Genomic DNA, 72,089 nt, shown 5'->3' with positions numbered 1-72,089 from the left:
ACCTTGTATCGTATAACGCTATGTAGCATTACGTTATAACGTATAACGCTATATACTATTATCTTATCACGTATAACGTTATGTAGCATTACCTTATAACGTATAACGTTATATACTATTACCTTATAACGTATAACGTTATGTAGCATTACGTTATAACGTATAACGTTATGTAGCATTACGTTATAACGTATAACGTTATATACAATTATCTTATAACGTATAACGTTATATACTATTACCTTATAACGTATAACGTTATGTAGCATTACGTTACAACGTATAACGTTATATACTATTAGCTTATAACGTATAACGTTACATACTATTACCTTATAACGTATAACGTTATATACTATTACCTTATAACGTATAACGTTATATACTATTTTCTTATAACGTATAACGTTATGTAGCATAACCTTATATCGTATAACGCTATGTAGCATTACGTTATAACGTATAACGCTATATACTAATATCTTATAACGTATAACGTTATGTAGCATTACCTTATAACGTATAACGTTATGTAGCATTACGTTATAACGTATAACGTTATATACTATTACCTTATAACGTATAACGCTATATACTATTATCTTATTACGTATAACGTTATGTAGCATTACGTTATGACGTACAACGTTACATACTATTACCTTATAACGTATAACGTTATGTAGCATTACGTTATAACGTATAATGTTATATACTATTACCTTATAACGTATAACGTTATGTAGCATTACGTTATAACGTATAACGTTATATACTATTAGCTGATAACGTATAACGTTATATACTATTACCTTATAACGTATAACGTTATATACTATTTCCTTATAACGTATAACGTTATGTAGCATTACCTTGTATCGTATAACGCTATGTAGCATTACGTTATAACGTATAACGCTATATACTATTACCTTACATCGTTATACGTTAAATACTGTTTCCTTATAACGTTATACGTTATATACTAATACCGTATAACGTATAACGTTATGTAGCATTACGTTATAACGTATAATGTTATATACTATTACCTTATAACGTATAACGTTATGTAGCATTACGTTATAACGTATAACGTTATATACTATTAGCTGATAACGTATAACGTTATGTAGCATTACCTTATAACGTATAACGTTATATACTATGTCCTTATAACGTATAATGTTATATACTATTACCTTGTAACGTATAACGTTATGTAGCACTACGTTATAACGTATAACGCTATATACTATTATCTTATTACGTATAACGTTATGTAGCATTACGTTATAACGTACAACGTTACATACTATTACCTTATAACGTATAACGTTATGTAGCATTACGTTATAACGTATAATGTTATATACTATTACCTTATAACGTATAACGTTATGTAGCATTACGTTATAACGTATAACGTTATATACTATTAGCTGATAACGTATAACGTTATATACTATTACCTTATAACGTATAACGTTATATACTATTCCCTTATAACGTATAACGTTATGTAGCATTACCTTGTATCGTATAACGCTATGTAGCATTACGTTATAACGTATAACGCTATATACTATTATCTTATCACGTATAACGTTATGTAGCATTACCTTATAACGTATAACGTTATATATTATTCCCTTATAACGTATAACGTTATGTAGCATTACCTTGTATCGTATAGCGCTATGTAGCATTACGTTATAACGTATAACGCTATATACTATTACCTTATAACGTATAACGATATGTAGCATTACGTTATAACGTATAACGTTACATACTATTACCTTATAACGTATAACATTTTGTAGCATTACGTTATAACGTATAACGTTATATACAATTACCTTATAACGTATACCGTTCTATACTATTACCTTATAACGTATAACGTTATGTAGCATTACGCTATAGCGTATAACGTTGTATACTGCTACCATATACCGTATAACGTTATGTAGCATTACGTTATAACGTATAACGTTATATACTATTACCTTATATCGTTATACGTTAAATACTGTTACCTTATAACGTTATACGTTATATACTACTACCTTATAACGTATAACGTTATGGAGCGTTACGTTATAACGTATAACGTTATATACTATTACCTCCTAACGTATAACGTTATGTAGCATTACCTTATAACGTATAACGTTATATACTATTACTTGATAACGTATAACGTTATATACTATTACCTTATAACGTATAACGTTATATACTATTTCCTTATAACGTATAACGTTATGTAGCATTACCTTGTATCATATAACGCTATGTAGCATTACGTTATAACGTATAACGCTATATACTATTATCTTATTACGTATAACGTTATGTAGCATTACCTTATAACGTATAACGTTATGTAGCATTACGTTATAACGTATAACGTTATATACTATTACCTTATAACGTATAACGTTGTATACTATTACCTTAAAACGTATAACGTTATGTACTATTACCTTATAACGTTATACGTTATATACTGTTACCCTATAACGTTATACGTTATATACTACTACCTTATAACGTATAACGTTATGTAGTGTTACGTTATAACGTATAACGTTATATACTATTACCTTATAACGTATAACGTTATATACTACTGCCACATAACGTATAACGTTATATACTATTTCCTTCTAACGTATAACGTTATGTAGCATTACGTTATAACGTATAACGTTATATACTATTTCCTTCTAACGTATAACGTTATGTAGCATTACCTCATAACGTATAACGTTATATGATATTACCTGATAACGTATAACGCTATATACTATTTCCTTCTAACGTATAACGTTATGTAGCATTATCTTATAACGTATAACGTTATATACAATTACCTTACAACGTATAACGTTATATACTAATACCTTATAACGTATAACGTTATGTAGCATTACGTTACAACGTATAACGTTATATACAATTACCTTATAACGTATAACGTTATATACTATTACCTTATAACGTATAACGTTATGTAGCATTACGTTATACCGTATAATGTTGTATACCACTACCATATAACGTATAACGTTATGTAGCATAACGTTATAACGTATAACGTTATATACTATTACCTTATATCGTTATAAGTTAAATACTGTTACCTTATAACGTTATACGTTAAATACTGTTACCCTATAACGTTATACGTTATATACTACTACCTTATAACGTATAACGTTATGTAGCGTTACGTTATAACGTATAACGTTATATGCTATTACCTTGTAACGTATAACGTTATGTTGCATTACGCTATAGCGTATAACGTTGTATACTACGACCATATAACGTATAACGTTATGTAGCATTACGGTATAACGTATAACGTTACATACTATTACCTTATAACGTATAACGTTATGTAGCATTACGTTATAACGTATAACGTTATATACTATTACCTTATAACGTATAACGTTATGTACCATTACGTTATAACGTATAACGTTATATCCTATTACCTTATAACGTATAACGTTATGTAGCATTACCTTATAACGTATAACGTTATATACTATTTCCTTAAAACGTATAACGTTATATACTATTACCTTATAACGTAAAAAGTTATGTAGCACTACGTTATAACGTATAACGTTATATACTATTACCTTATAACGTATAACGTTATGTAGCATTACGTTATAACGTATAACGTTACATACTATTACCATATAACGTATAACGTTATGTAGCATTACGTTGTAACGTATAACGTTACATACTATTACCTTATAACGTATAACGTTATGTAGCATTACGTTACAACGTATAACGTTATATACTATTACCTTATAACGTATAACGTTACGTAGCATTACGTTATAACGTATAACGTTACATACTATTACCTTATAACGTATAACATTATGTAGCATTACGTTATAACGTATAACGTTATATACAATTACATTATAACGTATAACGTTATATACTATTACATTATAACGTATAACGTTATGTAGCATTACGCTATAGCGTATAACGTTGTGTACTACTACCTTATAACGTATAACGTTATGTAGCATTACGTTATAACGTATAACGTTATATACAATTACCTTATAACGTATAACGTTATATACTATTACCTTATAACGTATAACGTTATGTAGCATTACGTTATACCGTATAACGTTGTATACCACTACCATATAACGTATAACGTTATGTAGCATAACGTTATAACGTATGTCGTTATATACTATTACCTTATATCGTTATAAGTTCAATACTGTTACCTTATAACGTTATACGTTAAATACTGTTACCCTATAACGTTATACGTTATATACTACTACCTTATAACGTATAACGTTATGTAGCGTTACGTTATAACGTATAACGTTATATACTATTACCTTATAACGTATAACGTTATGTAGCATTACGTTATACCGTATAACGTTGTATACCACTACCATATAACGTATAACGTTATGTAGCATTAAGTTATAACGTACAACGTTATATACTATTACCTAATACCGTTATACGTTAAATACTGTTACCTTCTAACGTTATACGTAAAATACGGTTACCTTATAACGTTATACGTTATATACTACTACTTTATAACGTATAACGTTATGTAGCATTACGTTATAGCGTATAACTTTGTATACAATTCCTTCTAACGTAAAACGTTATGTAGCATTGCGTTATAACGTATAGCGTTATGTAGCACTGCGTTGCAACTTCTAACGTTATATACTATTACCTTATAACGTATAACGTTATATACTATTACCTTATAAAGTATAACGTTATGTAGCATTACGTTATAGCGTATTACGTTCTATACTATTACGTTATAACGTATAACGTTATGAAGCACTACGTTATAACGTATAACGTTATATACTATTACGTTATAACGTATAACGTTATGTAGCATTACGGTATAACGTATAACGTTACATACTATTACCTTATAACGTATAACGTTATGTAGCATTACGTTATAACGTATAACGTTATATACTATTGCCTTATAACGTATAATGTTATATACTACTACCTTATAACGTATAACGTTATGTAGCACTACGTTATTACGTATAACGTTATCTACTATTACGTTATAACGTACATCGTTATGTAGCATTACGTTATAACGTATAACGTTATATATTATTACCTTATATCGCTATACGTTAAATACTGTTACCTTATAACGTTATACGTTATATACTATTACCTTATAACGTATAACGTTATGTTGCATTACGTTATAACGTATAATGTTATATACTATTACCCTATAACGTATAACGTTATGTAGCATTACGTTATAACGTATAACGTTATATACTATTACCTTATAACGTATAACGTTATGTAGCATTACCTTATAACGTATAACGTTATATACTACTTCCTTATAACGTATAACGTTATATACTATTACCTTATAACGTATAACGTTATGTAGCACTACGTTATAACGTATAACGTTATATACTATTACCTTATAACGTATAACGTTATGTAGCATTACGTTATAACGTATAACGTTACATACTATTACCTGATAACGTATAACGTTATGTAGCATTACGTTACAACGTATAACGTTATATACTATTACCTTACAACGTATAACGTTATATACTATTTCCTTATAACGTATAACGTTATGTAGCATTACGTTATAGCGTATAACGTTGTATACAATACCTTCTAACGTAAAACGTTATGTAGCATTACCTTATAACGTATAACGTTATATACTATTACCTGATAACGTATAACGTTATATACTATTACCTTATAACGTATAACGTTATGTAGCATTACGTTATAACGTACAACGTTACATACTATTACCTTATAACGTATAACGTTATGTAGCAATACGTTATAACGTATAACGTTATATACAATTACCTTATAACGTATAACGTTATATACTATTACCTTATAACGTATAACGTTATGTAGCATTACGTTATAGCGTATAACGTTGTATACTACTACCATATAACGTATAACGTTATGTAGCATTACGTTATAACGTATAACGTTATATACTATTTCCTTCTAACGTATAACGTTATGTAGCAGTACCTTATAACGTATAACGTTATATACAATTACCTTACAACGTATAACGTTATATACTATTACCTTATAACGTATAACGTTATGTAGCATTACGTTATAGAGTATAACGTTGTATACAACACCTTCTAACGTAAAACGTTATGTAGCATTACCTTATATCGTATAACGTTATATACTATTACCTGATAACGTATAACGTTATATACTATTAGCTTATAACGTATAACGTTACATACTATTTCCTTATAACGTATAACGTTATGTAGCATTACGTTATAACGTATAACGTTACATACTATTACCTTATAACGTATAACGTTATGTAGCATTACGTTACAACGTATAACGTTATATACTATTACCTTATAACGTATAACGTTATGTAGCATTACGTTATAACGTATAACGTTATATACTATTACCATATAATGTATAACGCTATATACTATTACCTTATAACGTATAACGTTATATACTATTTCCTTATAACGTATAACGTTATGTAGCATTTCGTTATAACGTATAGCGTTATGTAGCACTACGTTATAACTTCTAACGTTATATACTATTACCTTATAACGTATAACGTTATGTAGCATTACGTTATAACGTTTAACGTTATATACTATTACCTTATAACGTATAACGTTATATACTATTTCCTTGTAACGTATAACGTTATGTAGCATTACCTTATATCGTATAACGCTATGTAGCATTACGTTATAACGTATAACGCTATATACTATTATCTTATTACGTATAACGTTATGTAGCATTACCTTATAACGTATAATGTTATATACTATTACCTTATAACGTATAACGTTATGAAGCATTACGTTATATCGTACAACGTTATATACTATTTCCTTCTAACGTATAACGTTATGTTGCAGTACCTTACAACGTATAACGTTATATACAATTACCTTACAACGTATAACGTTATATACTATTACCTTATAACGTATAACGTTATGTAGCATTACGTTATAGCGTATAACGTTCTATACAATACCTTCTAACGTAAAACGTTATGTAGCATTACCTTATAACGTATAACGTTATATACTATTACCTGATAACGTATAACGTTATATACTATTACCTTATAACGTATAACGTTATGTAGCATTACGTTATAACGTACAACGTTACATACTATTACCTTATAACGTATAACGTTATGTAGCATTTCGTTATAACGTATAACGTTATATACAATTACCTTATAACGTATAACGTTATATACTATTACCTTATAACGTATAACGTTATGTAGCATTACGTTATAGCGTATAACGTTGTATACTACTACCATATAACGTATAACGTTATGTAGCATTACGTTATAACGTATAACGTTATATACTAATACCTTATATCGTTATACGTTAAATGCTGTTACCCTATAACGTTATACGTTATATACTACTACCTTATAACGTATAACGTTATGTGGCGTTACGTTATAACGTATAACGTTATATACTATTTCCTTCTAACGTATAACGTTATGTAGCAGTACCTTATAACGTATAACGTTATATACAATTACCTTACAACGTATAACGTTATATACTATTACCTTATAACGTATAACGTTATGTAGCATTACGTGACAACGTATAACGATATATACTATTACCTTATAACGTATAACGTTATGTAGCATTACGTTATAACGTATAACGTTATATACTATTACCATATAATGTATAACGTTATATACTATTATCTTATAACGTATAACGTTATATACTATTTCCTTATAACGTATAACGTTATGTAGCATTAACTTATATCGTATAACGCTATGTAGCATTACGTTTTAACGTATAACGCTATATACTATTATCTTATTACGTATAACGTTATGTAGCATTACCTTATAACGTATAACGTTATGTAGCACTACGTTATTACGTATAACGTTATCTACTATTACGTTATAACGTATATCGTTATGTAGCATTACGTTATAACGTATAACGTTATAAATTATTACCTTATATCGTTATACGTTAAATACTGTTACCTTATAACGTTATACGTTATATACTATTACCTTATAACGTATAACGTTATGTAGCATTACGTTATAACGTATAATGTTATATACTATTACCTTATAACGTATAACGTTATGTAGCATTACGTTCTAACGTATAACGTTATATACTATTAGCTGATAACGTATAACGTTATGTAGCATTACCTTATAACGTATAACGTTATATACTATTTCCTTATAACGTATAACGTTATATACTATTACCTTATAACGTATAACGTTATGTAGCATTACCTTATATCGTATAACGCTATGTAGCATTACGTTATAACGTATAACGCTATATACTATTATCTTATTACGCATAACGTTATGTAGCTTTACCTTATAACGTATAACGTTATATACTATTACCTTATAACGTATAACGTTATGAAGCATTACGTCATATCGTACAACGTTACATACTATTTCCTTCTAACGTATAACGTTATGTAGCAGTACCTTATAACGTATAACGTTATATACAATTACCTTACAACGTATAACGTTATATACTATTACCTTATAACGTATAACGTTATGTAGCATTACGTTATAGCGTATAACGTTGTATACAATATCTTCTAACGTAAAACGTTATGTAGCATTACCTTATAACGTATAACGTTATATACTATTACCTGATAACGTATAACGTTATATACTAGTAGCTTATAACGTATAACGTTACATACTATTTCCTTATAACGTATAACGTTATGTAGCATTACGTTATAACGTATAACGTTATGTAGCATTACGTTATAACGTATAACGTTACATACTATTACCTTATAACGTATAACGTTATGTAGCATTACGTTACAACGTATAACGTTATATACTATTACCTTATAACGTATAACGTTATGTAGCATTACGTTATAACGTATAACGTTACATACTATTACCTTATAACGTATAACGTTATGTAGCATTACGTTACAACGTATAACGTTATATACTATTACCTTATAACGTAAAACGTTATGTAGCATTACCTTATAACGTATAACGTTATATACTATTACCTGATAACGTATAACGTTATATACTAGTAGCTTATAACGTACAACGTTACATACTATTTATATACAACGTATAACGTTATATACTATTACCTTATAATGTATAACGTTATATACTATTACCTTATAACGTATAACGTTATATACTATTTCCTTATAACGTATAACGTTATGTAGCATTACGTTATGGCGTATAACGTTGTATACTACTACCATATAACGTATAACGTTATGTAGCATTACGTTATAACGTATAACGTTATATACTAATACCTTATATCGTTATACGTTAAATGCTGTTACCCTATAACGTTATACGTTATATACTACTACCTTATAACGTATAACGTTATGTGGCGTTACGTTATAACGTATAACGTTATATACTATTTCCTTCTAACGTATAACGTTATGTAGCAGTACCTTATAACGTATAACGTTATATACAATTACCTTACAACGTATAACGTTATATACTATTACCTTATAACGTATAACGTTATGTAGCATTACGTGACAACGTATAACGATATATACTATTACCTTATAACGTATAACGTTATGTAGCATTACGTTATAACGTATAACGTTATATACTATTACCATATAATGTATAACGTTATATACTATTATCTTATAACGTATAACGTTATATACTATTTCCTTATAACGTATAACGTTATGTAGCATTAACTTATATCGTATAACGCTATGTAGCATTACGTTTTAACGTATAACGCTATATACTATTATCTTATTACGTATAACGTTATGTAGCATTACCTTATAACGTATAACGTTATGTAGCACTACGTTATTACGTATAACGTTATCTACTATTACGTTATAACGTATATCGTTATGTAGCATTACGTTATAACGTATAACGTTATAAATTATTACCTTATATCGTTATACGTTAAATACTGTTACCTTATAACGTTATACGTTATATACTATTACCTTATAACGTATAACGTTATGTAGCATTACGTTATAACGTATAATGTTATATACTATTACCTTATAACGTATAACGTTATGTAGCATTACGTTCTAACGTATAACGTTATATACTATTAGCTGATAACGTATAACGTTATGTAGCATTACCTTATAACGTATAACGTTATATACTATTTCCTTATAACGTATAACGTTATATACTATTACCTTATAACGTATAACGTTATGTAGCATTACCTTATATCGTATAACGCTATGTAGCATTACGTTATAACGTATAACGCTATATACTATTATCTTATTACGCATAACGTTATGTAGCTTTACCTTATAACGTATAACGTTATATACTATTACCTTATAACGTATAACGTTATGAAGCATTACGTCATATCGTACAACGTTACATACTATTTCCTTCTAACGTATAACGTTATGTAGCAGTACCTTATAACGTATAACGTTATATACAATTACCTTACAACGTATAACGTTATATACTATTACCTTATAACGTATAACGTTATGTAGCATTACGTTATAGCGTATAACGTTGTATACAATATCTTCTAACGTAAAACGTTATGTAGCATTACCTTATAACGTATAACGTTATATACTATTACCTGATAACGTATAACGTTATATACTAGTAGCTTATAACGTATAACGTTACATACTATTTCCTTATAACGTATAACGTTATGTAGCATTACGTTATAACGTATAACGTTATGTAGCATTACGTTATAACGTATAACGTTACATACTATTACCTTATAACGTATAACGTTATGTAGCATTACGTTACAACGTATAACGTTATATACTATTACCTTATAACGTATAACGTTATGTAGCATTACGTTATAACGTATAACGTTACATACTATTACCTTATAACGTATAACGTTATGTAGCATTACGTTACAACGTATAACGTTATATACTATTACCTTATAACGTAAAACGTTATGTAGCATTACCTTATAACGTATAACGTTATATACTATTACCTGATAACGTATAACGTTATATACTAGTAGCTTATAACGTACAACGTTACATACTATTTATATACAACGTATAACGTTATATACTATTACCTTATAATGTATAACGTTATATACTATTACCTTATAACGTATAACGTTATATACTATTTCCTTATAACGTATAACGTTATGTAGCATTTCGTTATAACGTATAGCGTTATGTAGCACTACGTTATAACTTCTAACGTTATATACTATTACCTTATAACATATAACGTTATGTAGCATTTCGTTATAACGTATAGCTTTATGTAGCACTTCGTTATAACTTCTAACGTTATATACTATTTCCTTATAACGTATAACGTTATGTAGCAGTACCTTATAACGTATAACGTTATATACAATTACCTTACAACGTATAACGTTATATACTATTACCTTATAACGTATGACGTTATGTAGCATTACGTTACAACGTATAACGTTATATACTATTACCTTATAACGTATAACGTTATGTAGCATTACGTTACAACGTATAACGATATATACTATTACCTTATAATGTATAACGTTTTGTAGCATTACGTTATAACGTATAACGTTAAATACTATTACCATATAATGTATAACGTTATATACTATTACCTTATAACGTATAACGTTATATACTATTTCCTTATAACGTATAACGTTATGTAGCATTTCGTTATAACGTATAGCGTTATGTAGCACTACGTTATAACTTCTAACGTTATATACTATTACCTTATAACGTATAACGTTATGTAGCATTACGTTATAACGTATAACGTTATATACTATTTCCTTATAACGTATAACGTTATGTAGCATTACCTTATATCGTATAACGCTATGTAGCATTACGTTATAACGTATAACGTTATATACTATTACCTTATAACGTATAACGTTATGAAGCATTACGTTATATCGTACAACGTTACATACTATTTCCTTCTAACGTATAACGTCATGTAGCAGTACCTTATAACGTATAACGTTATATACAATTACCTTACAACGTATAACGTTATATACTATTACCTTATAACGTATAACGTTATGTAGCATTACGTTATAGCGTATAACGTTGTATACAATATCTTCGAACGTAGAACGTTATGTAGCTTTACCTTATAACGTATAACGTTATATACTATTACCTGATAACGTATAACGTTATATACTAGTAGCTTATAACGTATAACGTTACATACTATTTCCTTATAACGTATAACGTTATGTAGCATTACGTTATAACGTATAACGTTACATACTATTACCTTATAACGTATAACGTTATGTAGCATTACGTTACAACGTATAACGTTATATACTATTACCTTATAACGTATAACGTTATGTAGCATTACGTTATAACGTATAACGTTACATACTATTACCTTATAACGTATAACGTTATGTAGCATTACGTTACAACGTATAACGTTATATACTATTACCTTATAACGTAAAACGTTATGTAGCATTACCTTATAACGTATAACGTTATATACTATTACCTGATAACGTATAACGTTATATACTAGTAGCTTATAACGTATAACGTTACATACTATTTCCTTATAACGTATAACGTTATGTAGCATTACGTTATAACGTATAACGTTACATACTATTACCTTATAACGTATAACGTTATGTAGCATTACGTTACAACGTATAACGCTATATACTATTATCTTATTACGTATAACGTTATGTAGCTTTACCTTATAACGTATAACGTTATATACTATTACCTTATAACGTATAACGTTATGAAGCATTACGTTATATCGTACAACGTTACATACTATTTCCTTCTAACGTATAACGTTATGTAGCAGTACCTTATAACGAATAACGTTATATACAATTACCTTACAACGTATAACGTTATATACTATTACCTTATAACGTATAACGTTATGTAGCATTACGTTACAACGTATAACGTTATATACTATTACCTTATAACGTAAAACGTTATGTAGCATTACCTTATAACGTATAACGTTATATACTATTACCTGATAACGTATAACGTTATATACTTGTAGCTTATAACGTATAACGTTACATACTATTTCCTTATAACGTATAACGTTATGTAGCATTACGTTATAACGTATAACGTTACATACTATTACCTTATAGCGTATAACGTTATGTAGCATTACGTTACAACGTATAACGTTATATACTATTACCTTATAACGTATAACGTTATATACTAGTAGCTTATAACGTATAACGTTACATACTATTACCTTATAACGTATAACGTTATGTAGCATTACGTTACAACGTATAACGTTATATACTATTACCTTATAATGTATAACGTTATATACTATTTCCTTATAACGTATAACGTTATGAAGCATTACGTTATATCGTACAACGTTACATACTATTTCCTTCTAACGTATAACGTTATGTAGCAGTACCTTATAACGTATAACGTTATATACAATTACCTTACAACGTATAACGTTATATACTATTTCCTTCTAACGTATAACGTTATGAAGCAGTACCTTATAACGTATAACGTTATATACAATTACCTTATAACGTATAACGTTATATACTATTACCTGATAACGTATAACGTTATATACTAGTAGCTTATAACGTATAACGTTACATACTATTTCCTTATAACGTATAACGTTATGTAGCATTACGTTATAACGTATAACGTTATGTAGCATTACGTTATAACGTATAACGTTACATACTATTACCTTATAACGTATAACGTTATGTAGCATTACGTTACAACGTATAACGTTATATACTATTACCTTATAACGTATAACGTTATGTAGCATTACGTTATAACGTATAACGTTATATACTATTAGCTTATAACGTATAATGTTATGTAGCATTACGCTATAACGTATAACTTTATATACTATTACCTTATAACGTATAACGTTATGTAGCATTACGTTATACCGTATAACGTTGTATACCACTACCATATAACGTATAACGTTATGTAGCATTACGTTATAACGTATAACGTTATATACTATTACCTTATATCGTTATACGTTAAATACTGTTACCTTATAACGTTATACGTTAAATACGGTTACCTTATAACGTTATACGTTATATACTACTACCTTATAACGTATAACGTTATGTAGCGTTACGTTATAACGTATAACGTTATATACTATTACCTTCTAACGTATAACGTTATGTAGCATTACCTTATAACGTATAACGTCATATACTATTACCTGATAACGTATAACGTTATATACTATTACCTTATAACGTATAACGTTATATACTATTTCCTTATAACGTATAATGTTATGTAGCATTGCGTTATAACGTATAGCGTTATGTAGCACTGCGTTGTAACTTCTAACGTTATATACTATTACCTTATAACGTATAACGTTATATACTATTACCTTATAACGTATAACGTTATGTAGCATTACGTTATAACGTATAACGTTACATACTATTACCTTATAACGTATAACGTTATGTAGCATTACGTTACAACGTATAACGTTATATACTATTACCTTATAACGTATAACGTTATGTAGCATTACGTTATAACGTATAACGTTATATACTATTAGCTTATAACGTATAATGTTATGTAGCATTACGCTATAACGTATAACTTTATATACTATTACCTTATAACGTATAACGTTATGTAGCATTACGTTATACCGTATAACGTTGTATACCACTACCATATAACGTATAACGTTATGTAGCATTACGTTATAACGTATAACGTTATATACTATTACCTTATATCGTTATACGTTAAATACTGTTACCTTATAACGTTATACGTTAAATACGGTTACCTTATAACGTTATACGTTATATACTACTACCTTATAACGTATAACGTTATGTAGCGTTACGTTATAACGTATAACGTTATATACTATTACCTTCTAACGTATAACGTTATGTAGCATTACCTTATAACGTATAACGTCATATACTATTACCTGATAACGTATAACGTTATATACTATTACCTTATAACGTATAACGTTATATACTATTTCCTTATAACGTATAATGTTATGTAGCATTGCGTTATAACGTATAGCGTTATGTAGCACTGCGTTGTAACTTCTAACGTTATATACTATTACCTTATAACGTATAACGTTATATACTATTACCTTATAACGTATAACGTTATGTAGCATTACGTTATAACGTATAACGTTACATACTATTACCTTATAACGTATAACGTTATGTAGCATTACGTTACAACGTATAACGTTATATACTATTACCTTATAACGTATAACGTTATGTAGCATTACGTTATAACGTATAACGTTATATACTATTAGCTTATAACGTATAATGTTATGTAGCATTACGCTATAACGTATAACTTTATATACTATTACCTTATAACGTATAACGTTATGTAGCATTACGTTATACCGTATAACGTTGTATACCACTACCATATAACGTATAACGTTATGTAGCATTACGTTAAAACGTATAACGTTATATACTATTACCTTATATCGTTATACGTTAAATACTGTTACCTTATAACGTTATACGTTAAATACGGTTACCTTATAACGTTATACGTTATATACTACTACCTTATAACGTATAACGTTATGTAGCGTTACGTTATAACGTATAACGTTATATACTATTACCTTCTAACGTATAACGTTATGTAGCATTACCTTATAACGTATAACGTCATATACTATTACCTGATAACGTATAACGTTATATACTATTACCTTATAACGTATAACGTTATATACTATTTCCTTATAACGTATAATGTTATGTAGCATTGCGTTATAACGTATAGCGTTATGTAGCACTGCGTTGTAACTTCTAACGTTATATACTATTACCTTATAACGTATAACGTTATATACTATTACCTTATAACGTATAACGTTATGTAGCATTACGTTATAGCGTATAACGTTGTATACTATTACGTTATAACGTATAACGTTATGACGCACTACGTTATAACGTATAACGTTATATACTATTACGTTATAACGTATAACGTTATGTAGCATTACGGTATAACGTATAACGTTACATACTATTACCTTATAACGTATAACGTTATGTAGCATTACGTTATAACGTATAACGTTATATACTATTGCCTTATAAAGTAAAATGTTATATACTACAACCTTATAACGTATAACGTTATGTAGCACTACGTTATTACGTATAACGTTATCTACTATTACGTTATAACGTATATCGTTATGTAGCATTACGTTATAACGTATAACGTTATATATTATTACCTTATATCGTTATACGTTAAATACTGTTACCTTATAACGTTATACGTTATATACTATTACCTTATAACGTATAACGTTATGTAGCATTACGTTATAACGTATAATGTTATATACTATTACCTTATAACGTATAACGTTATGTAGCATTACGTTCTAACGTATAACGTTATATACTATTAGCTGATAACGTATAACGTTATGTAGCATTACCTTATAACGTATAACGTTATATACTATTTCCTTATAACGTATAACGTTATATACTATTACCTTATAACGTATAACGTTATATACTATTTCCTTATAACGTATAATGTTATGTAGCATTGCGTTATAACGTATAGCGTTATGTAGCACTGCGTTGTAACTTCTAACGTTATATACTATTACCTTATAACGTATAACGTTATATACTATTACCTTATAACGTATAACGTTATGTAGCATTACGTTATAACGTATAACGTTACATACTATTACCTTATAACGTATAACGTTATGTAGCATTACGTTACAACGTATAACGTTATATACTATTACCTTATAACGTATAACGTTATGTAGCATTACGTTATAACGTATAACGTTATATACTATTAGCTTATAACGTATAATGTTATGTAGCATTACGCTATAACGTATAACTTTATATACTATTACCTTATAACGTATAACGTTATGTAGCATTACGTTATACCGTATAACGTTGTATACCACTACCATATAACGTATAACGTTATGTAGCATTACGTTAAAACGTATAACGTTATATACTATTACCTTATATCGTTATACGTTAAATACTGTTACCTTATAACGTTATACGTTAAATACGGTTACCTTATAACGTTATACGTTATATACTACTACCTTATAACGTATAACGTTATGTAGCGTTACGTTATAACGTATAACGTTATATACTATTACCTTCTAACGTATAACGTTATGTAGCATTACCTTATAACGTATAACGTCATATACTATTACCTGATAACGTATAACGTTATATACTATTACCTTATAACGTATAACGTTATATACTATTTCCTTATAACGTATAATGTTATGTAGCATTGCGTTATAACGTATAGCGTTATGTAGCACTGCGTTGTAACTTCTAACGTTATATACTATTACCTTATAACGTATAACGTTATATACTATTACCTTATAACGTATAACGTTATGTAGCATTACGTTATAGCGTATAACGTTGTATACTATTACGTTATAACGTATAACGTTATGACGCACTACGTTATAACGTATAACGTTATATACTATTACGTTATAACGTATAACGTTATGTAGCATTACGGTATAACGTATAACGTTACATACTATTACCTTATAACGTATAACGTTATGTAGCATTACGTTATAACGTATAACGTTATATACTATTGCCTTATAAAGTAAAATGTTATATACTACAACCTTATAACGTATAACGTTATGTAGCACTACGTTATTACGTATAACGTTATCTACTATTACGTTATAACGTATATCGTTATGTAGCATTACGTTATAACGTATAACGTTATATATTATTACCTTATATCGTTATACGTTAAATACTGTTACCTTATAACGTTATACGTTATATACTATTACCTTATAACGTATAACGTTATGTAGCATTACGTTATAACGTATAATGTTATATACTATTACCTTATAACGTATAACGTTATGTAGCATTACGTTCTAACGTATAACGTTATATACTATTAGCTGATAACGTATAACGTTATGTAGCATTACCTTATAACGTATAACGTTATATACTATTTCCTTATAACGTATAACGTTATATACTATTACCTTATAACGTATAACGTTATGTAGCTGTCACACACTCAAGGAACCATCTGATTAGTAAACAAATAGACCGAACATTCTAGAGGCCACACCCGTGGAAACAATGGATTAACGAGACCCCCTCCAAAGGGACTAGATCCTCGGTAGAGCGACCTTCCTAAACGAGCGCAAATACAGTCTATTGTGATACTTCGAATCTATATATTGTAACCGTTACTCAGTTGGATTTTCTATAATAAATTTGATCTTTGCGTATCAGATTCTATTTTCTTCACCCTATTTGTGAAAGAATCGTTTCATTCGTGCCGCGGCGCGAGGATATCATTTGCGATTTGTTAATTTCGCGATCTTTTGTGCCTCCGACGTGACAAAATTGGCGATCCTGCCAGGATCCATTCATCGCATCAAGGGGAAACTTCAAAGGGAAGTCTACGGATTCTACAGCGAAGGACCACGGTCACCTCTTTGATCAAAAGAAGGATCTACGAATCTCGGTGTTACGTCGCGTGAGTCGGTACCTGCGACGTCCCTCATGGTCAGGCCGCCGAGGCCTGCGCATCGTCACACTGACCCGCAATAAACCCAAGGAATCACCATAGCCCACATCTGTTAACAATAAAGTTATATTCTTTGCATACATTCGGTCTATGAGTGGCCCCTTAAATGGGTCCTTAGGTTTATTGCACGCTCGTACTCATTACGGAGAAAGCGAAGGTTTGCCCAGCGAGGTAGTGGGTTTTACCCAAGGACAGAAACAAACGTGATTCATATTTGCCGAGGACTGTCCCCTCGTATTTAATTCATTAACATTGGGAATACCCAATGGGCATCGCGGATCGTTACCCTCACTTTTCTACCGAAAAGTGTGAACTACGAATCCGCGTTCTTAGTTCATCAAGGATACACCCACGACGAGCTTTCTTCCTAAATAGTACGAGACGGGTCAATCACTGTTCTACTAGCCTTCAGACAGTCAAGTCCTCTGCTTTAAGATCCTTTGGACAACCAAGTCCACTGTTCTACTAACCCTCAGACAGTCAAGGACTGCTCTAAGATCCCGTGGACAGTCAAGTCCACCGTTCTACTAGTCCTCGGACAGTCAACTTCAAGTTCTAACATGTCAGTCAAGTTCTCGCCTCTATAACTACCACGTCTAGCAACCTTCGGGTTCATCAACACGCTTTCCAAACACGGTCTGTTCACATCAAGTAGTGTAATCCAGTATAAATAAATATATATATAATATAACTGTGAAGTCCAGTTATATTCCAACCCAATCACCCCTTATTCTCCCACAAGAAATAAGGGGATCGTCTAATTCGTGGTGTCGATTCGTGCAATCGTAGCGGGAATTTACGACTCCCGTTGACGCGCTATAACGCGACGTCTTCCCGCGACTGGACGAAAATACATGGTCCTTCGAGCCGGATTACAAACCAGTGAAAACGGATTACGTGCCAGTGGAAAGATCACTTATCAGTGAACACAGTTCCACGTGAAAACAACTCCATCACACGAGTGACCTTCGGAAGAAGAGCGCCTTCCTCGCTGATCACACGCGCGATCTCACGCCGCCCAGCGCCGAGCAGCTATTCACACCAGCGTCCATTGCATATCAACCAGGTGAGCTCGCTCAATGGATTCAGACTCCATCATGTCTCAATCCGAACGTATCACTAAGTTGCGCCGAAGACGAGGCGTCTTACTCGGCCGATTGAAAAACGTGGATCGTCTGATCGATGAACGGGAGCAAGCTGGCACCATCGATCAAGGCCTTGTCACGATTTGTCGTCAAACTATCGACGAACTATGGAACAAGATAACCAATATACAAGATGAACTAGACGAACTAGAGGATCCAGAGACTGAAAGTGCCGAAGCCGCACAATACGAACACATTCGTATTCGTGGACGAATTTTGAAACTCGTGAAAAAATCACAGTCCGAAACCCATACGATACCACGCGGCTCACTGCGTGACATTCGCAACGTGTCACCTAAATGTAACCTGACGACAATCATGCTCGCATCGTCAGTGTCTCAGCAACCGAATTCAACGGTTTCAAACGCCTTGAGTCTGAAAACTTCGACTACCCGCAACGCATCGCCTACACGCGATTTGAAGATAGACTCTCACAATTCTCTGGACCAGAAGGAATTGAATCCCGTCCAGGACAACTATTGTCACGCTCCGCCGACGGAGAATACCATATCAAACCCAGTGCTGATCCCGTTGCATGATACACGGAACTCAACGTATGACATTCGCAACGTGTCACCTAAATGTAACCTGACGACAATCACGCTCGCATCGTCAGTGTCTCAGCAACCGAATTCAACGGTTTCAAACGCCTTGAGTCTGAAAACTTCGACTACCCGCAACGCATCGCCTACACGCGATTTGAAGATAGACTCTCACAATTCTCTGGACCAGAAGGAATTGAATCCCGTCCAGGACAACTATTGTCACGCTCCGCCGACGGAGAATACCATATCAAACCCAGTGCTGATCCCGTTGCATGATACACGGAACTCAACGTATGACATTCGCAACGTGTCACCTAAATGTAACCTGACGACAATCACGCTCGCATCGTCAGTGTCTCAGCAACCGAATTCAACGGTTTCAAACGCCTTGAGTCTGAAAACTTCGACTACCCGCAACGCATCGCCTACACGCGATTTGAAGATAGACACTCACAATTCTCTGGACCAGAAGGAATTGAATCCCGTCCAGGACAACTATTGTCACGCTCCGCCGACGGAGAATACCATATCAAATCCAGTGCTGATCCCGTTGCATGATACACGGAACTCAACGTATGACAGTCGCAACGCGTCACCTACACGCGACCTGACGACCACCACGTTCGCATCGTTAGGATCGCAATACTCTGATTCAACGCCGCCAAACTCCTTGAATCAGACAATCATTCACGATCATCCGGATCGAAAAAGGGAGGACACCTCACTAGACGACAAATTGTCGCAGTCATTGATATCTACGAATCCGTTACAGGATGTGTCATGCCCTGTCACGGTGAATCAGAACGCAGAGAGCAACGTGTTAAATTTCGTCAATGACACCGAAGTCAATCTAAAGCCGAAACCCACGGCAAACTCTCCGGAATCCACGATGTTCGATTCATCCAGGAACGCGTTCTCCTCGATCAGCACTCCGACGGTTAACCTATCCTGCACAAGTGCTCCGAATCGGATTAATCTCCACATCATAGCTTCCATCGCTACATCTAAAGGACAATTTCGGAATGATACAGAACCGATTAACCAGCAACGCAATGAAGCAGGATGGTTACAGATGCCTACAACTGTTAATGCTAACTCACCAAATCCAATCCAGTGGAAGGAGTTGAACCAAACAAAAGCTAAAACGTCACTGATGTTGTCGTTTATAGATAATTGGGCCACATCGGTACAACCATCAAACATCAAGAAGACTCGCGACGGATGGGACAGCGGGGGGAGCCCTGTCCTCCAATCAATCGTAGACCACCTCCGAGCTTCCCTACATGTGAATTGCACTCGCCGCGATCAAATCGGCGAGATGTATAACGACACCTCCTGGGCCGAGGTGTTCCATGATAATTCACGGGCCGAATTATCTCACAACACTTCCTGGATCGTGAAACTCCACGGCAAAGATCCTGGCAATCCCAAAGAGTATGGCGATCCAAACTACGAGGCAAACAACGCACCCTCAACTCAACGGTACTTCGGCCGTACCATCGAATTCGCCCTGTCGACGACCTCATCATCTAACCAGCCAACGTTCCTACAGCAACAAGCATCTTGGATCGAATTGCCACGCGACTTGTTCCACTGTCGATCTAATCCGATCCAGCAAAACTCAAGCTACCAGCAATCGCCAAAGAGTTGGGCGACAGCTCCCATTTTTATACGCATAGAAATTTTGATCGGTATCCTCTCAACGGGGGGAGTATGTTACGTCGCGTGAGTCGGTACCTGCGACGTCCCTCATGGTCAGGCCGCCGAGGCCTGCGCATCGTCACACTGACCCGCAATAAACCCAAGGAATCACCATAGCCCACATCTGTTAACAATAAAGTTATATTCTTTGCATACATTCGGTCTATGAGTGGCCCCTTAAATGGGTCCTTAGGTTTATTGCACGCTCGTACTCATTACGGAGAAAGCGAAGGTTTGCCCAGCGAGGTAGTGGGTTTTTCCCAAGGACAGAAACAAACGTGATTCATATTTGCCGAGGACTGTCCCCTCGTATTTAATTCATTAACATTGGGAATACCCAATGGGCATCGCAGATCGTTACCCTCACTTTTCTACCGAAAAGTGTGAACTACGAATCCGCGTTCTTAGTTCATCAAGGATACACCCACGACGAGCTTTCTTCCTAAATAGTACGAGACGGGTCAATCACTGTTCTACTAGCCTTCAGACAGTCAAGTCCTCTGCTTTAAGATCCTTTGGACAACCAAGTCCACTGTTCTACTAACCCTCAGACAGTCAAGGACTGCTCTAAGATCCCGTGGACAGTCAAGTCCACCGTTCTACTAGTCCTCGGACAGTCAACTTCAAGTTCTAACATGTCAGTCAAGTTCTCGCCTCTATAACTACCACGTCTAGCAACCTTCGGGTTCATCAACACGCTTTCCAAACACGGTCTGTTCACATCAAGTAGTGTAATCCAGTATAAATAAATATATATATAATATAACTGTGAAGTCCAGTTATATTCCAACCCAATCACCCCTTATTCTCCCACAAGAAATAAGGGGATCGTCTAATTCGTGGTGTCGATTCGTGCAATCGTAGCGGGAATTTACGACTCCCGTTGACGCGCTATAACGCGACGTCTCCCCGCGACTGGACGAAAATACACTCGGTAAGCTGGTTTTCGAATATTATCGAAATCCTAAACCCAAAATACGTTCTGAAGATAGTGACTCTTCCGAAAATATCGCGTCTATCGAGATGAATCCAACTGACATGAGTACGGTAAAGCAGAGCGAAATTGCGACTGTGATCGAACAACTTCAAAGTCTAACTCACGAGTTCAGAAACTTTAGAAGTAACACTGATCAAAATATGAACAGAATAAAAGAATTCGCGGAAACTTGTGATAGAAATCGGGCCAAAGAAATACGAGGCCTTGCAAAGGCTATGAAACTAAGGTACGACACTGAAACTGACCAACCGCTCACGAGCACGCCTTTAGCAACCGGTGTTGACCAAATGACAGACGACGAAAGCGACGAACCAAATGTTTCGCGAACACAACGAAGTAATCACATTACGACCAGACAAAGAAACGACCGCTACGAAGACCAAGGGCTTGACGCAGACAAGGCCATACAAACTATCGAGACACTACGAGGTCGAGATGACGTAGGCGTTGAAGATTTCATCTCATCGGTCCGCAAAGCAAGAGCTAGATGTAAGGCAAGTGAAAGAGAGCTATTACTAGACCTTATATTGATCCAAAGAATTATCGGTGATGCGAAAAGAAACATACGGTATCTAAGGATTGACTCGTTCGAAGAATTGTATTCGTGCTTGAGACAACATGTGCAAACACCAACAACTATCAGCAACTGTAGGGACAGACTAAAGAATTTAAAACAGGGGGCAACAGAAAGTGTGCAATCTTTCAACTCTAGATTCCGACAACAGCTCAATGAACTGAATTACGCAGTTCAAAACGAAAATCGTACACCAACCGAACGACGCATAGCCATAGATATTGAAGAACGCGAGGCGCTCAAAACATATTTACTCAACCTACGACATGAAATAGGGCAGATGGTAGTGGTTAGCGACCCGAAAAACCTGAACCTTGCCCAACAATTAGCCGCTGATCGAGAACAATGGCTACGAGAAGCGAATCGTGTCGCCAATCGCCCAAGGAACCAATCCTACAACACCATACCGGCACCCAAGCAAAATGCTACAAACCCACAACTGCGAAGTTTTGCTCGGTCATCTGGGCGACCATTAGACGACCACGTGAAACCGAAGTGTCCCAAGTGTTTGCGAACCGGACACACGGCCGGAGGTTGCTACCCCCAAAATTTTCCATTTGCCAACCAAGGAAAACTTCCACCTCGAGTAAACCAGACAACGGAGAACCGAGAAGAAACATGCCGAGGGTTAACTGTACCACCACCGGAAGATTATTGTCGATCGAGTTGCGACGAAGAGACGGAAAAAGAGCCAGATTTCTCGTTGACACTGGAGCAGGAATAAATCTCATAAAGGAGGGCACTTCACTGAACGCTCAAACCTCCAGTCCAAAAACTTTCCTAATGGGAAACGACAAACACACCACAAACAAAGTTTGTAACCTAAATATTTTCAAGAAGGATCATCAGTTCCATATAGTCCCTGACAATTTTCCTCTAATCGAAGACGGAATAATCGGACTCCCATTCCTTAAGAAGTACCGATATAACGTCACTAACGACAAACTGACCCTAGACGAGATCACATTACCTTTCCAGAGCACCGATAACGAGATAGGACCATGCGAAACTCAACTCAATACATCGGAGGAAAGCCCACCACAATATTCTTTATCAACACTGATAAGCAAATCTGCCATATTACAAACGAGATAGAAAAACCGGATAGATTGACACAAATTAATAAATTTGCGCGAGTAATACGCACTAAACATATTGACCCAGAACTTCGAGAACCTCTTGAGAAAATCCTCATTAACTATTTAGACGTTTTTAACATGGAAACAGACTTACTACCATGCACTAACTTAACCGAACATACGATCGCACTCAAAACAGACAGACCCATAAACGTCAAATCTTATAGACCGCCCGAATGTCATAAAAAGGAAATCGAGACTCAAATCAACGACATGTTAAACAAACACATCATAGAACCATCGAACAGTCCATATAACGCACCAATTTGGGTAGTTCCAAAGAAATTAGACGCATCAGGTAAACAAAAGTGGAGGATTGTTATAGACTTTCGGAAATTAAACGAGCAAACAGATCAAGACGCGTATCCTTTACCGAATGCGGACGAGATACTCGATCATTTAGGCAAGGCTAAATTTTTCTCAGCCCTAGACCTCTCGTCAGGATTTCACCAGATACCTATGGAACAAAAATCAAAAAAATATACTGCGTTCTCAACCCCACAAGGTCACTTTCACTATAATCGCATGCCCTTCGGACTCAAAAATGCACCGGCAACGTTCCAACGCATGATGGATACCGCGCTACGGGGCTTGGTAGGAAATAACTGCTTTGTATACTTGGACGATATCATAATATTCGGAAGTACCATCCAAGAACACAACCGAAATCTAGCTATTGTATTAGACAGATTACAAAATTTAGGGTTAAAAATACAACCAGACAAATGCGAATTTTTAAAACCAGAGTTAGAGTATTTAGGGCACGTAGTAACAAAGGAAGGAGTAAAGCCTAACCCCGAAAAGATCCAGGCCGTGAATGATTTTAAAATACCAAAAACCGCGACTCACGTAAGATCATTCTTAGGACTCGTTGGGTACTATAGGAAATTTATACGCAATTTTTCCAAAATCGCGAAACCACTGACGGACCTCACAAAGAAAGACACTCCATTCCACTGGACCGATAAACAACAGCTTGCATTTGATACACTGAAACAAAAACTTTGTGAAGCCCCTGTGTTGCAATACCCGGACTTTGAAAAAACATTCACGTTAACAACAGACGCAAGTAACGACGGATTAGGAGCAATACTCTCCCAGGACGGACATCCATGCTGTTACATATCCCGAACCCTAAACCCTCCTGAGAAAAACTATTCCACAACCGAAAAGGAGTTACTAGCGATAGTATGGTCAATCAAAAGACTGAGACAATACTTGCTTGGTAGGAAATTTAAGATTCAAAGTGATCATCAAGCTTTGAAGTGGCTAAAAAATGTTAAGGATCCCTCATCGAGACTCATGCGATGGCGCTTGAGACTCGAGGAGTATGATTATGAAATAGAATACAAAAAAGGAAAAGAAAATACAGCTGCAGACGCTCTGTCCCGATTGTATCCTATCACCAACGAAGAAATTCAATCTGGCTTAGAAAATCCGGACTATTACGACGAATATATCGACTGGAAAACAAATATCACCCCAGCCCCAATAACTCAAAAGATTAACAGACCACACTTTAAACAAATTACAAAGACCGAATTAGGAGACTTTGACGAACAGCACTGGTTGCATAAATTAACTAAACACTTTATTAACCAGACTGGACACTTGCATATAGGAATAAATGATAATAGCTTCAGTACATTAGAAAAGGTTAACATCCAACTCATGTTAAGGTTTCTAACAACTAGATTCCCTCAAATAAAATTGGTATTTGGACAAGATCCGCCAGTAGACTACGACAACGAACAAAAACAAACTATACTGCGCGAGAACCATAACGAGATAGTAGGACACTTAGGTATACATCGCACCGTGAAACGGATACAAGAACACCATCACTGGGCAAACCTAGAGCAGGACGTCACAGAATTTATACAAAACTGCGAAACCTGCCAGCGAGAGAAACTAAACCGTATTAGGGCCAAAGAGCAACCCGTAATAACTGACACACCCGTTAACCCTAATGATAAAATCGCAATGGACATATTCGGACCCCTAACCAAAACCAGACGAGGCAACCAATTTATCCTATCTATCCAAGACCAATTAACCAAATATCTCGTTCTTATACCTTTAAAAGACCAAACAGCCAACTCGATTATTAACGAACTCCTGGATCACTATATATATATATTTTCTGCACCGAAAAGTATCCTCACGGACATGGGACGAAATTTCGTATGTAAACTGATGGATACATTTGAAGAGGCTTTCAAAATTCGACACGTGAAAACTACTTCTTTCCACCCGCAATCTAACGGATCTCTTGAACGGACACATGCTGTGGTAAAAGATCTCATTCGAACTTGTATGACTGACCGACAGAACGACTGGGACGAAAATTTAAAACTAATATGTATGGGATATAATACTTCAGTACACGAGACGACCGGACACACCCCATTCGAACTAACATTTGGACGACAAGCTAACATGCCATCCTCGATATCAAACACCCCCATCCTAACTAAAGATCAACTATTTAAACTCTGGAGGAACCGACATAATGCCTATATAGCGAAAGCGAGGGAAATCACTGAATCAAACAAAAGGCGTTATCAAAGAGATCAAATTCGAAAAATCATTAAAACACAAACTATATTCCGAGTAAAAGACAAAGTATGGGTGCATAACGATCATAAAACCAACAAACTAGATCACGAGTGGCTAGGACCTGCAGAAATCCTCTCCTCCAATCCACCCACCTACCTTATCGAATATTCCAACGGTCACACGCAAAGAATCCATGGTAACAGGCTAAAACCCTACTTTTCAGGAAGAAGACCATAACATGGATCATTTTAACTCTTGAATACATTAAAAGCGATCTAGTGGTAAAACCACTAAATTACGCCAACATTTTCTTGGAACACATCGACAACTGCTATCTGTACAACGAACAAATAGATGTCACCCTTATAGTAGGCGTTAACGATCCAATTGATCAAGTTGATAAATTACAACGCGTGATAGACTTAATAGACCGTCAATGTAAACCACCTTGCGCTCACATACCAGAAATAAGTAGCCTAAAATCTAGATACGGAAACCTTCAAAACCTGTCTCGGCAACTCAAATTGTCATTGCATTACAGAAGCAAACGCGGATTGCTTAATGTCATAGGCTCAGTATCCAAAACCTTGTTCGGAACCCTCGACGAAAATGACCTAGAACTCATTAACAAAAACATCGATACATTATTCGACTCCAATAATAAAATAAAAACCATCTTTAGTGACCAAACCGCACTTATCAGACGCGTGGTAGACGACACCAAAACAGATCAACTTGAAAACCTTGCCAACAATATATACAAGATTGAAAACCACAATGAAAAAAACGAAACATTGGTCTCCCTAGTAATTCAAACTGAATTTATCATATCAGAACTCCATGTTAACATCGACGAAATTTTTAACACTGTTACGTTAGGCAAACAAGGAATCATAAATCCACGAGTTATAGAACCTGAACAATTCTTACAAACACTTGATCAATTAACGAGACAAAACTTTATGACCAGCCATATCGAACCCTCAGTTCAAAATTTTCAACTAATTCTAGATCTGAGTAAATTAAAAATGTGGATAAGGGATAACAAACTTATATATACAATAACTGTGCCGGTTTTGGAAAACAATGAATGGAAAGTAACAAAAATTTATCCGATACCTTCTAAACAAAACTCTGTATTCATTGCGCCTGTAATAGAAACTGACAAGATATTAACCAATTCAGAACAATACATCTTTGCCGATAGCCGCTACTTAGACAGATATTGTAAACGAACAGCAATCATCCATATTTGTAAAAGAACTCAACCGAGTCACAATAAAATGAACTCACCCGAATGCGAGTCAGAATTAATTAATAATCGACGGACAGTCAAAACCTGTCCGACTGCCGCTTTCAAATTGGAAGGATTGACGTTCGTACCTTTGCAGACGGAAAACCATTACATTGTTATCCCTACGAAAAGTGTGCAAATCAACGTATTATGTAAGACACATAAAATCCTAGAGATTAGACAGCCTAGCTTAATAAGCTGTAAAACAGGGTGCATAATCACATACGATCATAATATTATGAAGATAGGAGGTTCGCATAAAAATATCTCTTACGAAACCAAATTTAAGAATAGTACATACAGGTTCGAAGAAACGGACGTTCCGATATTAGAGAAACTATTAGGAACAGCTCCAAGAGTAATCCATAACTTTAACCAATATAAAGCCGACCTCGATACGTTGCAAATGCAAATCAGTACCCTACAATCTGAGCGACGCATAAATTCATTAAAGGGATGTGGCATATCCACACTGCAAATATTAGGAATCGCAGCTCTAGGATTAGGGATAATATATATATTGTATAAATGTAAAGTTTTCGAATGTCTACACCGATCACTTCCCAAAAATGTATGTATCAGAATACTCTGCCCTACCGCTCGAGTAAACAGGATCGATCAAACATCAACAGCACCCAGGACGGTCACCTATCAAAACATCGCAGATGATGAAAATAGCGGGGCCATCCAAATCAGACGACCCACCAAAGCCATACGCTTCCACGGAGTAAAGCGAATCTAAGAAGGGGGGAGTGTCACACACTCAAGGAACCATCTGATTAGTAAACAAATAGACCGAACATTCTAGAGGCCACACCCGTGGAAACAATGGATTAACGAGACCCCCTCCAAAGGGACTAGATCCTCGGTAGAGCGACCTTCCTAAACGAGCGCAAATACAGTCTATTGTGATACTTCGAATCTATATATTGTAACCGTTACTCAGTTGGATTTTCTATAATAAATTTGATCTTTGCGTATCAGATTCTATTTTCTTCACCCTATTTGTGAAAGAATCGTTTCATTCGTGCCGCGGCGCGAGGATATCATTTGCGATTTGTTAATTTCGCGATCTTTTGTGCCTCCGACGTGACATAGCACTACGTTATAACGTATAACGTTATATACTATTACCTTATAACGTATAACGTTATGTAGCATTACGTTATAACGTATAACGTTACATACTATTACCTTATAACGTATAACATTATGTAGCATTAAGTTATAACGTATAACGTTGTACACTATTACGTTATAACGTATAACGTTATGAAGCACTACGTTATGACGTATAACGTTATATACTATTACGTTATATCGTATAACGTTATGTAGCATTACGTTATAACGTATAACGTTACATACTATTACCTAATAACGTATAACGTTATGTAGCATTACGTTATAACGTATAACGTTATATACAATTACCTTATAACGTATAACGTTATATACTATTACCTTATAACGTATAACGTTATGTAGCATTACGCTATAGCGTATAACGTTGTATACTGCTACCATATAACGTATAACGTTATGTAGCATTACGTTATAACGTATAACGTTATATACTATTACCTTATATCGTTATACGTTAAATACTGTTACCTTATAAAGTTATACGTTATATACTACTACCTTATAACGTATAACGTTATGCAGCGTTACGTTATAACGTATAACGTTATATACTATTACCTTCTAACGTATAACGTTATGTAGCATTACCTTATAACGTATAACGTTATATACTATTACCTGATAACGTATAACGTTATATACTATTACCTTATAACGTATAACGTTATATACTATTTCCTTATAACGTATAACGTTATGTAGCATTACCTTGTATCGTATAACGCTATGTAGCATTACGTTATAACGTATAACGCTATATACTATTATCTTATTACGTATAACGTTATGTAGCATTACCTTATAACGTATAACGTTATATACTATTACCTTATAACGTATAACGTTATGTAGCATTACGTTATAACGTACAACGTTACATACTATTACCTTATAACGTATAACATTATGTAGCATTACGTTATAACGTATAACGTTGTATACTGTTACGTTATAACGTATAACGTTATGAAGCACTACGTTATGACGTATAACGTTATATACTATTACGTTATATCGTATAACGTTATGTAGCATTACGATATAACGTATAACGTTACATACTATTACCTTATAACGTATAACGTTATATACTATTACCTTATAACGTATAACGTTATGTAGCATTACGCTATAGCGTATAACGTTGTATACTGCTACCATATAACGTATAACGTTATGTAGCATTACGTTATAACGTATAACGTTATATACTATTACCTTATATCGTTATACGTTAAATACTGTTACCTGATAACGTTATACGTTATATACTACTACCTTATAACGTATAACGTTATGCAGCGTTACGTTATAACGTATAACGTTATATACTATTACCTTCTAACGTACAACGTTATGTAGCATTACCTTATAACGTATAACGTTATATACTATTACCTGATAACGTATAACGTTATATACTATTACCTTATAACGTATAACGTTATATACTATTTCCTTATAACGTATAACGTTATGTAGCATTACCTTGTATCGTATAACGCTATGTAGCATTACGTTATAACGTATAACGCTATATACTATTATCTTATTACGTATAACGTTATGTAGCATTACCTTATAACGTACAACGTTACATACTATTACCTTATAACGTATAACGTTATGTAGCATTACGTTATAACGTATAACGTTATATACAATTATCTTATAACGTATAACGTTATATACTATTACCTTATAACGTATAACGTTATGTAGCATTACGTTACAACGTATAACGTTATATACTATTACCTTATAACGTATAACGTTACATACTATTACCTTATAACGTATAACGTTGTGTAGCATTACGTTATAACGTATAACGTTATATACAATTATCTTATAACGTACAACGTTATATACTATTACCTTATAACGTATAACGTTATGTAGCATTACGTTACAACGTATAACGTTATATACTATTACCTTATAACGTATAACGTTATATACTGTTTCCTTATAACGTATAACGTTACGTAGCATTACCTTATATCGTATAACGCTATGTAGCATTACGTTATAACGTATAACGCTATATACTAATATCTTATAACGTATAACGTTATGTAGCATTACCTTATAACGTATAACGTTATGTAGCATTACGTTATAACGTATAACGTTATATACTATTACCTTATAACGTATAACGTTATATACTATTACCTTAAAACGTATAACGTTATGTACTATTACCTTATAACGTTATACGTTATATACTATTACCTTATAACGTATAATGTTATGTAGCATTACGTTATAACGTATAACGTTGTATACTACTACCATATAACGTATAACGTTATGTAGCATTACGTTATAGCGTATAACGTTATATATTATTACCTTATAACGTATAACGTTATGTAGCATTACCTTATAACGTATAACGTTATATACTATTTCCTTATAACGTATAACGTTAAATACTATTACCTTATAACGTAAACGTTATGTAGCACTACGTTATAACGTATAACGTTATATACTATTACCTTATAACGTATAACGTTATGTGGCATTACGTTATAACGTATAACGTTATATACTATTACCTTATAACGTATAACGTTATGTAGCACTACGTTATAGCGTATAACGTTGTATACTACTACCATATAACGTATAACGTTATGTAGCATAACGTTATAACGTATAACGTTATATACTATTACCTTATAACGTTATACGTTAAATACTGTTACCCTACAACGTTATACGTTATATACTACTACCTTATAACGTATAACGTTATGTAGCGTTACGTTATAACGTATAACGTTATATACTATTACCTTATAACGTATAACGTTATATACTATTACCTTATAACGTATAACGTTATATACTATTACCTGATAACGTATAACGTTATATACTATTACCTTCTAACGTATAACGTTATGTAGCATTACCTTATAACGTGTAACGTTATATACTATTACCTGATAACGTATAACGTTATATACTATTTCCTTCTAACGTATAACGTTATGTAGCATTACGTTATAACGTATAATGTTATATACTATTTCCTTCTAACTTATAACGTTATGTAGCATTACCTTATAACGTATAACGTTATATGTTATTACCTGATAACGTATAACGCTATATACTATTTCCTTCTAACGTATAACGTTATGTAGCATTAACTTATAACGTATAACGTTATATACAATTACCTTACAACGTATAACGTTATATACTAATACCTTATAATGTATAACGTTATGTAGCATTACGTTATAACGTATAACGTTATACACAATTACCTTATAACGTATAACGTTATATACTATTACCTTATAACGTATAACGTTATGTAGCATTACGTTATACCGTATAACGTTGTATACCACTACCATATAACGTACAACGTTATGTAGCATAACGTTATAACGTATAACGTTATATACTATTATCTTATATCGTTATACGTTAAATACTGTTACCTTATAACGTTATACGTTAAATACTGTTACCTTATAACGTTATACGTTATATAATACTACCTTATAACGTATAACGTTATGTAGCGTTACGTTATAACGTATAACGTTATATACTATTACCTTCTAACGTATAACGTTATGTAGCATTACCTTATAACGTATAACGTTATATACTATTACCCGATAACGTATAACGTTATATACTATTACCTTATAACGTATAACGTTATGTAGCATTGCGTTACAACGTACAGCGTTATGTAGCACTGCGTTGTAACTTCTAACGTTATATACTATTACCTTATAACGTATAACGTTATATACTATTACCTTATAACGTAAAACGTTATGTAGCATTACGTTATAGAGTATAACGTTATATACAATTACCTTATAACCTACAACGTTATATACTATTACCTTATAACGTAAAACGTTATGTAGCATTACGTTATAGAGTATAACGTTATATACAATTACCTTATAACCTACAACGTTATATACTATTACCTTATAACGTATAACGTTATGTAGCATTACGCTATAGCGTATAACGTTGTATACTACTACCATATAACGTATAACGTTATGTAGCATTACGGTATAACGTATAACGTTACATACTACTACCTTATAACGTATAACGTTATGTAGCATTACGTTATAACGTATAACGTTATATACTATTACCTTATAACGTATAACGTTATGTAGCATTACGTTATAGCGTATAACGTTGTATACTACTACCATATAACGTATAACGTTATGTAGCATTACGTTATAACGTATAACGTTATATGCTATTACCTTATATCGTTATACGTTAAATACTGTTACCCTATAACGTTACGTTATATACTACTACCTTATAACGTATAACGTTATGTAGCGTTACGTTATAACGTATAACGTTATATACTATTACCTTCTAACGTATAACGTTATGTAGCATTACCTTATAACGTATAACGCTATATACTATTACCTGATAACGTATAACGTTATATACTATTACCTTATAACGTATAACGCTATATACTATTTCCTTCTAACGTATAACGTTATGTAGCATTACCTTATAACGTATAACGTTATGCAGCGTTACGGTATAACGTATAACGTTATATACTATTACCTTCTAACGTATAACGTTATGTAGCATTACCATATAACGTATAACGTTATATACTATTACCTGATAACGTATAACGTTATATACTATTACCTTATAACGTATAACGTTATATACTATTTCCTTATAACGTATAACGTTATGTAGCATTACCTTGTATCGTATAACGCTATGTAGCATTACGTTATAACGTATAACGCTATATACTATTATCTTATTACGTATAACGTTATGTAGCATTACCTTATAACGTACAACGTTACATACTATTACCTTATAACGTATAACGTTATGTAGCATTACGTTATAACGTATAACGTTATATACAATTATCTTATAACGTATAACGTTATATACTATTACCTTATAACGTATAACGTTATGTAGCATTACGTTACAACGTATAACGTTATATACTATTACCTTATAACGTATAACGTTACATACTATTACCTTATAACGTATAACGTTGTGTAGCATTACGTTATAACGTATAACGTTATATACTATTACCTTATAACGTATAACGTTACATACTATTACCTTATAACGTATAACGTTGTGTAGCATTACGTTATAACGTATAACGTTATACACAATTATCCTATAACGTATAACGTTATATACTATTACCTTATAACGTATAACGTTATGTAGCATTACGTTACAACGTATAACGTTATATACTATTACCTGATAACGTATAACGTTATATACTATTAGCTTGTAACGTATAATGTGATATACTATTTCCTTATAACGTATAACGTTATGTAACATTACGTTATAACGTATAGCGTTATGTAGCACTACGTTATAACTTATAACGTTATACACTATTACCTTATAACGTATAACGTTATATACTATTACCTGATAACGTATAACGTTATATACTATTACCTGATAACGTATAACGTTATATACTATTAGCTTGTAACGTATAATGTTATATACTATTTCCTTGTAACGTATAACGTTATGTAGCATTACGTTATAACGTATAACGTTATATACTATTACCTGATAACGTATAACGTTATATACTATTAGCTTGTAACGTATAATGTTATATACTATTTCCTTGTAACGTATAACGTTATGTAGCATTACGTTATAACGTATAACGTTATATACAATTACCTTATAACGTATAACGTTATATACTATTACCTTCTAACGTATAACGTTATGTAGCATTACCTTATAACGTATAACGTTATATACTATTACGTGATAACGTATAACGTTATATACTATTACCTTATAACGTATAACGTTATGTAGCATTGCGTTATAACGTATAGCGTTATGTAGCACTGCGTTGTAACTTCTAACGTTATATACTATTACCTTATAACGTATAATGTTATATACTATTACCTTATAACGTATAACGTTATGTAGCATTACGTTATAACGTATAACGTTATATGCTATTACCTTATATCGTTATACGTTAAATACTGTTACCCTATAACGTTACGTTATATACTACTACCTTATAACGTATAACGTTATGTAGCGTTACGTTATAACGTATAATGTTATATACTATTACCTTCTAACGTATAACGTTATGTAGCATTACCTTATAACGTATAACGTTATATACTATTACCTGATAACTTATAACGTTATATACTATTACCTTATAACGTATAACGTTATATACTATTTCCTTATAACGTATAACGTTATGTAGCATTACGTTATAACGTATAGCGTTATGTAGCACTGCGTTGTAACTTCTAACGTTATATACTATTACCTTATAACGTATAACGTTATATACTATTACCTTATAACGTATAACGTTATATAATATCACCTTGTAACGTATAACGTTATGTAGCATTACGTTATAACGTATAACGTTATATACTATTTCCATCTAACGTATAACGTTATGTAGCATTACCTTATAACGTATAACGTTATATACTATTACCTGATAACGTATAACGCTATATACTATTTCCTTCTAACGTATAACGTTATGTAGCATTACCTTATAAATATAACGTAATATACAATTACCTTACAACGTATAACGTTATATACTATTACCTTATAACGTATAACGTTATATACTATTTCCTTATAACGTATAACGTTATGTAGCATTACGTTATAACGTATAGCGTTATGTAGCACTACGTTATAACTTATAACGATATATACTATTACCGTATAACGTGTAACGTTATGTAGCATTACCTTATAACGTATAACGTTATATACTATTACCTGATAACGTATAACGCTATATACTATTTCCTTCTAACGTATAACGTTATGTAGCATTACCTTATAAATACAACGTAATATACAATTACCTTACAACGTATAACGTTATATACTATTACCTTATAACGTATAACGTTATATAATATTACCTTGTAACGTATAACGTTATGTAGCATTACGTTATAACGTATAACGTTATATACTATTACCTTATAACGTATAACGTTATGTAGCATTACGTTATAGAGTATAACGTTATATACAATTACCTTATAACCTACAACGTTATATACTATTACCTTATAACGTATAACGTTATGTAGCATTGCGTTATAACGTATAGCGTTATGTAGCACTGCGTTGTAACTTCTAACGTTATATACTATTACCTTATAACGTATAACGTTATATACTATTACCTTAGAACGTATAACGTTATGTAGCATTACGTTATAGAGTATAACGTTATATACAATTACCTTATAACCTACAACGTTATATACAATTACCTTATAACGTATAACGTTGTGTAGCATTACGTTATAACGTATAACGTTATACACAATTATCCTATAACGTATAACGTTATATACTATTACCTTATAACGTATAACGTTATGTAGCATTACGTTACAACGTATAACGTTATATACTATTACCTGATAACGTATAACGTTATATACTATTAGCTTGTAACGTATAATGTGATATACTATTTCCTTATAACGTATAACGTTATGTAACATTACGTTATAACGTATAGCGTTATGTAGCACTACGTTATAACTTATAACGTTATACACTATTACCTTATAACGTATAACGTTATATACTATTACCTGATAACGTATAACGTTATATACTATTACCTGATAACGTATAACGTTATATACTATTAGCTTGTAACGTATAATGTTATATACTATTTCCTTGTAACGTATAACGTTATGTAGCATTACGTTATAACGTATAACGTTATATACTATTACCTGATAACGTATAACGTTATATACTATTAGCTTGTAACGTATAATGTTATATACTATTTCCTTGTAACGTATAACGTTATGTAGCATTACGTTATAACGTATAAAGTTATATACAATTACCTTATAACGTATAACGTTATATACTATTACCTTCTAACGTATAACGTTATGTAGCATTACCTTATAACGTATAACGTTATATACTATTACGTGATAACGTATAACGTTATATACTATTACCTTATAACGTATAACGTTATGTAGCATTGCGTTATAACGTATAGCGTTATGTAGCACTGCGTTGTAACTTCTAACGTTATATACTATTACCTTATAACGTATAATGTTATATACTATTACCTTATAACGTATAACGTTATGTAGCATTACGTTATAACGTATAACGTTATATGCTATTACCTTATATCGTTATACGTTAAATACTGTTACCCTATAACGTTACGTTATATACTACTACCTTATAACGTATAACGTTATGTAGCGTTACGTTATAACGTATAATGTTATATACTATTACCTTCTAACGTATAACGTTATGTAGCATTACCTTATAACGTATAACGTTATATACTATTACCTGATAACTTATAACGTTATATACTATTACCTTATAACGTATAACGTTATATACTATTTCCTTATAACGTATAACGTTATGTAGCATTACGTTATAACGTATAGCGTTATGTAGCACTGCGTTGTAACTTCTAACGTTATATACTATTACCTTATAACGTATAACGTTATATACTATTACCTTATAACGTATAACGTTATATAATATCACCTTGTAACGTATAACGTTATGTAGCATTACGTTATAACGTATAACGTTATATACTATTTCCATCTAACGTATAACGTTATGTAGCATTACCTTATAACGTATAACGTTATATACTATTACCTGATAACGTATAACGCTATATACTATTTCCTTCTAACGTATAACGTTATGTAGCATTACCTTATAAATATAACGTAATATACAATTACCTTACAACGTATAACGTTATATACTATTACCTTATAACGTATAACGTTATATACTATTTCCTTATAACGTATAACGTTATGTAGCATTACGTTATAACTTATAGCGTTATGTAGCACTACGTTATAACTTATAACGATATATACTATTACCGTATAACGTGTAACGTTATGTAGCATTACCTTATAACGTATAACGTTATATACTATTACCTGATAACGTATAACGCTATATACTATTTCCTTCTAACGTATAACGTTATGTAGCATTACCTTATAAATATAACGTAATATACAATTACCTTACAACGTATAACGTTATATACTATTACCTTATAACGTATAACGTTATATAATATTACCTTGTAACGTATAACGTTATGTAGCATTACGTTATAACGTATAACGTTATATACTATTACCTTATAACGTATAACGTTATGTAGCATTACGTTATAGAGTATAACGTTATATACAATTACCTTATAACCTACAACGTTATATACTATTACCTTATAACGTATAACGTTATGTAGCATTGCGTTATAACGTATAGCGTTATGTAGCACTGCGTTGTAACTTCTAACGTTATATACTATTACCTTATAACGTATAACGTTATATACTATTACCGTAGAACGTATAACGTTATGTAGCATTACGTTATAGAGTATAACGTTATATACAATTACCTTATAACCTACAACGTTATATACAATTACCTTATAACGTATAACGTTATGTAGCATTACGCTATAGCATATAACGTTGTATACTACTACCATATAACGTATAACGTTATGTAGCCTTACGGTATAACGTATAACGTTATATACTATTACCTTATAACGTATAACGTTATGTAGCATTGCGTTATAACGTATAGCGTTATGTAGCACTGCGTTGTAACTTCTAACGTTATATACTATTACCTTATAACGTATAACGTTATATAATATCACCTTGTAACGTATAACGTTATGTAGCATTACGTTATAACGTATAACGTTATATACTATTTCCATCTAACGTATAACGTTATGTAGCATTACCTTATAACGTATAACGTTATATACTATTACCTGATAACGTATAACGCTATATACTATTTCCTTCTAACGTATAACGTTATGTAGCATCACCTTATAAATATAACGTAATATACAATTACCTTACAACGTATAACGTTATATACTATTACCTTATAACGTATAACGTTATATACTATTTCCTTATAACGTATAACGTTATGTAGCATTACGTTATAACGTATAGCGTTATGTAGCACTACGTTATAACTTATAACGATATATTCTATTACCGTATAACGTGTAACGTTATGTAGCATTACGCTATAACGTATAACGTTATATACTATTACCTTATAACGTATAACGTTATATAATATTACCTTGTAACGTATAACGTTATGTAGCATTACGTTATAACGTATAACGTTATATACTATTACCTTATAACGTATAACGTTATGTAGCATTACGTTATAGAGTATAACGTTATATACAATTACCTTATAACCTACAACGTTATATACTATTACCTTATAACGTATAACGTTATATAATATTACCTTGTAACGTATAACGTTATGTAGCGTTACGTTATAACGTATAACGTTATATACTATTACCTTCTAACGTATAACGTTATGTAGCATTACCTTATAACGTATAACGTTATATACTATTACCTGATAACTTATAACGTTATATACTATTACCTTATAACGTATAACGTTATATACTATTTCCTTATAACCTATAACGTTATGTAGCATTACGTTATAACGTATAGCGTTATGTAGCACTGCGTTGTAACTTCTAACGTTATATACTATTACCTTATAACGTATAACGTTATATACTATTACCTTATAACGTATAACGTTATATAATATCACCTTGTAACGTATAACGTTATGTAGCATTACGTTATAACGTATAACGTTATATACTATTTCCATCTAACGTATAACGTTATGTAGCATTACCTTATAACGTATAACGTTATATACTATTACCTGATAACGTATAACGCTATATACTATTTCCTTCTAACGTATAACGTTATGTAGCATTACCTTATAAATATAACGTAATATACAATTACCTTACAACGTATAACGTTATATACTATTACCTTATAACGTATAACGTTATATACTATTTCCTTATAACGTATAACGTTATGTAGCATTACGTTATAACGTATAGCGTTATGTAGCACTACGTTATAACTTATAACGATATATACTATTACCGTATAACGTGTAACGTTATGTAGCATTACGCTATAACGTATAACGTTATATACTATTACCTTATAACGTATAACGTTATATAATATTACCTTGTAACGTATAACGTTATGTAGCATTACGTTATAACGTATAACGTTATATACTATTACCTTATAACGTATAACGTTATGTAGCATTACGTTATAGAGTATAACGTTATATACAATTACCTTATAACCTACAACGTTATATACTATTACCTTATAACGTATAACGTTATATAATATTACCTTGTAACGTATAACGTTATGTAGCATTACGTTATAACGTATAACGTTATATACTATTACCTTATAACGTATAACGTTATGTAGCATTACGTTATAGCGTATAACGTTGTATACTACTACCATATAACGTATAACGTTATGTAGCATTACGTTATAACGTATAACGTTATATGCTATTACCTTATATCGTTATACGTTAAATACTGTTACCCTATAACGTTACGTTATATACTACTACCTTATAACGTATAACGTTATGTAGCGTTACGTTATAACGTATAACGTTATATACTATTACCTTCTAACGTATAACGTTATGTAGCATTACCTTATAACGTATAACGTTATATACTATTACCTGATAACGTATAACGTTATATACTATTACCTTATAACGTATAACGTTATATACTATTTCCTTATAACGTATAACGTTATGTAGCATTGCGTTATAACGTATAGCGTTATGTAGCACTGCGTTGTAACTTCTAACGTTATATACTATTACCTTATAACGTATAACGTTATATACTATTACCTTATAACGTATAACGTTATATAATATCACCTTGTAACGTATAACGTTATGTAGCATTACGTTATAACGTATAGCGTTATGTAGCACTGCGTTGTAACTTCTAACGTTATATACTATTACCTTATAACGTATAACGTTATATACTATTACCTTATAACGTATAACGTTATATAATATCACCTTGTAACGTATAACGTTATGTAGCATTACGTTATAACGTATAACGTTATATACTATTTCCATCTAACGTATAACGTTATGTAGCATTACCTTATAACGTATAACGTTATATACTATTACCTGATAACGTATAACGCTATATACTATTTCCTTCTAACGTATAACGTTATGTAGCATTACCTTATAAATATAACGTAATATACAATTACCTTACAACGTATAACGTTATATACTATTACCTTATAACGTATAACGTTATATAATATTACCTTGTAACGTATAACGTTATGTAGCATTACGTTATAACGTATAACGTTATATACTATTACCTTATAACGTATAACGTTATGTAGCATTACGTTATAGAGTATAACGTTATATACAATTACCTTATAACCTACAACGTTATATACTATTACCTTATAACGTATAACGTTATGTAGCATTGCGTTATAACGTATAGCGTTATGTAGCACTGCGTTGTAACTTCTAACGTTATATACTATTACCTTATAACGTATAACGTTATATACTATTACCTTAGAACGTATAACGTTATGTAGCATTACGTTATAGAGTATAACGTTATATACAATTACCTTATAACCTACAACGTTATATACAATTACCTTATAACGTATAACGTTATGTAGCATTACGCTATAGCATATAACGTTGTATACTACTACCATATAACGTATAACGTTATGTAGCCTTACGGTATAACGTATAACGTTACATACTATTACCTTATAACGTATAACGTTATGTAGCATTACGTTATAACGTATAATGTTATATACTATTACCTTATAACGTATAACGTTATGTAGCATTACGTTATAACGTATAACGTTATATGCTATTACCTTATATCGTTATACGTTAAATACTGTTACCCTATAACGTTACGTTATATACTACTACCTTATAACGTATAACGTTATGTAGCGTTACGTTATAACGTATAACGTTATATACTATTACCTTCTAACGTATAACGTTATGTAGCATTACCTTATAACGTATAACGTTATATACTATTACCTGATAACTTATAACGTTATATACTATTACCTTATAACGTATAACGTTATATACTATTTCCTTATAACGTATAACGTTATGTAGCATTACGTTATAACGTATAGCGTTATGTAGCACTGCGTTGTAACTTCTAACGTTATATACTATTACCTTATAACGTATAACGTTATATACTATTACCTTATAACGTATAACGTTATATAATATCACCTTGTAACGTATAACGTTATGTAGCATTACGTTATAACGTATAACGTTATATACTATTTCCATCTAACGTATAACGTTATGTAGCATTACCTTATAACGTATAACGTTATATACTATTACCTGATAACGTATAACGCTATATACTATTTCCTTCTAACGTATAACGTTATGTAGCATTACCTTATAAATATAACGTAATATACAATTACCTTACAACGTATAACGTTATATACTATTACCTTATAACGGATAACGTTATATACTATTTCCTTATAACGTATAACGTTATGTAGCATTACGTTATAACGTATAGCGTTATGTAGCACTACGTTATAACTTATAACGATATATACTATTACCGTATAACGTGTAACGTTATGTAGCATTACGCTATAACGTATAACGTTATATACTATTACCTTATAACGTATAACGTTATATAATATTACCTTGTAACGTATAACGTTATGTAGCATTACGTTATAACGTATAACGTTATATACTATTACCTTATAACGTATAACGTTATGTAGCATTACGTTATAGAGTATAACGTTATATACAATTACCTTATAACCTACAACGTTATATACTATTACCTTATAACGTATAACGTTATATAATATTACCTTGTAACGTAAAACGTTATGTAGCACTACGTTATAACGTATAACGTTATATACTATTACCTTATAACGTATAACGTTATGTAGCATTACGTTATAACGTATAACGTTATATACTATTACCTTATAACGTATAACGTTATGTAGCATTACGTTATAGCGTATAACGTTGTATACTACTACCATATAACGTATAACGTTATGTAGCATTACGTTATAACGTATAACGTTATATGCTATTACCTTATATCGTTATACGTTAAATACTGTTACCCTATAACGTTACGTTATATACTACTACCTTATAACGTATAACGTTATGTAGCGTTACGTTATAACGTATAACGTTATATACTATTACCTTCTAACGTATAACGTTATGTAGCATTACCTTATAACGTATAACGTTATATACTATTACCTGATAACGTATAACGTTATATACTATTACCTTATAACGTATAACGTTATATACTATTTCCTTATAACGTATAACGTTATGTAGCATTGCGTTATAACGTATAGCGTTATGTAGCACTGCGTTGTAACTTCTAACGTTATATACTATTACCTTATAACGTATAACGTTATATACTATTACCTTATAACGTATAACGTTATATAATATCACCTTGTAACGTATAACGTTATGTAGCATTACGTTATAACGTATAACGTTATATACTATTTCCATCTAACGTATAACGTTATGTAGCATTACCTTCTAACGTATAACGTTATATACTATTACCTGATAACGTATAACGCTATATACTATTTCCTTCTAACGTATAACGTTATGTAGCATTACCTTATAACGTATAACGTTATATACAATTACCTTACAACGTATAACGTTATATACTATTACCTTATAACGTATAACGTTATATACTATTTCCTTATAACGTATAACGTTATGTAGCATTACGTTATAACGTATAGCGTTATGTAGCACTACGTTATAACTTATAACGATATATACTATTACCGTATAACGTATAACGTTATGTAGCATTACGTTATAACGTATAACGTTATATACTATTAGCTTATAACGTATAATGTTATGTAGCATTACGTTATAACGTATAACGTTATATACTATTACCTTATAACGTATAACGTTATATAATATTACCTTGTAACGTATAACGTTATGTAGCATTACGTTATAACGTATAACGTTATATACTATTACCTTATAACGTATAACGTTATGTATCATTACGTTATAACGTATAACGTTACATACTATTACCTTATAACGTATAACGTGATGTAGCATTACGTTATAACGTATAACGTTATATACAATTACCTTATAACGTATAACGTTATATACTATTACCTTATAACGTATAACGTTATGTAGCATTACGTTATACCGTATAACGTTGTATACCACTACCATATAACGTATAACGTTATGTAGCATTACGTTATAACGTATAATGTTATATACTGTTACCTTAAAACGTATAACGTTATATACTATTTCCTTATAACGTATAACGTTATGTAGCATTTCGTTATAACGTATAGCGTTATGTAGCACTACGTTATAACTTCTAACGTTATATACTATTACCTTATAACGTATAACGTTATGTATCATTACGTTATAACGTATAACGTTATATACTATTACCTTATAACGTATAACGTTATATACTATTTCCTTATAACGTATAACGTTATGTAGCATTACCTTATATCGTAAAACGCTATGTAGCATTACGTTATAACGTATAACGCTATATACTATTATCTTATTACGTATAACGTTATGTAGCATTACCTTATAACGTACAACGTTACATACTATTACCTTATAACGTATAACGTTATGTAGCAATACGTTACAACGTATAACGTTATGTAGCATTACGTTATAACGTATAACGTTACATACTATTACCTTATAACGTATAACGTTATGTAGCATTACGTTAGAACGTATAACGTTATATACTATTACCTTATAACGTATAACGTTATGTAGCATTACGTTATAACGTATAACGTTATATACTATTAGCTTATAACGTATAATGTTATGTAGCATTACGCTATAACGTATAACGTTATATACTATTACCTTATAACGTATAACGTTATATAATATTACCTGATAACGTATAACGTTATATACTATTACCTGATAACGTATAACGTTATATACTATTAGCTTGTAACGTATAATGTTATATACTATTTCCTTGTAACGTATAACGTTATGTAGCATTACGTTATAACGTATAACGTTATATACTATTACCTTATAACGTATAACGTTATGTATCATTACGTTATAACGTATAACGTTACATACTATTACCTTATAACGTATAACGTTATGTAGCATTACGTTACAACGTATAACGTTATATACTATTACCTGATAACGTATAACGTTATATACTATTAGCTTGTAACGTATAATGTGATATACTATTTCCTTATAACGTATAACGTTATGTAGCATTACGTTACAACGTATAACGTTATATACTATTACCTGATAACGTATAACGTTATATACTATTAGCTTGTAACGTATAATGTGATATACTATTTCCTTATAACGTATAACGTTATGTAACATTACGTTATAACGTATAGCGTTATGTAGCACTACGTTATAACTTATAACGTTATACACTATTACCTTATAACGTATAACGTTATATACTATTACCTGATAACGTATAACGTTATATACTATTACCTGATAACGTATAACGTTATATACTATTAGCTTGTAACGTATAATGTTATATACTATTTCCTTGTAACGTATAACGTTATGTAGCATTACGTTATAACGTATAACGTTATATACTATTACCTTATAACGTATAACGTTATGTATCATTACGTTATAACGTATAACGTTACATACTATTACCTTATAACGTATAACGTTATGTAGCATTATGTTATAACGTATAACGTTATATACAATTACCTTATAACGTATAACGTTATATACTATTACCTTATAACGTATAACGTTATGTAGCATTACGTTATACCGTATAACGTTGTATACCACTACCATATAACGTACAACGTTATGTAGCATAACGTTATAACGTATAACGTTATATACTATTACCTTAGAACGTATAACGTTATGTAGCATTACGCTATAGAGTATAACGTTATATACAATTACCTTATAACCTACAACGTTATATACAATTACCTTATAACGTATAACGTTATGTAGCATTACCCTATAGCATATAACGTTGTATACTACTACCATATAACGTATAACGTTATGTAGCATTACGGTATAACGTATAACGTTACATACTATTACCTTATAACGTATAACGTTATGTAGCATTACGTTATAACGTATAATGTTATATACTATTACCTTATAACGTATAACGTTATGTAGCATTACGTTATAACGTATAACGTTATATGCTATTACCTTATATCGTTATACGTTAAATACTGTTACCCTATAACGTTACGTTATATACTACTACCTTATAACGTATAACGTTATGCAGCGTAACGTTATAACGTATAACGTTATATACTATTACCTTCTAACGTATAACGTTATGTAGCATTACCTTCTAACGTATAACGTTATATACTATTACCTGATAACGTATAACGTTATATACTATTACCTTATAACGTATAACGTTATATACTATTTCCTTATAACGTATAACGTTATGTAGCATTACCTTGTATCGTATAACGCTATGTAGCATTACGTTATAACGTATAACGCTATATACTATTATCTTATCACGTATAACGTTATGTAGCATTACCTTATAACGTATAACGTTATATACTATTACCTTATAACGTATAACGTTATGTAGCATTACGTTATAACGTATAACGTTATGTAGCATTACGTTATAACGTATAACGTTATATACTATTAGCTTATAACGTATAACGTTACATACTATTACCTTATAACGTATAATGTTATGTAGCATTACGTTATAACGTATAACGTTATATACAATTATCTTATAACGTATAACGTTATATACTATTACCTTATGACGTATAACGTTATGTAGCATTACGTTACAACGTATAACGTTATATACTATTACCTTATAACGTATAACGTTATATACTATTTTCTTATAACGTATAACGTTATGTAGCATAACCTTATATCGTATAACGCTATGTAGCATTACGTTATAACGTATAACGCTATATACTAATATCTTATAACGTATAACGTTATGTAGCATTACCTTATAACGTATAACGTTATGTAGCATTACGTTATAACGTATAACGTTATATACTATTACCTTATAACGTATAACGTTATATACTATTACGTTAAAACGTATAACGTTATGTACTATTACCTTATAACGTTATACGTTATATACTATTAGCTTATAACGTATAACGTTATGTAGCATTTCGTTATACCGTATAACGTTGTATACCACTACCATATAACGTATAACGTTATGTAGCATAACGTTATAACGTACAACGTTATATACTATTACCTTATATCGTTATAAGTTAAATACTGTTACCTTGTAACGTTATACGTTAAATACTGTTACCCTATAACGTTATACGTTATACACTACTACCTTATAACGTATAACGTTATGTAGCGTTACGTTATAACGTATAACGTTATATACTATTACCTTATAACGTATAACGTTCTATACTATTACCATATAACGTATAACGTTATATACTATTACCTGATAACGTATAACGTTATATACTATTACCTTCTAACGTATAACGTTATGTAGCATTACGATATAACGTATAACGTTATATGCTATTAGCTTATAACGTATAATGTTATGTAGCATTACGTTACAACGTATAACGTTATATACTGTTACCTTATAACGTATAACGTTATATAATATTACCTTGTACCGTATAACGTTATGTAGCATTACGTTATAACGTATAACGTTATATACTATTACCTTATAACGTATAACGTTATGTATCATTACGTTATAACGTATAACGTTACATACTATTACCTTATAACGTATAACGTTATGTAGCATTACGTTATAACGTATAACGTTATATACTATTACCTTATAACGTATAACGTTATATACTATTACCTTAAAACGTATAACGCTATGTACTATTACCTTATAACGTTATACGTTATATACTATTAGCTTATAACGTATAACGTTATGTAGCATTACGTTATACCGTATAACGTTGTATACCACTACCATATAACGTATAACGTTATGTAGCATAACGTTATAACGTACAACGTTATATACTATTACCTTATATCGTTATAAGTTAAATACTGTTACCTTGTAACGTTATACGTTAAATACTGTTACCCTATAACGTTATACGTTATATACTACTACCTTATAACGTATAACGTTATGTTGCGTTACGTTATAACGTATAACGTTATATACTATTACCTTATAACGTATAACGTTATATACTATTACCATATAACGTATAACGTTATATACTATTACCTTATAACGTATAACGTTATGTAGCATTACGTTATAACGTACAACGTTACATACTATTACCTTATGACGTATAACGTTATGTATCATTACGTTATAACGTATAACGTTACATACTATTACCTTATAACGTATAACGTGATGTAGCATTACGTTATAACGTATAACGTTATATACAATTACATTATAACGTATAACGTTATATACTATTACCTTATAACGTATAACGTTATGTAGCATTACGTTATACCGTATAACGTTGTATACCACTACCATATAACGTATAACGTTATGTAGCATTACGTTATAACGTATAACGTTATATACTATTACCTTATAATGTATAACGTTATATACTATTACCTTATAACGTATAACGTTATATACTATTTCCTTATAACGTATAACGTTATGTAGCATTTCGTTATAACGTATAGCGTTATGTAGCACTGCGTTATAACTTCTAACGTTATATACTATTACCTTATAACGTATAACGTTATGTAGCATTACGTTATAACGTATAACGTTATATACAATTATCTTATAACGTATAACGTTATATACTATTACCTTATGACGTATAACGTTATGTAGCATTACGTTACAACGTATAACGTTATATACTATTACCTTATAACGTATAACGTTATATACTATTTTCTTATAACGTATAACGTTATGTAGCATAACCTTATATCGTATAACGCTATGTAGCATTACGTTATAACGTATAACGCTATATACTAATATCTTATAACGTATAACGTTATGTAGCATTACCTTATAACGTATAACGTTATGTAGCATTACGTTATAACGTATAACGTTATATACTATTACCTTATAACGTATAACGTTATATACTATTACGTTAAAACGTATAACGTTATGTACTATTACCTTATAACGTTATACGTTATATACTATTAGCTTATAACGTATAACGTTATGTAGCATTTCGTTATACCGTATAACGTTGTATACCACTACCATATAACGTATAACGTTATGTAGCATAACGTTATAACGTACAACGTTATATACTATTACCTTATATCGTTATAAGTTAAATACTGTTACCTTGTAACGTTATACGTTAAATACTGTTACCCTATAACGTTATACGTTATATACTACTACCTTATAACGTATAACGTTATGTAGCGTTACGTTATAACGTATAACGTTATATACTATTACCTTATAACGTATAACGTTCTATACTATTACCATATAACGTATAACGTTATATACTATTACCTGATAACGTATAACGTTATATACTATTACCTTCTAACGTATAACGTTATGTAGCATTACGATATAACGTATAACGTTATATGCTATTAGCTTATAACGTATAATGTTATGTAGCATTACGTTACATCGTATAACGTTATATACTGTTACCTTATAACGTATAACGTTATATAATATTACCTTGTACCGTATAACGTTATGTAGCATTACGTTATAAGGTATAACGTTATATACTATTACCTTATAACGTATAACGTTATGTATCATTACGTTATAACGTATAACGTTACATACTATTATCTTATAACGTATAACGTTATGTAGCATTACGTTATAACGTATAACGTTATATACTATTACCTTATAACGTATAACGTTATATACTATTACCTTAAAACGTATAACGCTATGTACTATTACCTTATAACGTTATACGTTATATACTATTAGCTTATAACGTATAACGTTATGTAGCATTAGGTTATACCGTATAACGTTGTATACCACTACCATATAACGTATAACGTTATGTAGCATAACGTTATAACGTACAACGTTATATACTATTACCTTATATCGTTATAAGTTAAATACTGTTACCTTGTAACGTTATACGTTAAATACTGTTACCCTATAACGTTATACGTTATATACTACTACCTTATAACGTATAACGTTATGTTGCGTTACGTTATAACGTATAACGTTATATACTATTACCTTATAACGTATAACGTTATATACTATTACCATATAACGTAGAACGTTATATACTATTACCTTATAACGTATAACGTTATGTAGCATTACGTTATAACGTACAACGTTACATACTATTACCTTATAACGTATAACGTTATGTATCATTACGTTATAACGTATAACGTTACATACTATTACCTTATAACGTATAACGTGATGTAGCATTACGTTATAACGTATAACGTTATATACAATTACATTATAACGTATAACGTTATATACTATTACCTTATAACGTATAACGTTATGTAGCATTACGTTATACCGTATAACGTTGTATACCACTACCATATAACGTATAACGTTATGTAGCATTACGTTATAACGTATAACGTTATATACTATTACCTTATAATGTATAACGTTATATACTATTACCTTATAACGTATAACGTTATATACTATTTCCTTATGACGTATAACGTTATGTAGCATTTCGTTATAACGTATAGCGTTATGTAGCACTGCGTTATAACTTCTAACGTTACATACTATTTCCTTATAACGTATAACGTTATGTAGCATTACGTTACAACGTATAACGTTATATACTATTACCTTCTAACGTATAACGTTATGTAGCATTACGTTATAACGTACAACGTTATATACTATTACCTTATAACGTATAACGTTATATACTATTACCATATAACGTATAACGTTATGTAGCATTACGTTATACCGTATAACGTTATATACTATTACCTTATAACGTATAACGTTATGTATCATTACGTTATAACGTATAACGTTACATACTATTACCTTATAACGTATAACGTTATGTAGCATTACGTTATAACGTATAACGTTATATACAATTACCTTATAACGTATAACGTTATATACTATTACCATATAACGTATAACGTTATGTAGCATTACGTTATACCGTATAACGTTGTATACCACTACCATATAACGTATAACGTTATGTAGCATTACTTTATAACGTATAACGTTATATACTATTACCTTATAACGTATAACGTTATGTATCATTACGTTATAACGTATAACGTTACATACTATTACCTTATAACGTATAACGTTATGTAGCATTACGTTATAACGTATAACGTTATATACTATTACCTTATAACGTATAACGTTATATACTATTTCCTTATAACGTATAACGGTATGTAGCATTACCTTATATCGTATAACGCTATGTAGCATTACGTTATAACGTATAACGCTATATACTATTATCTTATTACGTATAACGTTATGTAGCATTACCTTATAACGTATAACGTTACATACTATTACCTTCTAACGTATAACGTTATGTAGCATTACCTTCTAACGTATAACGTTATATACTATTACCTGATAACGTATAACGTTATATACTATTACCTTATAACGTATAACGTTATATACTATTTCCTTATAACGTATAACGTTATATACTATTTCCTTATAACGTATAACGTTATGTAGCATTACCTTGTATCGTATAACGCTATGTAGCATTACGTTATAACGTATAACGCTATATACTATTATCTTATCACGTATAACGTTATGTAGCATTACCTTATAACGTATAACGTTATATACTATTACCTTATAACGTATAACGTTATGTAGCATTACGTTATAACGTATAACGTTATGTAGCATTACGTTATAACGTATAACGTTATATACTATTAGCTTATAACGTATAACGTTACATACTATTACCTTATAACGTATAATGTTATGTAGCATTACGTTATAACGTATAACGTTATATACAATTATCTTATAACGTATAACGTTATATACTATTACCTTATGACGTATAACGTTATGTAGCATTACGTTACAACGTATAACGTTATATACTATTACCTTATAACGTATAACGTTATATACTATTTTCTTATAACGTATAACGTTATGTAGCATAACCTTATATCGTATAACGCTATGTAGCATTACGTTATAACGTATAACGCTATATACTAATATCTTATAACGTATAACGTTATGTAGCATTACCTTATAACGTATAACGTTATGTAGCATTACGTTATAACGTATAACGTTATATACTATTACCTTATAACGTATAACGTTATATACTATTACGTTAAAACGTATAACGTTATGTACTATTACCTTATAACGTTATACGTTATATACTATTAGCTTATAACGTATAACGTTATGTAGCATTTCGTTATACCGTATAACGTTGTATACCACTACCATATAACGTATAACGTTATGTAGCATAACGTTATAACGTACAACGTTATATACTATTACCTTATATCGTTATAAGTTAAATACTGTTACCTTGTAACGTTATACGTTAAATACTGTTACCCTATAACGTTATACGTTATACACTACTACCTTATAACGTATAACGTTATGTAGCGTTACGTTATAACGTATAACGTTATATACTATTACCTTATAACGTATAACGTTCTATACTATTACCATATAACGTATAACGTTATATACTATTACCTGATAACGTATAACGTTATATACTATTACCTTCTAACGTATAACGTTATGTAGCATTACGATATAACGTATAACGTTATATGCTATTAGCTTATAACGTATAATGTTATGTAGCATTACGTTACAACGTATAACGTTATATACTGTTACCTTATAACGTATAACGTTATATAATATTACCTTGTACCGTATAACGTTATGTAGCATTACGTTATAACGTATAACGTTATATACTATTACCTTATAACGTATAACGTTATGTATCATTACGTTATAACGTATAACGTTACATACTATTACCTTATAACGTATAACGTTATGTAGCATTACGTTATAACGTATAACGTTATATACTATTACCTTATAACGTATAACGTTATATACTATTACCTTAAAACGTATAACGCTATGTACTATTACCTTATAACGTTATACGTTATATACTATTAGCTTATAACGTATAACGTTATGTAGCATTACGTTATACCGTATAACGTTGTATACCACTACCATATAACGTATAACGTTATGTAGCATAACGTTATAACGTACAACGTTATATACTATTACCTTATATCGTTATAAGTTAAATACTGTTACCTTGTAACGTTATACGTTAAATACTGTTACCCTATAACGTTATACGTTATATACTACTACCTTATAACGTATAACGTTATGTTGCGTTACGTTATAACGTATAACGTTATATACTATTACCTTATAACGTATAACGTTATATACTATTACCATATAACGTATAACGTTATATACTATTACCTTATAACGTATAACGTTATGTAGCATTACGTTATAACGTACAACGTTACATACTATTACCTTATGACGTATAACGTTATGTATCATTACGTTATAACGTATAACGTTACATACTATTACCTTATAACGTATAACGTGATGTAGCATTACGTTATAACGTATAACGTTATATACAATTACATTATAACGTATAACGTTATATACTATTACCTTATAACGTATAACGTTATGTAGCATTACGTTATACCGTATAACGTTGTATACCACTACCATATAACGTATAACGTTATGTAGCATTACGTTATAACGTATAACGTTATATACTATTACCTTATAATGTATAACGTTATATACTATTACCTTATAACGTATAACGTTATATACTATTTCCTTATAACGTATAACGTTATGTAGCATTTCGTTATAACGTATAGCGTTATGTAGCACTGCGTTATAACTTCTAACGTTATATACTATTACCTTATAACGTATAACGTTATGTAGCATTACGTTATAACGTATAACGTTATATACAATTATCTTATAACGTATAACGTTATATACTATTACCTTATGACGTATAACGTTATGTAGCATTACGTTACAACGTATAACGTTATATACTATTACCTTATAACGTATAACGTTATATACTATTTTCTTATAACGTATAACGTTATGTAGCATAACCTTATATCGTATAACGCTATGTAGCATTACGTTATAACGTATAACGCTATATACTAATATCTTATAACGTATAACGTTATGTAGCATTACCTTATAACGTATAACGTTATGTAGCATTACGTTATAACGTATAACGTTATATACTATTACCTTATAACGTATAACGTTATATACTATTACGTTAAAACGTATAACGTTATGTACTATTACCTTATAACGTTATACGTTATATACTATTAGCTTATAACGTATAACGTTATGTAGCATTTCGTTATACCGTATAACGTTGTATACCACTACCATATAACGTATAACGTTATGTAGCATAACGTTATAACGTACAACGTTATATACTATTACCTTATATCGTTATAAGTTAAATACTGTTACCTTGTAACGTTATACGTTAAATACTGTTACCCTATAACGTTATACGTTATATACTACTACCTTATAACGTATAACGTTATGTAGCGTTACGTTATAACGTATAACGTTATATACTATTACCTTATAACGTATAACGTTCTATACTATTACCATATAACGTATAACGTTATATACTATTACCTGATAACGTATAACGTTATATACTATTACCTTCTAACGTATAACGTTATGTAGCATTACGATATAACGTATAACGTTATATGCTATTAGCTTATAACGTATAATGTTATGTAGCATTACGTTACATCGTATAACGTTATATACTGTTACCTTATAACGTATAACGTTATATAATATTACCTTGTACCGTATAACGTTATGTAGCATTACGTTATAAGGTATAACGTTATATACTATTACCTTATAACGTATAACGTTATGTATCATTACGTTATAACGTATAACGTTACATACTATTATCTTATAACGTATAACGTTATGTAGCATTACGTTATAACGTATAACGTTATATACTATTACCTTATAACGTATAACGTTATATACTATTACCTTAAAACGTATAACGCTATGTACTATTACCTTATAACGTTATACGTTATATACTATTAGCTTATAACGTATAACGTTATGTAGCATTAGGTTATACCGTATAACGTTGTATACCACTACCATATAACGTATAACGTTATGTAGCATAACGTTATAACGTACAACGTTATATACTATTACCTTATATCGTTATAAGTTAAATACTGTTACCTTGTAACGTTATACGTTAAATACTGTTACCCTATAACGTTATACGTTATATACTACTACCTTATAACGTATAACGTTATGTTGCGTTACGTTATAACGTATAACGTTATATACTATTACCTTATAACGTATAACGTTATATACTATTACCATATAACGTAGAACGTTATATACTATTACCTTATAACGTATAACGTTATGTAGCATTACGTTATAACGTACAACGTTACATACTATTACCTTATAACGTATAACGTTATGTATCATTACGTTATAACGTATAACGTTACATACTATTACCTTATAACGTATAACGTGATGTAGCATTACGTTATAACGTATAACGTTATATACAATTACATTATAACGTATAACGTTATATACTATTACCTTATAACGTATAACGTTATGTAGCATTACGTTATACCGTATAACGTTGTATACCACTACCATATAACGTATAACGTTATGTAGCATTACGTTATAACGTATAACGTTATATACTATTACCTTATAATGTATAACGTTATATACTATTACCTTATAACGTATAACGTTATATACTATTTCCTTATGACGTATAACGTTATGTAGCATTTCGTTATAACGTATAGCGTTATGTAGCACTGCGTTATAACTTCTAACGTTACATACTATTTCCTTATAACGTATAACGTTATGTAGCATTACGTTACAACGTATAACGTTATATACTATTACCTTCTAACGTATAACGTTATGTAGCATTACGTTATAACGTACAACGTTATATACTATTACCTTATAACGTATAACGTTATATACTATTACCATATAACGTATAACGTTATGTAGCATTACGTTATACCGTATAACGTTATATACTATTACCTTATAACGTATAACGTTATGTATCATTACGTTATAACGTATAACGTTACATACTATTACCTTATAACGTATAACGTTATGTAGCATTACGTTATAACGTATAACGTTATATACAATTACCTTATAACGTATAACGTTATATACTATTACCATATAACGTATAACGTTATGTAGCATTACGTTATACCGTATAACGTTGTATACCACTACCATATAACGTATAACGTTATGTAGCATTACTTTATAACGTATAACGTTATATACTATTACCTTATAACGTATAACGTTATGTATCATTACGTTATAACGTATAACGTTACATACTATTACCTTATAACGTATAACGTTATGTAGCATTACGTTATAACGTATAACGTTATATACTATTACCTTATAACGTATAACGTTATATACTATTTCCTTATAACGTATAACGGTATGTAGCATTACCTTATATCGTATAACGCTATGTAGCATTACGTTATAACGTATAACGCTATATACTATTATCTTATTACGTATAACGTTATGTAGCATTACCTTATAACGTATAACGTTATATACTATTACCTTATAACGTATAACGTTATGTAGCAGTACCTTATAACGTATAACGTTATATACAATTACCTTACAACGTATAACGTTATATACTATTACCTAATAACGTATAACGTTATGTAGCATTACGTTATAGCGTATAACTTTGTATGCAATTCCTTCTAACGTAAAACGTTATGTAGCATTACCTTATAACGTATAACGTTATATACTATTACCTGATAACGTATAACGTTATATACTATTAGCTTATAACGTATAACGTTACATACTATTTCCTTATAACGTATAACGTTATGTAGCATTACGTTATAACGTATAACGTTATATACTATTAGCTTATAACGTATAATGTTATGTAGCATTACGCTATAACGTATAACGTTATATACTATTACCTTATAACGTATAGCGTTATATAATATTACCTAATAACGTATAACGTTATGTAGCATTACGTTATAGCGTATAACTTTGTATACAATTCCTTCTAACGTATAACGTTATGTAGCATTACGTTATAACGTATAACGTTATGTAGCATTACGTTATAACGTATAACGTTATATACTACTACCTTATAACGTATAACGTTATGTAGCATTACGTTATAACGTATAACGTTATATACTATTAGCTTATAACGTATAATGTTATGTAGCATTACGCTATAACGTATAACGTTATATACTATTACCTTATAACGTATAACGTTATATAATATTACCTTGTAACGTATAACGTTATGTAGCATTACGTTATAACGTATAACGTTATATACTATTACCTTATAACGTATAACGTTATGTATCATTACGTCATAACGTATAACGTTACATACTATTACCTTATAACGTATAACGTTATGTAGCATTACGTTACAACGTATAACGTTATATACTATTACCTTATAACGTATAACGTTATGTAGCATTACGTTATAACGTATAACGTTACATACTATTACCTTATAACGTATAACATTTTGTAGCATTACGTTATAACGTATAACGTTATATACAATTACCTTATAACGTATAACGTTATATACTATTACCTTATAACGTATAACGTTATGTAGCATTACGCTATAGCGTATAACGTTGTATACTGCTACCATATAACGTATAACGATATGTAGCATTACGTTATAACGTATAACGTTATATACTATTACCTTATATCGTTATACGTTAAATACTGTTACCTTATAACGTTATACGTTATATACTACTACCTTATAACGTATAACGTTATGCAGCGTTACGTTATAACGTATAACGTTATATACTATTACCTTCTAACGTATAACGTTATGTAGCATTACCTTATAACGTATAACGTTATATACTATTACCTGATAACGTATAACGTTATATACTATTACCTTATAACGTATAACGTTATATACTATTTCCTTATAACGTATAACGTTATGTAGCATTACCTTGTATCGTATAACGCTATGTAGCATTACGTTATAACGTATAACGCTATATACTATTATCTTATCACGTATAACGTTATGTAGCATTACCTTATAACGTATAACGTTATATACTATTACCTTATAACGTATAACGTTATGTAGCATAACCTTATATCGTATAACGCTATGTAGCATTACGTTATAACGTATAACGCTATATACTAATATCTTATAACGTATAACGTTATGTAGCATTACCTTATAACGTATAACGTTATGTAGCATTACGTTATAACGTATAACGTTATATACTATTACCTTATAACGTATAACGTTATATACTATTACCTTAAAACGTATAACGTTATGTACTATTACCTTATAACGTTATACGTTATATACTATTAGCTTATAACGTATAACGTTATGTAGCATTTCGTTATACCGTATAACGTTGTATACCACTACCATATAACGTATAACGTTATGTAGCATAACGTTATAACGTACAACGTTATATACTATTACCTTATATCGTTATAAGTTAAATACTGTTACCTTGTAACGTTATACGTTAAATACTGTTACCCTATAACGTTATACGTTATATACTACTACCTTATAACGTATAACGTTATGTAGCGTTACGTTATAACGTATAACGTTATATACTATTACCTTATAACGTATAACGTTATATACTATTACAATATAACGTATAACGTTATATACTATTACCTGATAACGTATAACGTTATATACTATTACCTTCTAACGTATAACGTTATGTTGCATTACGATATAACGTATAACGTTATATGCTATTAGCTTATAACGTATAATGTTATGTAGCATTACGTTACAACGTATAACGTTATATAATGTTACCTTATAACGTATAACGTTATATAATATTACCTTGTCCCGTATAACGTTATGTAGCATTACGTTATAACGTATAACGTTATATACTATTACCTTATAACGTATAACGTTATGTATCATTACGTTATAACGTATAACGTTACATACTATTACCTTATAACGTATAACGTTATGTAGCATTACGTTATAACGTATAACGTTATATACTATTACCTTATAACGTATAACGTTATATACTATTACCTTAAAACGTATAACGTTATGTACTATTACCTTATAACGTTATACGTTATGTAGCGTTACGTTATAACGTATAACGTTATATACTATTACCTTATAACGTATAACGTTATATACTATTACAATATAACGTATAACGTTATATACTATTACCTGATAACGTATAACGTTATATACTATTACCTTCTAACGTATAACGTTATGTAGCATTACGTTATACCGTATAACGTTGTATACCACTACCATATAACGTATAACGTTATGTAGCATAACGTTATAACGTACAACGTTATATACTATTACCTTATATCGTTATAAGTTAAATACTGTTACCTTGTAACGTTATACGTTAAATACTGTTACCCTATAAGGTTATACGTTATATACTACTACCTTATAACGTATAACGTTATGTAGCGTTACGTTATAACGTATAACGTTATATACTATTACCTTATAACGTATAACGTTATATACTATTACCATATAACGTATAACGTTATATACTATTACCTGATAACGTATAACGTTATACACTATTACCTTCTAACGTATAACGTTATGTAGCATTACGTTACAACGTATAACGTTATATACTATTAGCTTATAACGTATAATGTTATGTAGCATTACGCTATAACGTATAACGTTATATACTATTACCTTATAACGTATAACGTTATATAATATTACCTTGTAACGTATAACGTTATGTAGCATTACGTTATAGCGTATAACTTTGTATGCAATTCCTTCTAACGTAAAACGTTATGTAGCATTACCTTATAACGTATAACGTTATATACTATTACCTGATAACGTATAACGTTATATACTATTAGCTTATAACGTATAACGTTACATACTATTTCCTTATAACGTATAACGTTATGTAGCATTACGTTATAACGTATAACGTTATATACTATTAGCTTATAACGTATAATGTTATGTAGCATTACGCTATAACGTATAACGTTATATACTATTACCTTATAACGTATAGCGTTATATAATATTACCTAATAACGTATAACGTTATGTAGCATTACGTTATAGCGTATAACTTTGTATACAATTCCTTCTAACGTATAACGTTATGTAGCATTACGTTATAACGTATAACGTTATGTAGCATTACGTTATAACGTATAACGTTATATACTACTACCTTATAACGTATAACGTTATGTAGCATTACGTTATAACGTATAACGTTATATACCATTAGCTTATAACGTATAATGTTATGTAGCATTACGCTATAACGTATAACGTTATATACTATTACCTTATAACGTATAACGTTATATACTATTACCTTATAACGTATAACGTTATATACTATTACCATATAACGTATAACGTTATATACTATTACCTGATAACGTATAACGTTATACACTATTACCTTCTAACGTATAACGTTATGTAGCATTACGTTACAACGTATAACGTTATATGCTATTAGCTTATAACGTATAATGTTATGTAGCATTACGTTACAACGTATAACGTTATATACTGTTACCTTATAACGTATAACGTTATATAATATTACCTTGTAACGTATAACGTTATGTAGCATTACGTTATACCGTATAACGTTATATACTATTACCTTATAACGTATAACGTTATGTATCATTACGTTATAACGTATAACGTTACATACTATTACCTTATAACGTATAACGTTATGTAGCATTACGTTATAACGTATGACGTTATATACAATTACCTTATAACGTATAACGTTATATACTATTACCTTATAACGTATAACGTTATGTAGCATTACGTTATACCGTATAACGTTGTATACCACTACCATATAACGTATAACGTTATGTAGCATTGCGTTATAACGTATAACGTTATGTAGCACTGCGTTGTATCTTCCAACGTTATATACTATTACCTTATAACGTATAACGTTATATACTATTACCTTATAACGTATAACGTTATGTAGCATTACGTTATAGCGTATAACGTTGTATACTGCTACCATATACCGTATAACGTTATGTAGCATTACGTTATAACGTATAACGTTATATACTATTACCTTATATCGTTATACGTTAAATACTGTTACCTTATAACGTTATACGTTATATACTACTACCTTATAACGTATAACGTTATGGAGCGTTACGTTATAACGTATAACGTTATATACTATTACCTCCTAACGTATAACGTTATGTAGCATTACCTTATAACGTATAACGTTATATACTATTACTTGATAACGTATAACGTTATATACTATTACCTTATAACGTATAACGTTATATACTATTTCCTTATAACGTATAACGTTATGTAGCATTACCTTGTATCGTATAACGCTATGTAGCATTACGTTATAACGTATAACGCTATATACTATTATCTTATTACGTATAACGTTATGTAGCATTACCTTATAACGTATAACGTTATATACTATTACCTTATAACGTATAACGTTATGTAGCATTACGTTATAACGTACAACGTTACATACTATTACCTTATAACGTATAACGTTATGTAGCATTACGTTATAACGTATAACGTTATATACAATTATCTTATAACGTATAACGTTCTATACTATTACCTTATAACGTATAACGTTATGTACCATTACGTTACAACGTATAACGTTATATACTATTACCTTATAACGTATAACGTTACATACTATTACCTTATAACGTATAACTTTATGTAGCATTACGTTATAACGTATAACGTTATATACAATTATCTTATAACGTATAACGTTATATACTATTACCTTATAACGTATAACGTTATGTAGCATTACGTTACAACGTATAACGTTATATACTATTACCTTATAACGTATACCGTTATATACTATTTCCTTATAACGTATAACGTTATGTAGCATTACCTTATATCGTATAACGCTATGTAGCATTACGTTATAACGTATAACGCTATATACTAATATCTTATAACGTATAACGTTATGTAGCATTACCTTATAACGTATAACGTTATGTAGCATTACGTTATAACGTATAACGTTATATACTATTACCTTATAACGTATAACGTTGTATACTATTACCTTAAAACGTATAACGTTATGTACTATTACCTTATAACGTTATACGTTATATACTATTAGCTTATAACGTATAACGTTATGTAGCATTACGTTATACCGTATAACGTTGTATACCACTACCATATAACGTATAACGTTATGTAGCATAACGTTGTAACGTACAACGTTATATACTATTACCTTATATCGTTATAAGTTAAATACTGTTACCTTGTAACGTTATACGTTAAATACTGTTACCCTATAACGTTATACGTTATATACTACTACCTTATAACGTATAACGTTATGTAGCGTTACGTTATAACGTATAACGTTATATACTATTACCTTATAACGTATAACGTTATATACTATTACCTTATAACGTATAACGTTATGTAGCATTACGTTATAACGTACAACGTTACATACTATTTCCTTCTAACGTATAACGTTATGTAGCAGTACCTTATAACGTATAACGTTATATACAATTACCTTACAACGTATAACGTTATATACTATTACCTAATAACGTATAACGTTATGTAGCATTACGTTATAGCGTACAACTTTGTATACAATTCCTTCTAACGTATAACGTTATGTAGCATTACGTTATAACGTATAACGTTATGTAGCATTACGTAATAACGTATAACGTTATATACTACTACCTTATAACGTATAACGTTATATACTACTACCTTATAACGTATAACGTTATGTAGCATTACGTTATAACGTATAACGTTATATACTATTAGCTTATAACGTATAATGTTATGTAGCATTACGCTATAACGTATAACGTTATATACTATTACCTTATAACGTATAACGTTATATAATATTACCTTGTAACGTATAACGTTATGTAGCATTACGTTATAACGTATAACGTTATATACTATTACCTTATAACGTATAACGTTATGTATCATTACGTCATAACGTATAACGTTACATACTATTACCTTATAACGTATAACGTTATGTAGCATTACGTTACAACGTATAACGTTATATACTATTACCTTATAGCGTATAACGTTATGTAGCATTACGTTATAACGTATAACGTTACATACTATTACCTTATAACGTATAACATTTTGTAGCATTACGTTATAACGTATAACGTTATATACAATTACCTTATAACGTATAACGTTATATACTATTACCTTATAACGTATAACGTTATGTAGCATTACGCTATAGCGTATAACGTTGTATACTGCTACCATATAACGTATAACGATATGTAGCATTACGTTATAACGTATAACGTTATATACTATTACCTTATATCGTTATACGTTAAATACTGTTACCTTATAACGTTATACGTTATATACTACTACCTTATAACGTATAACGTTATGCAGCGTTACGTTATAACGTATAACGTTATATACTATTACCTTCTAACGTATAACGTTATGTAGCATTACCTTATGACGTATAACGTTATACACTATTACCTGATAACGTATAACGTTATATACTATTACCTTATAACGTATAACGTTATATACTATTTCCTTATAACGTATAACGTTATGTAGCATTACCTTGTATCGTATAACGCTATGTAGCATTACGTTATAACGTATAACGCTATATACTATTATCTTATCACGTATAACGTTATGTAGCATTACCTTATAACGTATAACGTTATATACTATTACCTTATAACGTATAACGTTATGTAGCATTACGTTATAACGTATAACGTTATGTAGCATTACGTTATAACGTATAACGTTATATACAATTATCTTATAACGTATAACGTTATATACTATTACCTTATAACGTATAACGTTATGTAGCATTACCTTATATCGTATAACGCTATGTAGCATTACGTTATAACGTATAACGCTATATACTAATATCTTATAACGTATAACGTTATGTAGCATTACCTTATAACGTATAACGTTATGTAGCATTACGTTATAACGTATAACGTTATATACTATTACCTTATAACGTATAACGTTGTATACTATTACCTTAAAACGTATAACGTTATGTACTATTACCTTATAACGTTATACGTTATATACTATTAGCTTATAACGTATAACGTTATGTAGCATTACGTTATACCGTATAACGTTGTATACCACTACCATATAACGTATAACGTTATGTAGCATAACGTTGTAACGTACAACGTTATATACTATTACCTTATATCGTTATAAGTTAAATACTGTTACCTTGTAACGTTATACGTTAAATACTGTTACCCTATAACGTTATACGTTATATACTACTACCTTATAACGTATAACGTTATGTAGCGTTACGTTATAACGTATAACGTTATATACTATTACCTTATAACGTATAACGTTATATACTATTACCTTATAACGTATAACGTTATGTAGCATTACGTTATAACGTACAACGTTACATACTATTTCCTTCTAACGTATAACGTTATGTAGCAGTTCCTTATAACGTATAACGTTATATACAATTACCTTACAACGTATAACGTTATATACTATTACCTAATAACGTATAACGTTATGTAGCATTACGTTATAGCGTATAACTTTGTATACAATTCCTTCTAACGTAAAACGTTATGTAGCATTACCTTATAACGTATAACGTTATATACTATTACCTGATAACGTATAACGTTATATACTATTAGCTTATAACGTATAACGTTACATACTATTTCCTTATAACGTATAACGTTATGTAGCATTACGTTATAACGTATAACGTTATATACTATTAGCTTATAACGTATAATGTTATGTAGCATTACGCCATAACGTATAACGTTATATACTATTACCTTATAACGTATAGCGTTATATAATATTACCTAATAACGTATAACGTTATGTAGCATTACGTTATAGCGTATAACTTTGTATACAATTCCTTCTAACGTATAACGTTATGTAGCATTACGTTATAACGTATAACGTTATGTAGCATTACGTTATAACGTATAACGTTATATACTACTACCTTATAACGTATAACGTTATGTAGCATTACGTTATAACGTATAACGTTATATACTATTAGCTTATAACGTATAATGTTATGTAGCATTACGCTATAACGTATAACGTTATATACTATTACCTTATAACGTATAACGTTATATAATATTACCTTGTAACGTATAACGTTATGTAGCATTACGTTATAACGTATAACGTTATATACTATTACCTTATAACGTATAACGTTATGTATCATTACGTCATAACGTATAACGTTACATACTATTACCTTATAACGTATAACGTTATGTAGCATTACGTTACAACGTATAACGTTATATACTATTACCTTATAACGTATAACGTTATGTAGCATTACGTTATAACGTATAACGTTACATACTATTACCTTATAACGTATAACGTTATGTAGCATTACGCTATAGCGTATAACGTTGTATACTGCTACCATATAACGTATAACGATATGTAGCATTACGTTATAACGTATAACGTTATATACTATTACCTTATATCGTTATACGTTAAATACTGTTACCTTATAACGTTATACGTTATATACTACTACCTTATAACGTATAACGTTATGCAGCGTTACGTTATAACGTATAACGTTATATACTATTACCTTCTAACGTATAACGTTATGTAGCATTACCTTATAACGTATAACGTTATATACTATTACCTGATAACGTATAACGTTATATACTATTACCTTATAACGTATAACGTTATATACTATTTCCTTATAACGTATAACGTTATGCAGCATTACCTTGTATCGTATAACGCTATGTAGCATTACGTTATAACGTATAACGCTATATACTATTATCTTATCACGTATAACGTTATGTAGCATTACCTTATAACGTATAACGTTATATACTATTACCTTATAACGTATAACGTTATGTAGCATTACGTTATAACGTATTACGTTATGTAGCATTACGTTATAACGTATAACGTTATATACAATTATCTTATAACGTATAACGTTATATACTATTACCTTATAACGTATAACGTTATGTAGCATTATGTTACAACGTATAACGTTATATACTATTAGCTCATAACGTATAACGTTACATACTATTACCTTATAACGTATAACGTTATATAATATTACCTTATAACGTATAACGTTATATACTATTTTCTTATAACGTATAACGTTATGTAGCATAACCTTATATCGTATAACGCTATGTAGCATTACGTTATAACGTATAACGCTATATACTAATATCTTATAACGTATAACGTTATGTAGCATTACCTTATAACGTATAACGTTATGTAGCATTACGTTATAACGTATAACGTTATATACTATTACCTTATAACGTATAACGCTATATACTATTATCTTATTACGTATAACGTTATGTAGCATTACGTTATGACGTACAACGTTACATACTATTACCTTATAACGTATAACGTTATGTAGCATTACGTTATAACGTATAATGTTATATCCTATTACCTTATAACGTATAACGTTATGTAGCATTACGTTATAACGTATAACGTTATATACTATTAGCTGATAACGTATAACGTTATATACTATTACCTTATAACGTATAACGTTATATACTATTTCCTTATAACGTATAACGTTATGTAGCATTACCTTGTATCGTATAACGCTATGTAGCATTACGTTATAACGTATAACGCTATATACTATTACCTTGCATCGTTATACGTTAAATACTGTTACCTTATAACGTTATACGTTATATACTATTACCGTATAACGTATAACGTTATGTAGCATTACGTTATAACGTATAATGTTATATACTATTACCTTATAACGTATAACGTTATGTAGCATTACGTTATAACGTATAACGTTATATACTATTAGCTGATAACGTATAGCGTTATGTAGCATTACCTTATAACGTATAACGTTATATACTATATCCTTATAACGTATAACGTTATATACTATTACCTTGTAACGTATAACGTTATGTAGCACTACGTTATAACGTATAACGCTATATACTATTATCTTATTACGTATAACGTTATGTAGCATTACGTTATAACGTACAACGTTACATACTATTACCTTATAACGTATAACGTTATGTAGCATTACGTTATAACGTATAATGTTATATACTATTACCTTATAACGTATAACGTTATGTAGCATTACGTTATAACGTATAACGTTATATACTATTAGCTGATAACGTATAACGTTATATACTATTACCTTATAACGTATAACGTTATATACTATTCCCTTATAACGTATAACGTTATGTAGCATTACCTTGTATCGTATAACGCTATGTAGCATTACGTTATAACGTATAACGCTATATACTATTATCTTATTACGTATAACGTTATGTAGCATTACCTTATAACGTATAACGTTATATACTATTCCCTTATAACGTATAACGTTATGTAGCATTACCTTGTATCGTATAACGCTATGTAGCATTACGTTATAACGTATAACGCTATATACTATTACCTTATAACGTATAACGTTATGTAGCATTACGTTATAACGTATAACGTTATATACTATTACCTAATAACGTATAACGTTATGTAGCATTACGTTATAGCGTATAACTTTGTATACAATTCCTTCTAACGTAAAACGTTATGTAGCATTACCTTATAACGTATAACGTTATATACTATTACCTGATAACGTATAACGTTATATACTATTAGCTTATAACGTATAACGTTACATACTATTTCCTTATAACGTATAACGTTATGTAGCATTACGTTATAACGTATAACGTTATATACTATTAGCTTATAACGTATAATGTTATGTAGCATTACGCCATAACGTATAACGTTATATACTATTACCTTATAACGTATAGCGTTATATAATATTACCTAATAACGTATAACGTTATGTAGCATTACGTTATAGCGTATAACTTTGTATACAATTCCTTCTAACGTATAACGTTATGTAGCATTACGTTATAACGTATAACGTTATGTAGCATTACGTTATAACGTATAACGTTATATACTACTACCTTATAACGTATAACGTTATGTAGCATTACGTTATAACGTATAACGTTATATACTATTAGATTATAACGTATAATGTTATGTAGCATTACGCTATAACGTATAACGTTATATACTATTACCTTATAACGTATAACGTTATATAATATTACCTTGTAACGTATAACGTTATGTAGCATTACGTTATAACGTATAACGTTATATACTATTACCTTATAACGTATAACGTTATGTATCATTACGTCATAACGTATAACGTTACATACTATTACCTTATAACGTATAACGTTATGTAGCATTACGTTACAACGTATAACGTTATATACTATTACCTTATAACGTATAACGTTATGTAGCATTACGTTATAACGTATAACGTTACATACTATTACCTTATAACGTATAACATTTTGTAGCATTACGTTATAACGTATAACGTTATATACAATTACCTTATAACGTATAACGTTATATACTATTACCTTATAACGTATAACGTTATATACTATTTCCTTATAACGTATAACGTTATGTAGCATTACCTTGTATCGTATAACGCTATGTAGCATTACGTTATAACGTATAACGCTATATACTATTATCTTATCACGTATAACGTTATGTAGCATTACCTTATAACGTATAACGTTATATACTATTACCTTATAACGTATAACGTTATGTAGCATTACGTTATAACGTATAACGTTATGTAGCATTACGTTATAACGTATAACGTTATATACAATTATCTTATAACGTATAACGTTATATACTATTACCTTATAACGTATAACGTTATGTAGCATTACGTTACAACGTATAACGTTATATACTATTAGCTTATAACGTATAACGTTACATACTATTACCTTATAACGTATAACGTTATATACTATTACCTTATAACGTATAACGTTATATACTATTTTCTTATAACGTATAACGTTATGTAGCATAACCTTATATCGTATAACGCTATGTAGCATTACGTTATAACGTATAACGCTATATACTAATATCTTATAACGTATAACGTTATGTAGCATTACCTTATAACGTATAACGTTATGTAGCATTACGTTATAACGTATAACGTTATATACTATTACCTTATAACGTATAACGCTACATACTATTATCTTATTACGTATAACGTTATGTAGCATTACGTTATGACGTACAACGTTACATACTATTACCTTATAACGTATAACGTTATGTAGCATTACGTTATAACGTATAATGTTATATACTATTACCTTATAACGTATAACGTTATGTAGCATTACGTTATAACGTATAACGTTATATACTATTAGCTGATAACGTATAACGTTATATACTATTACCTTATAACGTATAACGTTATATACTATTTCCTTATAACGTATAACGTTATGTAGCATTACCTTGTATCGTATAACGCTATGTAGCATTACGTTATAACGTATAACGCTATATACTATTACCTTACATCGTTATACGTTAAATACTGTTACATTATAACGTTATACGTTATATACTAATACCGTATAACGTATAACGTTATGTAGCATTACGTTATAACGTATAATGTTATATACTATTACCTTATAACGTATAACGTTATGTAGCATTACGTTATAACGTATAACGTTATATACTATTAGCTGATAACGTATAACGTTATGTAGCATTACCTTATAACGTATAACGTTATATACTATGTCCTTATAACGTATAATGTTATATACTATTACCTTGTAACGTATAACGTTATGTAGCACTACGTTATAACGTATAACGCTATATACTATTATCTTATTACGTATAACGTTATGTAGCATTACGTTATAACGTACAACGTTACATACTATTACCTTATAACGTATAACGTTATGTAGCATTACGTTATAACGTATAATGTTATATAATATTACCTTATAACGTATAACGTTATGTAGCATTACGTTATAACGTATAACGTTATATACTATTAGCTGATAACGTATAACGTTATATACTATTACCTTATAACGTATAACGTTATATACTATTCCCTTATAACGTATAACGTTATGTAGCATTACCTTGTATCGTATAACGCTATGTAGCATTACGTTATAACGTATAACGCTATATACTATTATCTTATCACGTATAACGTTATGTAGCATTACCTTATAACGTATAACGTTATATATTATTCCCTTATAACGTATAACGTTATGTAGCATTACCTTGTATCGTATAACGCTATGTAGCATTACGTTATAACGTATAACGCTATATACTATTACCTTA

The sequence above is a fragment of the Bombus fervidus genome, chromosome 7 (assembly GCF_041682495.2).
Source record: "Bombus fervidus isolate BK054 chromosome 7, iyBomFerv1, whole genome shotgun sequence".
In the NCBI taxonomy this organism is placed as follows: domain Eukaryota; kingdom Metazoa; phylum Arthropoda; class Insecta; order Hymenoptera; family Apidae; genus Bombus; species Bombus fervidus.
This window is presented reverse-complemented; position numbering follows the sequence as displayed.